This window comes from Protomyctophum bolini (genome assembly GCF_963924005.1).
Source record: "Protomyctophum bolini genome assembly, chromosome: 12".
Classification (NCBI taxonomy): Eukaryota; Metazoa; Chordata; class Actinopteri; order Myctophiformes; family Myctophidae; genus Protomyctophum; species Protomyctophum bolini.
Window position 1 is genome coordinate 43,412,397 of NC_137873.1, and position 72,089 is coordinate 43,484,485.

The 72,089-nt window shown below is 41.8% G+C and overlaps 3 protein-coding genes across 3 annotated transcripts; 2 read left to right on the forward strand and 1 right to left on the reverse strand.

Moving 5' to 3' along the window:
- Nucleotides 1-2,381: 2,381 nt before the first annotated feature.
- On the reverse strand, nt 2,382-20,375 carry LOC308325372 (leucine-rich repeat-containing protein 24-like; the record flags this gene model as incomplete). Its single annotated transcript, XM_080777856.1, has 7 exons — nt 2,382-2,789; nt 4,290-4,961; nt 6,542-6,786; nt 8,802-8,970; nt 11,302-11,580; nt 14,846-15,142; nt 20,370-20,375. 7 exons carry the CDS (start codon nt 20,373-20,375, stop codon nt 2,382-2,384), a joined length of 2,076 nt encoding a protein of 691 aa, XP_080633982.1.
- Nucleotides 20,376-38,971: 18,596 nt separating this feature from the next.
- On the forward strand, nt 38,972-42,237 carry LOC308324951 (protein THEM6-like). Its single transcript, XM_080777302.1, has 3 exons — nt 38,972-39,078; nt 40,580-41,095; nt 41,827-42,237. The coding sequence occupies exons 1-3, from the start codon at nt 38,989-38,991 to the stop codon at nt 41,932-41,934; spliced, it is 714 nt and encodes a 237-aa protein (XP_080633428.1). The 5' UTR covers nt 38,972-38,988; the 3' UTR covers nt 41,935-42,237.
- Nucleotides 42,238-43,289: 1,052 nt separating this feature from the next.
- LOC308325496 (protein THEM6-like) lies at nt 43,290-48,899 on the forward strand. Its single transcript, XM_080778008.1, has 3 exons — nt 43,290-43,396; nt 44,786-45,290; nt 46,710-48,899. The coding sequence occupies exons 2-3, from the start codon at nt 44,790-44,792 to the stop codon at nt 46,815-46,817; spliced, it is 609 nt and encodes a 202-aa protein (XP_080634134.1). The 5' UTR covers nt 43,290-43,396; nt 44,786-44,789; the 3' UTR covers nt 46,818-48,899.
- The last annotated feature ends 23,190 nt before the right edge of the window (nt 48,900-72,089 follow it).

A 72,089-nucleotide genomic window follows, 5' to 3' on the forward strand; every position in this document is an offset into this window, starting at 1 on the left:
GCCTAAATACACAAACGACAGACGAAATCTAAAAAAAACGTTAATGGTACAAAAGACGAATCACATACAATCACGAGTCATAATATTCACTGGTTTCCCCTTATTTCCTCATGGAACACACTGAAACTTTGGCTTTTACGTTAAAAAAATAAAATAAAATGTTTCGTTGGTTGATCCAGTTCAACTGTAAAACCAAGACTATAATCTTTTTATATGACAAACATTGGGTTTTTTTGGAAGACCTGACCCGGAAAGATATCGGAGCCCACAGAAAATGTATTCGATGCAGTCAGACCATGCTGTATATATGTTTCACCATCAAAGTGACGTCATGTTGTAGTTCGGTGGTCACCTCAGTGATGTCATGTTGTAGTTCGGTGGGTCACCTCAGTGACGTCATGTTGTAGTTCGGTGGTCACCTCAGTGACGTCATGTTGTAGTTCGGTGGTCACCTCAGTGACGTCATGTTGTAGTTCGGTGGTCACCTCAGTGACGTCATGTTGTAGTTCGGTGGTCACCTCAGTGACGTCATGTTGTAGTTCGGTGGTCACCTCAGTGACGTCATGTTGTAGTTCGGTGGTCACCTCAGTGACGTCATGTTGTAGTTCGGTGGTCAACTCAGTGACGTCATGTTGTAGTTCGGTGGTCACCTCAGTGACGTCATGTTGTAGTTCGGTGGTCACCTCAGTGACGTCATGTTGTAGTTCGGTGGTCACCTCAGTGACGTCATGTTGTAGTTCGGTGGTCACCTCAGTGACGTCATGTTGTAGTTCGGTGGTCACCTCAGTGACGTCATGTTGTAGTTCGGTGGTCACCTCAGTGACGTCATGTTGTAGTTCGGTGGTCAACTCAGTGACGTCATGTTGTAGTTCGGTGGTCACCTCAGTGACGTCATGTTGTAGTTCGGTGGTCACCTCAGTGACGTCATGTTGTAGTTCGGTGGTCACCTCAGTGACGTCATGTTGTAGTTCGGTGGTCACCTCAGTGACGTCATGTTGTAAAACCATTGCCATGGAAAAACATGTATTCTAATGAGATTTCGCATCGCTGGCAGCGTGGATGAGGTGTTAGAACCGCACAGTGCTGCCTCCTCAACTAGTTTCGCGGGCCCCGTGTGGTCGGCGACTAACTTCTTAGAGGGACAAGTGGCGTTCAGCCACACGAGAAGGAGCAACAACAGCTCTGTGATGCCCTTAGATGTCCGGGGGCTGCACGCGCGCCACACTGAGCGGATCAGCGTGCGTCTACCCTTCGCCGAGACGAGAGGCGCGGCGGGTAACCCGCTGAGCCCCGCTCGTGATGGGGATTGAAATCATTCCCCATGAACGAGGAATTCCCAGGAGGCGCGAGTCACCAAGATTAATAAGCTGAGGACATGATGTATGTATGTATTTCTTTGTCTCTGTCTGACTCGGGGTCAAACGTGACATGTCATTGTTTCCGTGTGACTCTGATGTGTATAGCGGCGACACTTTAGTCTGACTGCATGCATCTAATCCATTTCCTGTGTGCTCCAGTGTTTCCTGGCTCATGTCTTCCTACTGCGATGACGCAGGTAAACCTTTCTGAAGGCTGTGTGATGTTTTTATGTTTCGTTGTTTTAATCACGTGTGAACCCTATAGCGTCCATATTTTGGGCATGTCTTATAATAACAGATGGACATTGTGTGAAAATAGCTGAACAATCTAGCTGAAAAATATAGCATCTTGTAAGATCTGCTATATGCCATTGACGTACAACAAAGTATGAAGGGTTTAAGCGGCTCAAAGGACAGGGTGGAGATAGAACAGGGTATGATTCATTGGACTCTCTCCACCTTTTCTTATCACAGTTCAATCCTTTTATCCCATCTGGACCAATCAATCAGATGCATGTCGCTGCGATGCTGGCGCCGGTCCAAGAAGTTTCCCCCTGGCGCCTCGATAACATTTAACCCATTCTGAACGGGAACCCATTTTGGTGTTATAGCATCATGTCATGCTTTAGCTATTGAAAAACAGCAGATCTACAAGCTCGTAGCGCGCCACTCGGTGTAGGTCTGCTATTTTAAAAAAATCTCAGAACGACTGTGACATTTTTAGAATCTGATCTCAGGTCAGAAAGGGTTGATCAGACCAGTGTGCGTCCAGTGGAAACCTCGTATGAATCTGATCTCAGGTCAGAATGGGTTAATCTGCACTCTCGAGTCCCAAAAGCAGCAACCCTCTTTTCTGCATAGACCGTCTTTCTGCATCACTCACTCTCTGCTTTTTTCCCCCATCAGAGACTGCAGTGACAACACGGACACCTTTCCTCTGGCCCGTTCTGGGCTCACCGATGTCTTCGATCTGCGACCCGACAAAACTCAACGTTTTATAAAGAAACGGAACCAAACAGCTCCTCAGCAGTGGATCTCGTAGGCGACCTGCGTGTCGAACAGGAGGCCCTGGTTAATGTTGAACACGCCCTCGGGGTCCACGGCGGGGCCCTCCCCTCCCTCCGCGGGGGTCCTCCGGTGCCCCGCCATCATCGTCCCCCCGGAGGAGCGGGTCAGCGTCTGCACCATCTCGTGGTCCAGGAGAGAGTCCTTCAGTCCTCCTCCCCCGCCAACGCTGGCCGTACCCTGCTGCCCGTACCCACCAATCAGAGGGCAGGGCCCGCCCGGCGTGGGCCCCAGGACGACGGGGGGCACGGAGGAGGAGCGGTTGAGGACGTACATCTCGTGGCCGAGGTCGTCGCGGTATTCCTCCAGCTGGGCGAAGGTGGTGGGGCCGTCCGAGTAGTCGTTGACGTAGAGGATGCTCTCCTCCTGGGAGAGACAGAAAACCAACCAGAACATTAACATAACGTAGAGGATGCTCTCCTCCTTTTGGAGAGACAGAAAACCAACCAGAACATTAACATAACGTAGAGGATGCTCTCCTCCTTTTGGAGAGACAGAAAACCAACCAGAACATTAACATAACGTAGAGGATGCTCTCCTCCTTTTGGAGAGACACAAAACCAACCAGAACATTAACATAACGTAGAGGATGCTCTCCTCCTTTTGGAGAGACAGAAAACCAACCAGAACATTAACATAACGTAGAGGATGCTCTCCTCCTTTTGGAGAGACACAAAACCAACCAGAACATTAACATAACGTAGAGGATGCTCTCCTCCTTTTGGAGAGACAGAAAACCAACCAGAACATTAACATAACGTAGAGGATGCTCTCCTCCTTTTGGAGAGACAGAAAACCAACCAGAACATTAACATAACGTAGAGGATGCTCTCCTCCTTTTGGAGAGACACAAAACCAACCAGAACATTAACATAACGTAGAGGATGCTCTCCTCCTGGGAGAGACACAAAACCAACCAGAACATTAACATAACGTAGAGGATGCTCTCCTCCTTTTGGAGAGACACAAAACCAACCAGAACATTAACATAACGTAGAGGATGCTCTCCTCCTGGGAGAGACGCAAAACCAACCAGAACATTAACATAACGTAGAGGATGCTCTCCTCCTTTTGGAGAGACACAAAACCAACCAGAACATTTAGAGGATGCTCTCCTCCTTTTGGAGAGACACAAAACCAACCAGAACATTTAGAGGATGCTCTCCTCCTTTTGGAGAGACACAAAACCAACCAGAACATTTAGAGGATGCTCTCCTCCTATTGGAGAGACACAAAACCAACCAGAACATTTAGAGGATGCTCTCCTCCTATTGGAGAGACACAAAACCAACCAGAACATTTAGAGGATGCTCTCCTCCTATTGGAGAGACACAAAACCAACCAGAACATTTAGAGGATGCTCTCCTCCTATTGGAGAGACACAAAACCAACCAGAACATTTTTGGGGGTCAGAAAGATGAGTTTTTTCAGGAAAAAAAATACATTTTAAAAAAGACATTTTTAAATTTTCGACGTCAGGCCTAAATGGGGGTTTAGAGCGTTAAGTTGTTAACTGTGACTATAATAACCCACCTTGCTGGTGCAGTAGGAGTTAACTGTGACTATAATAACCAACCTTGCTGGTGCAGTAGGAGTTAACTGTGACTATAATAACCCACCTTGCTGGTGCAGTAGGAGTTAACTGTGACTATAATAACCCACCTTGCTGGTGCAGTAGGACTATAATAACCCACCTTGCTGGTGCAGTAGGAGTTAACTGTGACTATAATAACCCACCTTGCTGGTGCAGTAGGAGTTAACTGTGACTATAATAACCCACCTTGCTGGTGCAGTAGGAGTTAACTGTGACTATAATAACCCACCTTGCTGGTGCAGTAGGAGTTAACTGTGACTATAATAACCCACCTTGCTGGTGCAGTAGGAGCCGCCGTCTTCCTTCGTCCACTGGCGGTGCCGCGTGTAGATCATGGCGAGGAGCAGCAGCGCCGTGAGCGCCAGCAGGGAGATGCCCGTGGCGATGGCGGTCTGCGTGGCGGGGCCCAGCGCGCCGAAGTCCATGCTCTGGTCCGGCTCGTACAGCGGCTCGCGGCTCACGTCCCGCACGGCGGGGGGCCGGCGGGAGGAGGAGGAGGAGGACCTCAGCGAGGGCGAGGTCAGGCGAGGCCAGAACAGCGAGGAGGAGGAGGACATGTTGACGGCGAGGTGGAAGGTCACCCTGGCCACGCCTCCGGGGTTCCAGGCTTCGCATTCGTAGCGGCCGGCGTGCGCCACCGTCACGTTGCCGAGGAAGAGCATGCCGCTGCCCGTGTCCGGGTCAAAGCTGTCGCCACCGCCAACGCCACCGCCGCCGTCCTCTGTCCCCTGCGTCAGGCCGCCGCGGACCGCTCCCACCGTCCCTCCTCCGCCTCCTCTGCCGCCGGGCCGGGCCGTCACCAGCCCGCCGGTTCCTCCGGGCGGCGCGGCGAAGGAGAGCTCCCCGTCCGGGCCCAGCTCCTGCACCAGGCCTCGGGGCGACAGCGTGGCCTTGCCACGAGCCGCCTTCCTCCAGGTCACCTGGGGCTGCGGGTAGCCGGAGGCCTGGAGGCGCCACGGAGACACGGAGGTTAGTTTCCTTTAACCCATTCTGACCTGAGATCAGATTCATACGAGGTTTCCACTGGACACACACTGGTCTGATGAACCCATTCTGACCTGAGATCAGATTCATACGAGGTTTCCACTGGACACACACACTGGTCTGATGAACCCATTCTGACCTGAGAACAGATTCTAAAAATGTCAGTCGCTCTTCGATTTTTCAAAAATAGCAGACCTACAAGCTCGTAGCGCGCCACTCGGTGGCGCGCTATGAGCTTGTAGATCTGCTATTTTTCAATAGCTAAAGCATAACATGATGCTAACACCAAAATGGATTCCCGTTCAGATTGGGTTAACTAAAACTAAAACTAATATTTAAACAAAAAAACATTTTCATTTTCGTTTAAACTGAACTAAATAAGAACTAGAAAATGAAAAGAAAAACGACAGCTAACTGAAACTGTATTGATCGTTTTACAAGACTAACTATATAGAACTGACTGAAATGCCCTTATTTATAAGCTGTAACTGAATAATCTTTTTTTTAATGCTATCTTTTCTTGAGCTTTTATTACACAATAATTACAATCCTGTACGCATGACTTATTCGTCAGGTGTAGGATTGAAAAGGGCTGGAAAAAAACACAAACTAAACACAAACTAAACAAAAACGAACCAAAACTAACTCTATAGAGCGCCGCAGTCCCGCCCCCTCTCAGAACAACGAGTGGCCCAGGAAATGAAACCCCAATGCATTCTCCCATCGGCACTTCTAATATAATTTATTTAAAGACGGTTACGCCGCGGACAAAGCCAATTCGGATCGTGACAAATCATGACAATGAACACAATGTTTTGAGCCGATCAAATAATTTATAAGACGAAAAACAAAACAAATAGTGTTGTCTCCTGCCTTTATTTTCTTCTTTCTAATGATTTGATCGGCCCCAAAATATTGTGTTCATTGTCATGATTTGTCATGATCCGAATTGGCTTTGTCCGCGGCGTAACCGTCTTTAAATAAATTATATTAGAAGTGCCGATGGAAGAATGCATTGGGGTTTCATTTCCTGGGCCACTCGTTTTTCTGAAAGGGGGAGGGACTGCGGCGCTCTATAGAGGGTATATGCGTGTGTGACATCATCATCAAACCAGGAAGTTATGCAGGGGAACGCCTATACTGAGTGGCAAAAAACTACTTTCCTGGCCTTGACAGCCCAGACATCCACACAGAAAAGTCCTATCTGATTGCATTAAACAACGTTAAACAATGTTAAACTCACTTTGGCATGTTGCTTTGCCACTCAATTTGACACTCGATGTGCCATTCACTTTAAATAGCAGATCTACAAGCTCATAGCGCGCCACCGAGTGGCGCGCTACGAGCTTGTAGGTCTGCTATTTTTGAAAATGTCGAAAGAACGACTGACATAGAAACAGCTTTTTCAGAAAACTGTCATTTTTAAACATTTCAAACATTTTTTTAGAATCTGATCTCAGGTCAGAATGGATTAAGCATGCGCATACGACGGGGAAAAAGTCAAAACTAACTAAAACCAAACTATAACTCTTATTCCAACCTGGCAGGACACGCGGAGGCTCTCTCCCAGCCTCACGGTGAGGTGGCTGGGCTCCAGCGTCACCACGGGGGGGATGCACACCAGGCTGTTGGCCGCCACCTCCACCAGGCCGAGGTGGGAGAGGCGCGGCGGCTCGGAGCACATCAGCCGCCGCTGCTCCGCGGAGCTGAGCAGACGCTGGCCCTCGTCCTCCCTGATCCACGTCCTCAGCCAGCTCAGAGCGCAGTCGCAACGCCACGGGTTCTCTGGACGGACGACCACGCAGGGGGAGAGACGGTTATAGCGGAAAGGAGAGATGTCAGGCAGGGTTATCGGGCACAGATAACAGTAAGTCAACTTCATTCAGGATGATTCTACAAAATGTCTTCTAAATCATGACAGTTTTATGAAAAACCCATGTTTCTATGTCAGTGGTTCTTAACCTTTTTCATGACCCCCAGAATTATCTGTATTTGGCCACCGGCCCCCATCTGAAAATATGTTGTTCCATGGATCCCCCCCCCCCCCCCAGAAGCAAAGATTTGAGTTGGCTCTGAAAGAATATACATTCAAAGATTTGTGCCACATTTAAAATGCATACCTACAAGCTCATAGAGTTTGTAGATCTGCTATTTTATTAAATTAAATGGGTTAAAAAAGGGGCATAGACCCTAATACCAATGCTACTCTAGCGTTAAAGATGTGGTGCTGTGATTACCCCCCCCCCCCCGCCTACTTTAGCTGAAAGCATATATTACCATTACAAAATAAACAAAGCCAAGGCACTCTTCAGTAAGCTTCAATATAGAAGCTATACTTCATATAGTGGTAGAATTAAATGGAAGAAAATGAATTCAGTCATGTCTGTTTGATGTTATGTAGACAGCACTATAATTGCATTGTATGCAGTCATGGCACGTCATAGTACAGTATATGTATAGTTTATATGTATAGTTTCATTATAGATATTCCACTGTTAATTTCTTAGCTTACGCATGTTTCATGATAAATGTTTTTATGTGATGTATTCCCATGCTTTTTGTTCTTGCTTAATGTAAGTCGCTCTGGATTAAGAGCGTCTGATAAATGCCTAAATTGTAAATTGTAAGCTTTTTTATTTCGTGCCATGGATTTGTTTCATTTGTATTTGTCTTCTTCAATGTCTGCCTTATTATTACCATATTGTAACTAAATAGTTTATTCCAAGTCTCTTGTTATACAATACCTTGGTTTATTGATTGGCGGGTGGGCGGACTGCCTGAGAGACTCAGAGGTCTCATCTTTCTACATCTCTCCGTTGCTAAGATATTAAATAGATGCAACTGTGATTGCAATTACAATAGTTAATTAAGACACAAGAGCATTCTTGCATCTTAATTAACTATTGTATAATTGGAGTATTGTGAATTATTGTCAACTGTTAACTAAATAGCAATGCTTGCAGACCAGTTAAAGACATACTCGTAGGCTATTACGAACCCTGCCCTCACTAACATGTCTTATTTCGACATCTCCACATTAGGCAGTCTACTGAACATCCCTACCAGGTTTCATGACAATGTGCACCCATCCGTTATTTGTTAACTCCAACGTTAATCATCTTTTCGGGTTGAGTTTCATGAAAATCCGCCCATCTGCCCTCAAGTTATTTGGTTCACACGCGTTATTTGGTTGCCCCCCATTCTCAATAGAAGTCTATGTAGGAGAGACGCCATTATTGGACTGAAGCCCCGTGAAGTGAACGCAGTTTGCATAACTCAGTCTATGGGTGCGATTGGAAATGCGCCCTGAACGCACGGGTGTGTGCTCTCTTGTCGTTCGTTTATTCAGTGCACTCGGTGCGTTGTCGTTCCAAAATCCTAGTAGCTAATCGTCCACTGAGCGACCCTGGGGTTGTCCGGTGTCGTCGGTGTGAATGCGTCACACACAGCTGTGGTCGTTCGTAAATAAGGCACACTGTGACGTCACCGTCCACCACACAAAAAGAAACTGACCACATTCCCGGTGCGCATTTCCGAACGCACCCTATTTTCTAAGGCTCTGGTTCCTTCCTGTAACACGCAGCACCGGCAGGCTAACGAGGGGCTTGAGGGAGGAGGCCCCCAGGGTATGGAGGTGGTTCCTACCTGTAACACGCAGCACCTGCAGGCTGACGAGGGGCTTGAGGGAGGAGGCCCCCAGGGTATGGAGGTGGTTCCTACCTGTAACACGCAGCACCTGCAGGCTGACGAGGGGCTTGAGGGAGGAGGCGCCCCTGCAGCATAACGGAGGTGGTTCCTACCTGTAACACGCAGCACCTGCAGGCTAACGAGGGGCTTGAGGGAGGAGGCGCCCAGGGTCCGGAGGTGGTTCCGGCTCAGGTCCAGCAGAGCCAGAGACGAGAGGCCCAGGAGGGCCTGTTCGGCCAGCTGCTCAATGCTGTTCTCCTGCAGGTGGAGCTCCTGCAGACGCTGCAGCCGTGTGGAGGAGGAGGAGGAGGAGTGTGAGTTTTACGTCATTAAGTAAAAGTATCAACGCCGTAATTTAGAAATAACAGATTATTTCAAAAGTTTTTTTGGAATTCAAAATGTATAATAATTAAAAGTGCCAAAGGTATTGATGTCAACATTTTGACCTGAGATCAGATTCTAAAAAATGTTTTTCTACATCCTGACAGTTTTCTGAAAAAGCGATGTTTCTCTATGTCAGTCGTTTCAATAGCTAAATCATAACATAATGCTATAACACCAAAAGGGGTTCCCGCCCTCAGTACCAAAAGTATACTCATTAGGCAGAATGGCTCATTTCAAGTTTTCTAATGTATAAAAATCTTTTGAAAATAGCAGATCTACAACCTTGAGCTCAAGATCGGCTATATATTTTCAAATGACCCAAATATCTATAACGGCTGACATTGGTTACGGTATATATATGTTTTGTGATAACAATCAAAATCTATAACATGTAACAACTAGTAACTAAACTTTGCAAATAAATGCAGTGGACTTAAAAGCACATTATGTGCCCCTGAGATGTAGTGGAGTAGAGGTAAAAATACTGGAAATTGAAAATACTTGAGTAAAGTACAAAAACCTCAAGATTGTATACTTAACCCATTCTGACCTGAGATCAGATTCATACGAGGTTTCCACGGGACACGCATTGGTCTGATTAATCCATTCTGACCTGAGATCAGATTCTAGAAAAATGTCAGTCGTTCTTCGATTTTTCAAAAATAGCAGACCTACAAGCTCGTATCGCGCCACTCGGTGGCGCGCTATGAGCTTGTAGATCTGCTATTTTTCAATAGCTAAAGCATAACATGGTGCTGACACCAAAATGGGTTGCCGTTCAGAATGGGTTAAAGGGACACTTCACCCTTTTTGCAAAAAAAATATATGTTAATGACGTTTAGAAGCTTTAGATCACTTTCCTGGGGGTATTTATGTGAGTAATATGTGGTTTTAGATATTTTAGATTGTAGCAGTGAGCCTGTTGTCTCTGATGTCATGGACACTGGTCTCACTACCTTCCTGGACTACAATTCCCATAATGATTTGGTGCACTGCTTGCTCCTCCTTGTGTATAGGGGGGAGAGCTGTCTTACTGAGACAACATGTAGTCCAGGAAGGAAGTGAGCCCAGTGTCCATGACATCAGAGACAACAGGCTCACTGCTACAATCTAACATATCTAAAACCACATATTACACACATAAAGACCCCAAAGGAAAGTGTTCTAAAGCTTCTAAACGGCATTAACATATATATTTTTTGCAAAAAGGGTGAAGTGTCCCTTTAAGTACATGCAGTACTTAGGTAAATGTACTTCCACCACCGACAGTGGAAACACATGCAGGTATAAAACAAATAGGCAGAGAGAGAGAGAGAGAGAGAGAGGGAAAAGAAGAAATGTTGGAGGTGGAAGGGAGGAAGGGGAGGGCAAAGGAAATGAGGAAATATGGTGGCGGGAGATAAGGAGATAGAGAAAGTGTCAGAGATAAGGTGTCAGTTCCACTTGAATTGCCTCGTGGCGTTCAGCCAGTATCTCCGTCTGTTTCTGAGGAATCACTGTCATGTCATGTCTAGCGAAACTTCCGCTAGGCGCTTTAAGCCATTCTGGGCAGGAACCCCTTTTGGTCTTATAGCATTATGTTATGCTTTAGAGCTAAAAATAGGCGCGCTACGAGCTTGTAAGGTCTGCTATTTTTGAAAAATCAAAGAACGACTGACATACTGTAGAAACATAGGCTTTTTCAGAAAACTGTCAGGATGTAGAAGACATTTTTAGAATCTGATCTCAGGTCAGAATGGAAAACTGTCAGGATGTAGAAGACATTTTTAGAATCTGATCTCAGGTCAGAATGGGAAAACTGTCAGGATGTAGAAGACATTTATAGAATCTGATCTCAGGTCAGAATGGAAAACTGTCAGGATGTAGAAGACATTTTTTAGAATCTGATCTCGGGTCAGAATGGGTTAAGCGAACGTGACTAATCCTTATGAGACCCACTTTAGCATATGAAAGGGGATGAAAGAAGGCACCAAGTGGGTATAAACAGAGGCATGAATAGAAGTAGAAACTGATGTTATTCTTTCTAGGGCAAATCCAGCCTCATCTCCTCCCCTATAACCACCACCAATAACCCCTTCATTACCGTTTGCTCTTATGTTGATCTGATTGTATTTCCCACGGTGTAAAGGAATGATTGTAAATGAAGGTCTCCGTCTTAATCAGACCAGTGTGTGTCCAGTGGAAACCTCGTATGAATCTGATCTCAGGTCAGAATGGCCCCGCACCCACCTGGAGGCCCCTGAAGGTGTAGTCGTGCAGGCGGGTGATCTGGTTCCCCGCCAGGTAGAGGATGCGTAGGTGCTCCAGGCCGCGGAACATGTCGGGCGTGACCAGGTGGATGAGGTTCCCGTTGAGGGCCAGCTCCAGCAGCTCCCCCTGGTGGAGGAAGGCCCCGGGCTCCAGGGCCGAGATGCTGTTGTTCTGCAGGTACAGGTAGTGGAGACCGCCCAGCAGGGTCAGGTCCTGGAGCCGGATCTGGACCACGGCGTTGTCCTGCAGGAAGATGGTCTGCATGAGGAGGGAGAGGGAGAGAGAGAGAGAGGGGGAGGGGGAGGGAGAGAGAGAGAGAGGGGGAGGGGGAGGGAGAGAGAGAGGGAGAGGGAGAGAGAGGGAGGGAGGGAGGGGGGGGAGAGAGAGAGAGAGGGGGAGAGGGAGAGAGGGGGAGAGGGAGAGAGGGAGGGGGAGAGGGGGAGGGAGCATTCGGGAAGGATCGAGGATGATGTTAGAAACATGGAAAAGATGAGGTCTTTATTGTTTGCAGTGCAGGTGAAAAGATGAGGTCTTTATTGTGTGCAGTGCAGGTGAAAAGATGAGGTCTTTATTGTGTGCAGTGCAGGTGAAAAGATGAGGTCTTTATTGTTTGCAGTGCAGGTGAAAAGATGAGGTCTTTATTGTGTGCAGTGCAGGTGAAAAGATGAGGTCTTTATTGTGTGCAGTGCAGGTGAAAAGATGAGGTCTTTATTGTGTGCAGTGCAGGTGAAAAGATGAGGTCTTTATTGTGTGCAGTGCAGGTGAAAAGATGAGGTCTTTATTGTTTGCAGTGCAGGTGAAAAGATGAGGTCTTTATTGTGTGCAGTGCAGGTGAAAAGATGAGGTCTTTATTGTTTGCAGTGCAGGTGAAAAGATGAGGTCTTTATTGTTTGCAGTGCAGGTGAAAAGATGAGGTCTTTATTGTGTGCAGTGCAGGTGAAAAGATGAGGTCTTTATTGTGTGCAGTGCAGGTGCAAATGCTATCGATGCATTGAAGGGGACAAAAACAAAGGTTTAATCAGATCATTGAATGCTCTCAGCAGACAATCTATACTGACCTATACCAAGATCTCAGTAGTTCTGTGTGTTGATCATGGCTACTGTGTTGACAGTGACGACGCGCGTTGTCGCACATCGGTCTTAACCGGCCACGTAAACCCCTTAAGCGAACATCCGTTGCTGTCAAAACAGCATAGCCGTTGTGTGGAGTTTGCATGTTCTCCCCGTGTCCCCTAGGGTAGGTACCCTCACAAAAACATGCAGTAATCCTGGTCTCTAAACTGCCTCCCCCTGGCCGGCCGGGGCGCCTGATGGAGGGGAAAGGAACTGGTTGGAATAACGTGTTCCTTCCACTCGCTACGACGTCCAACCAGGGAAACTCCCCCCTGTCAGGTGTAAAGGAGCAACTTGGACACTCAAGCATGAAGGAAGCATGAGTTAAGTCCGTTCCTCTCCCCATGTTGGCGGAGGGTGTGTAGAGCCCAGGATCACATTAGATGATTGACACAGGGGTGAAAAATGGGTTACAAAATCGTGGGATAAAAAATATATTAAAAAAAAATAAACAGCATAGCCGTGATCAACGGCACGGAATGCAGAGACTGAGATCTTGGAAGGTCAGTAGACGGCTACTGAGGCCATGCGATGGTCTGATTAAACTCTGATTAAACATTCTTTATCCCTGTTCAGTGCAGTGATGGCATTCGAACCGGGAGTGCAGGTTTTTGTAGGAGAAATGGGTGGCCTTGTGTATAGTATTGTTCGTGGCTGTTTAGTGGTGCTGCTAAACAGGATAATAACTCGTTCAGGATTTCCATGGTTTTTGAGAAACTAAAGTGTTGTGAATGTTAGAAAAAGAAAAAGTGTGCAAGGTTACGCCGGATATGAGTGGGACGACGACGACGATGACATCACCACAATGCATGAATAATGAGAGTTATATGCGGGCCGTCATCGTTCAGTTTCTGTTGTTGAACGCTTCATAAATCACAGCCCTTTTCAGCACAAACTCCTTTGGAGAGGAAAACAATATTGCTGATGGGTGGGCAAACGTTTGACTGATTGAAGCTGAGCTGAGTAGATCTTTGTGTTAAATCCATAATGCATGACAGAGAGAGAGAGCCTTTTCCCCCCAAAGTGTGGAGAACACAGACCATGAGGCGCACCGCGTTGATAAGGAGGAGGTGATGGAGGTTAACCCATTCTGACCTGAGATCAGATTCATACGAGGTTTCCACTGGACACACACTGGTCTGATTAACCCATTCTGACCTGAGATCAGATTCTAAAAAATGTCAGTCGTTCTTCGATTTTTCAAAAATAGCAGACCTACAAGCTCGTAGCACGCCACTCGGTGGCGCGCTATGAGCTTGTAGATCTGCTATTTTTCAATAGCTAAAGCATGACATGATGCTGACACCAAAAGGGGTTCCCGTTCAGAATGGGTTAATGGGACAATTTATGCAGGACACGAACCTCATGAATATTCACGAGTCACGGGGCGATGTTGGCTTGCGTCTGACCCGGGCACAAAGGGATGGTATAACGTTTAACCCGTTTTGGGCGTGAACCCCTTTTGGTGTTATAGCCTTTATGTTACGCTTTAGCTATTGAAAAATAGCAGATCTACAAGCTCATATACGAGCTTGTGTAGGTCTGCTATTTTTGAAAATTCGTGAAAATGTGGCACAAATGTTTGAATATATATTTCAGAGCGAACATTTTTAACTAAAATATTGGCTTCTGGGGGGGGGGTGGAACTACATATTATTTTCAGATGCGGCCAAATACAGATAATTCTGGGGGTCCTTGATATGAAAAAGGTTGAGCACCAACTGACATGGAAACATGGGTTTTTAAGTTTTTTTAAGCCTTTTTTTTTTTATCGACTTCAGTCCAAAATGGGTTAATGCCTGATCAGCGGGTGAGCGAGAGTCACTTTCTAAGAAGGGATGAATGATTACTCACCGCCGATACCGTACCCACCCCCCCCCCCCCCGTCGTGCCCCCCCCCCCCCCGTCGCCTCAAAGGGGGACACGGCGAGTTGATTAACCCATTCTGACCGGGAACCCATTTTGGGTGTTAGCATCATGTTATGCTTTAGCTATTGAAAAAATAGCAGATCTACAAGCTCATAGCGCGCCACCGAGTGGCGCGCTATGAGCTTGTAGGTCTGCTATGTTTTTGAAAAATCGAAGAACGACTGACATTTTTTTTAGAATCTGATCTCAGGTCAGAATGAGTTAATCAGACCCAGTGTGTGTCCAGTGGAAACCTCGTATGAATCTGATCTCAGGTCAGAATGGGTTAACTACGATGGTTGTGGGGGTAATGAGAATGGATCTGCCTGATGAGGGGTGAGTCAAATGAATGCAGAGTGACTGACATGGGAGGGCAGGGGCCGTGGGGGGGGTGTGGTGTGGTGCGGGCCACGCTGCTGGCAGTGCCCCCCAGTGCCCCCCATTGCCCCCAACGCGTCGCCCCCGTGTGAACGCGGTCGATTGGGCCCACTGACTGACTGACCTGAGTGGCGGAGGGCGCGCCCTGCGGGATCTCTCGGAGTCCGACCGAGCCGCACTCCACCGTGAGGCTGTAGCAGCGGCAGCCGCCGGGGCACGCCACCAGAGAGGGGGGGGCGAGGAGGAGGAGGAGGAGGAGGAGGGGGAGGAGGGGGAGGGGGAGGGGGGCGACGGAGGAGGAGGAGGAGAAGCGGCGAGGAGGAACCATGGCGGTGGTGATGAGACGGAAAGGCCTCGGGGGGGAACCCGCCGATGACCTGCCAGGAAGGTGGAAGAGCAGCAGGGGGTGGTGGAGTGGAGACTAGAGGAGAGAAGAGAGGAGAGAAAAGTACTCAAAATGTTTTACTTAAGTACAATTTTCAGGTAGTTGTTGTACTTTACAACAGTACATTTACTTCCACTCCACTACATCTCAGAGGCGAATATTGTACTTTTACTCTTTTACTAGATTTAGATTATTATTATGACAAAACAGACAGTAACTACTGTACATCAGCCCGATATACATTTTTCGGCCATTTGAAAATCGCAGATCTACAAGCTCACAATGCGTCGCATCTGCTATTACTTTTACTTTTGGTGCTTTACACTTTAAACCGAGTAAATTTCTCAATTGCATTATTGATACTTTGACTTAAGTACAGCACTTAAGTACTTATGTACTTAGTTACTTTCCACCGCTGACGACCTGCGAGGAGGCGAAAGCGCAGCGGGGGGGGGGTATGCGGCGAGAGAGGAGAGGAATTTAATAACACAGTGATCAAAGTGAGCAGCGGACTGTGTTGAAGAAGCTCTGGGTGTAGTGACAGCATTCCATTCCCTCTACGCACCGGTGATGATCTTCATATCATCGCCGCCGTTGGGCATAGAAGAAACCTTGTATCTCCAATGAATCATATCATCTCTTTAGAATATGCCCTGTTTTATGCTTTGCTCTGTGACAGGGTCGTGTAAAAAGTAGAAGAATAGAAGCTTGCAACATGTCGCGATGCGTGTATTGTATAGGTAGCTATTTCTGAGCGGTGCCTATAACCACTCCAATGACTGGTGGCCGTGTCCGTCTGTCTGTTTGTCTGTGTCTGTCTGGACTAGTACAAACAGCTGCTGTTGAGCAGCCTAAAAGGGCCAATAATGTAGAAAAAACATATAGGGACGGCAGGTTTAAAGGGTTTCATAAATATTTGAAAGTACGTAAAACAAGAGATTGAGACGGAATAATTGTATCCATTGGAACACATGCAGGTTCCTTTTATTTTTTTAATTTCCTGAACAGGAAATGAAAGGCAAAGCAGTGATTGTCATTAGCTGGAGAACTCAGACATAATGGCTCTTGAGTTGAACACAGGAGGACTTTAACCTCAACCCTGAGCTGTTTTCCGCTCAGATGCATCTATTTAGCAGCATCGCAGCAGCTTCTATTGTGCGCTTCCATTAATTAAAAATATGATGATGACAGATGTGCAGGTCGCTTCGAGGAGGACCTCTTTTGATATATTATTTTATGCCCGAACAAACCCTCTCCATCTCTCTCATCTCATTCTCGCACAGACGCACGACCGCACGCACGCAGTAACAATGCTCACATGCTCGTTTACACATGTGCATAATAATGTTTACACAGCTTGGGTCTCGTAATTTTCGACCTCTCCCTTCTGGCAAACTCTCGCTCTCGCTTCCAGTTCCTCACAGCAAATAATGATGATGTCGAAACGGAACAGCTCTCGTTTCAACAGAGATTGTTGGCCCGCTTCGCATTGCTTCCAAAACAGCAATTTCTTCCTTTGATAACCCCCATCATGGAGGCTACTCGACCGTGCAAGTTGTTATTCCTAGGCTATACAGCCGTGGAAGTGTTTACTCTCTTGCCCCATCCTGGGTGTCAAAATAAGTTCAGCTCTCTCCCGATATTAAATTGGTCCACTCCAATGGTGCTCGCAGTAGCCCTGGGAGACAGTTTCCTGTTTCATCTAAACTAGAGCGCTCAGTGGTTGTCCAACTTGTCCCTGAGAGGTTTTGTGAGGATAATGTATTACAGAACATATTCTGGTTCAACATCAAACGATGGACTATTAAATCACTTTTTTTTATCAAAAGTCAGCATCCCATAATTTACACTCAGAGAATTACCACAGAGAAAAAGGGGAAAAAAATATCTTTGCTGTAAAACATTAGAAAGAAAGCGCTCCAGCCCAGAAGTTCTAGCAGCTGATCGACTTTTGTGATGTCTTTCTGAAAGTTAACAGTCCAGACAGATCATTACATGTTCAGTTTGATTCATTCTTACAGTCAAAGGGAATGTGAAAAGTGTGTCTGGGTGATAACGCGCAACAATTTTTATCCCTGAGATTAAGTATTGTGACTGAGCCCTTTTTAACCCATTCTGAACGGGAACCCATTTTGGTGTTCAGCTAAGTGTTTAGCTATTGAAAAATAGCAGATCTATAAGCTCATAGCGCGCCACCGAGTGGCGCGCTACGAGCTTGTAGGTCTGCTATTTTTGAAAAATCGAAGAACGACTGACATTTTTATATTCTGATCTCGGGTCAGAATGGGTTGATCAGACCAGTGTGTGTCCAGTGGAAACCTCGTATGAATCTGATCTCAGGTCAGAATGGGTTAAAATAATGTTTGTTTACTCAGTCTGGAATCTACAACCAAGATGAATACATTTTCTGTCAGAATGTCTCATTTTCAGCATGTCAGAATCCAGCCCAGTCCAGCCCAGCCCCCAGCATTCTAATTCATATCACCAGAACATAGATTTAGTTTTGTTTCTTGGTGCCCGAAGAAATTAAATTAAATAATACAAAATTAACAGCATCCAAAAATATCAAGCCATAATTTATCTACTAACCAGAAATGTATGTGCATCAAAGAATGACATTTGTATTGTATTCACAGTTTCACATCACACACTGTTCTTGACATTACAGTAATCCCTGTGTTGATATATTAGACTGAGTGAGCATATACTGTATATGTATCTGTATATGTATACAGTATGTATATGTATATGTAATTATGTATATGTACAGTATATGTATACGTATATATATATATATATATATATTCTCACACACACACACACACACACACACACACACACGTATCTGCCTCTGGTCTCCTGTCCAGAGACCCACAACAATAGCCAGTCAGAAAGAATACAATGTGACCTACATTATGCCATCCTCCTGTCGGCTTCACTGAGAAAACAGTGAAAGAATGACATTTTCCCCCAAACTGCTCTTCAGCTCCCCAGACAATCGTGGAGAGAGATTATGCCTTTCTGTTGTTGTTGTTGTTGTTGTTGTTGAGTTTTTGTCATTTCAAACAGTGGTTTGACTTTTAACCCATTCTGACCTGAGATCAGATTCATACGAGGTTTCCACTGGACACACACTGGGTCTGATTAACCCATTCTGACCTGAGATCAGATTCTAAAAAATGTCAGTCGTTCTTCGATTCTTCAAAAATAGCAGACCTACAAGCTCGTAGCGCGCCACTCGGTGGCGCGCTACGAGCTTGTAGATCTGCTATTTTTCAATAGCTAAAGCATAACATGATGCTATAACACCAAAATGGGTTCCCGTTCAGAATGGGTTAAAGTGGCATTGACAGGAATGACAGGTGTCAAGCGAATGAGTAACAGAGGTTTCCTCAACACTGCATTATGATGTGAGCTAGGTTGCAAAGCCATGAAATGTGTTGTTAGAGCTGTTAGAGACCAGACATCAATCTAAGTGACACCCAGCCCCGCATGGAGAAAATTGGCTATGCATTTCTTCGTCTCATTTGAATGTTACACCTTTAACCCATTCTGAACGGGAACCCATTTTGGTGTTGGCATCATGTTATGCTTTATCTATTGAAAATTAGCAGATCTACAAGCTCATAGCGCGCCACCGAGTGGCGCGCTATGAGCTTGTAGGTCTGCTATTTTTTGAAAAATCGAAGAACGACTGACATTTTTAGAATCTGATCTCGTGTCCGAATGGGTTCATCAGACCAGTGTGTCTCCAGTGGAAAACATCGTATGAATCTGATCTCAGGTCAGAATGGGTTAAAAGACCTTACAGACGATAAATGTCCCGCATTAAATCGAGGAGCAAGGTTGTTCAGACTTACGGTGGTGTCGTATATCCATGAGGTTATCGGGGACGCAGGTTTGCATGATAAACTGACTGAGTTGAGCGGGTGATTGTTTCCCCATGATGGGTCTTCAAATGAGCAGTCAAATTGCAAATTGTTCTACAGTATTTGTTTTCCCATCTCACCTTTGGGCCATGCGTCTTGGTTACAAATGAATGTGTTCTTTTGTTATAGAGGTGTGTGTGTGTGTGTGTGTGTGTGTGTGTGTGTGTGTGTGTGTGTGTGTGTGTGTGTGTGTGTGTGTGTGTGTGTGTGTGTGTGTGTGTTGGATTTGTGTGGTGGTGGTGAGGCCAAATTGCTCAATTTAGTTCCTAGTAATCCTCTGAAGATAATGCATAATCTGTACAATCAGATGCTTGCATTAGCTTAAGCCACTGTTGGCAGTACAGTAGGCCACAGATGTTTACATAGACAGGGGATGTATTTTTCCCTATTAGAAATGAGGCCAGCAGCATAGCATATATAACATTGGAAGAGTACAATTACTTATAGAACCATTAGCTAATGGTAATAATGATGCCTAATGATGTACACATATACTACTATACCTGACCAAGACCCACAGGGGCTGAAACATTGTACCTTTTATTTATGAATAATCCCATTCTGACCGGGAACCCATATTGGTGTTAGCATCATGTTATGCTTTAGCTATTGAAAAATAGCAGATCTACAAGCTCATAGCGCGCCACCGAGTGGCGCGCTACGAGCTTGTAGGTCTGCTATTTTTTTTTAAATCGAAGAGCGACAGACATTTTTAGAATCTGATCTCAGGTCAGAATGGGTTAATCAGACCAATGTGTTGTCCAGTGGAAACCTCGTATGAATCTGATCTCGGGTCAGAATGGGTTAACACATTTAGTACCGGAACTGCATCAAAATAAAGGCGCTGCTTGCGCCAGAGTAATCGCCAGAGTAGTGATCGCTTCTATTTTGAAAGCCATGAACCGGAAATACTTTCTTAAAAAAGTTGACTGACAAAGTGCCATCACAATCTCCGATCATCTTAATATATTTATATACGCTCCAAAAAGAGTTCATATTTTGCGGGAGAGACGGATGAGGAGCAGAAACGCAGCGCCAGCATATCGATCCATTCATCACCACGGAGAGCGCCCTGGATGAGGAGATACGAGTCATTCTTTCCGCCGCGCTAACATGGGAGTCAATGACAAGCTAATAAGTTTCACAGAGCGTTAGCATACGGCAAGCGAAAAGCGAAATGCCAAAAAAAAAAAGTAATTATTCTGAATATTATTATCTCGCCCCGCGTCGTTTGGACGTCGCTAGGACGTCCACAGACGTCTAAGGCACCTCTCGGTTCCAATCCTTATGACGTTTCAGGACGTATTATGTACAAAATGTGTTAACACTTATACCGCCATTGCCGAAGTCCTTTGTCAACTGAAGCCTAATTTTGATACTGACGCTTAACACCATTGCCGAAGTCCTTTGTCAATTGCGCTTTTATAGTGCATTCGATCGAGCGACCCATAATGCTATACTCACGTTAGCCGGTTAGCTATAGCTGTGTTGTTATAGCACAACACTGGATCGTCCATCTTAGATCGTCGTCGCCATAATAATCCATTCTATCCATTTCTTTCAATCTCCTATTCCTTGTTCCCAGATGGCATTTTTGGTCAAAACAACGCTTTTTTTGACGGCACAGAGCTCCCCCAGAGCTCCACATCGGTCTGGATTCACATTGTCAACAAGGCCGGCCCAGCTCCGTGTAGATTCCCAGGTTAGGTCTACTGCTATCTGACCGTATAAATGGTGGCTTTTCAAAATATAGGAGCTCAAATTTAAAAAAATGCTGGTGTGAATTAGATCCTAATTTTTCAATAAGTGTGCTTCCCTTTTGGGTCATTACTACTATACCTCCCACTCCCGGTAAGCAACGTAAAGTGGAAGGACAGATCGAGGTCAGTGCAAATTCTCAACCTGAATAGACCTTATTATACCGAATGTCAGTGAGACCAACCCAAGCGTTACCTCAGAATGCACACTCACACTTTTTTCCTTCTTTTTTTGTAAATATGGCTGGAATTTGCGCTGTAGAGAAACTTGGAACGAAATGCCAGCAGAGTTTGTTTATTTGAGTGCCGGCACTTTAACCCATTCTGACCTGAGATCAGATTCATACGAGGTTTCCACTGGACACACACACTGGTCTGACTAACCCATTCTGACCTGAGATCAGATTCTAAAAATGTCAGTCGTTCTTCGATTTTTCAGAAAATAGCAGACCTACAAGCTCGTAGCGCGCCACTCGGTGGCGCGCTATGAGCTTGTAGGTCTGCTATTTTTCAATAGCTAAAGCATTAACATGATGCTGAACACCAAAATGGATTCCCGTTCAGAATGGGTTATTGTTGACATTGCAGTTTGTTTTTCCACATCCCACACAAATTATCCCCTGCCGTGCAACCTGTCATTCGGCTCAGCTCAGGGTAATTCATTGCAACACCGCAGTGTTTTCCGGTTTCTCATTTTACTTTAACTATTTGTATTTATTTTTTTTGGAAACAGGGTGAGCGAGCGCCAATGTGTCAAGAGCACCCGAGTGTTCTGCTGAAGGCAGCGAGGCAAACTTCAAATCCCTGCGCTATAAGAATGGTGTGAGCTCAGAGCTGTGGCCTTTTCGGTTGTTATGGCAACTCTCTTATAGGCTGAGGGAACGAACGTCTAAGATAAGATAAGCCATTATTAAACCCAGGAGGGAAATTCAGGCGTCATAGTTAACCCATTCTGAACGGGAACCCATTTCAGTGTTCATATCATATTATGCTTTAGCTATTGAAAAATAGCAGATCTACAAGCTCGTAGCGCGCCAGCTTGTATTTTATTTTTGAAAAATCGAAGAACGACTGACATTTTTAGAATCTGATCTCAGGTCAGAATGGGTTAATCAGACCAGTGTGTGTCCAGTGGAAAGCTTGTATGAATCTGATCTCAGGTCAGAATGGGTTAATGGAAGATGGGAATGAACCACATGCAGGAGAGATACAGGTAAAGAGCCAAGAACGAAACCAAGAGAGATATAGAAAAAATACAAATAAAGAACATTAATTACTGATCTGCTGGCCCTAGATAATCCTCATCATAAACTCCCTCACGGAACCTATACGGTGCTCTAGCTCACTGTTGACCAAACACTGGGTCGGAACCCCTTTGTGGGTCGCGGACCCATTTCTTTGTTTGTTTCCTATACATTTTATTTTTAAATTTTTATTTATGAATTCAAAAACAAATTAAATTATTCTTATTCAGAAATTCCATGAAGTGGAAAACAAATATTTAAGAAAATAGCCGATCTATGAGCTCACAAGACGTCACCAACACGACACGCTGTGAGCTTGTAGATCTTCTATTTTCACTAGTTTGGGTCAGAAGCTAAAAGACGTTTGGTTTGGTTTGGTTCTCGAGATATATGCTAGTGATTTGGTCACTTAGCTTTTTGTAATTTTGATTTGATTTGATTTATTTGATAAATTCATGAAAATAAATCACAGTGGTGCATTATAGTACAGTATGGACTTATATCCGGATAGACAGAAAAAAGCAGATAATTAATTCCATTGTGATCCCCGAATAAATAATGTAGGTATGGCATCTAACTGATAACGCAATGTGTTATTCTATTATTAATTCATAGATATAAGATTACTATCTGCACTGGATCTCTGAATGAGTAATCTCTCAAAACAGAATCTATCAACACCACTGCCCTAAACAAGTAACGTTGTTGTTAGTATGAATAAACATAGAAGCACCCGGGAGGAATTATAAACGTAACTGAATGGGTTCCCAGATTGCTGAATGAGTCGACAACGACTGAACAATATCAATAAATATGAATCCTTTATGTCACAGTTCATTGTTTCATCCACATCCTAGTATTCCATGTGGAAGTGTGCCAGAGCGAGTCCGTGCTGCGGTCAGAAGTCCCTAAAGGACAGCATGCTGGTCTTAAAGTTCTCATAATGGAGGTCGAGGCATTGTTGTGGATCAGGGATTACTTCTCTCCCTTTGATCTTTCTCCTTTGCAACCGCCTCACTCTTTCACTCTCACATTCAGTCTTCCTCTCTCTTCCTCTTTGTCATTCTCCACTTACTGTCATAGTGTCATCTCATCATTTCTCTCTCTCTCTGTGTTTTTCTCTCTGCTACTCGATGGCTCTCTCTCCCCTGACTCCATCATTTTCCCCTCCGTGACCTCTTTCCTTTCTCATCCCATCTCACGTCCTTCTGCCCTGAATGACAGGTGCTAAATCATCTGTCTCTGTGCGTCCCCCTTGTCCACAAATAGAGCAAGGCCATGACAGTGAGAACACTGTTAATCTAATCCCAGCCCTATACACAATGTTTTTGAGTGGCAGTGTTTAGGCGCCACACGCTCACACTCACTCACTCACGCACGCGCACACACATTTATTCACATCTACAAAATTGCACATGAGCACTTACTATACAAAAAGAGGAGTCGGTCCTATAAGCACGCATGCACGGCACACACGCACACACACACACACACACACACGCACACACACACACACACACACACACACACAGACTTTCTTTGTTTTGTTTCTGCGGTTCTGGTAAGGTAAGGCCCTGTCTAGTTAATAAGCCTGAATTGATTTCCTTATATTCCCTCTTCTGCCTGGCTGAGCCTCATGGTCATTGATTTTCACCATGAAAGGACACGGAGGGGGTCGTTGCCTCGTCTCTGGATGTGTGTGTGCGTGTGTGTGTGTGTGTGTGTGTGTGTGTGTGTGTGTGTGTGTGTGTGTGTGTGTGTGTGTGTGTGAGAGTGTGAGTGAGTTAATGACTGGGTGGGTGTAGGTGTATCGCACGGGAAGTTAAGTGTCACGCGAGTGCTTGTTCCCTGATCCCTGTCTGAACGTCTCAGCCTCAGCAGCGGTCTATGTGCCATCTGTCTATAAATGCACCGCAAAACACATGCATGCATTTCCAACTTGCATTGTTCCAAGTAGGCCAGTGCCCAACGTGTAAAGATGGAGAAGGTCTTGGTCACAAGAGCAGGAAAGTGCTGACCTTAGGTCTTGGATGTTCTTCAGTTTTTGGGAGCAAATTAAGAATGCTTAAATTGCAAGGTTAGTTTTAGAATGTCAATACAGACTAGGTTGACAATTAATAATCGGACAGAGATTGGTGCTGGCGTAGATGCCTTATCCCATTCTGAACGGGAACCCGTTTTGGTGTTAGCATCATGTTATGCTTTAGCTATTGAAAAACAGCAGATCTACAAGCTCATAGCGCGCCACCGAGTGGCGCGCTACGAGCTTGTAGGTCTGCTATTTTTGAAAAATCGAAGAACGACTGACATTTTTTGAATCTGATCTCAGGTCAGAATGGGTTAATCAGACCAGTGTGTGTCCAGTGGAAACCTCGTATGAATCTGATCTCAGGTCAGAATGGGTTATATAAGGAGGGGATGACGTCACAACTAGGTAAGAGTGACGACATCCCTGACACAACGGGCACCGCTCTTATAGTTTAGTCTAAAACTAAAATAACTCCCACTATGTGTTCAAAGAGTTCAGAGTCAGACGGATCCCCTGCTATCATATTATGTCTAGTGCTTTAGATGTCGGTACTGAGCGGTGCAGTGTGTGTATTAGGGCAGTGGTGCACAAGGGAAACATTCTGTGATGTTGTATATATATATATATATATATATATATATATATATACGAGTGTGACACTTATATGAGAGTCCTTTGTAGAGATGCAAGCCAAATTATAGACTTTCAGTATAGGCTATAGCACGTTTTACTGCGTGTACTTTGGCTGGCCCTCAGATGTCGACACTTATCCCATTCTGACCTGAGATCAGATTCATACGAGGTTTCCACTGGACACACACTGGTCTGATTAACCCATTCTGACCTGAGATCAGATTCTAAAAATGTCAGTCGTTCTTCGATTTTTCAAAAATAGCAGACCTACAAGCTCGTAGCGCGCCACTCGGTGGCGCGCTATGAGCTTGTAGATCTGCTATTTTTAAATAGCTAAAGCATAACGTGACGCCAACACCAAAATTGGTTCCCGTTCAGAATGGGTTAAATACTGTCGTATACTATAGCTGTCGGTGAATGTGCAGCACGGTGCAGGCCCATATGAAAGCTCACTCAAATGCTCGTTTGATGTTCAATGCTGTGTCAAGGCTGCAAGGGAAGTATAGCGATGAAAATATTCAAAGCGTTTACGATAGTTCTTACATGTTTACTATTTGTGTATGATGTGGCAAAGCCCTGTGTGTCCAAAGCTATAATCTGGCAAACCACCGGACCTGCATGTCAATATACCATATTTCTCGTGCATGCTGCCTGGCTGCCAGTAGAGCCAAATAAGTAAATCCCTGTATATTTGAATCACATTATGGCGAATTGATCATCTCAGAGTCAGAGCCTTCCTGCCCTGCTGCCCATGGGGCGAGTCTGACATTATTATCAATATCAACATGATGTCACAGATCCACAGGGAAGCTACGTTGTTATTGTCTCCACCAGGCCGAAGGCATGGGGAGAGAGTATGTTTGTCTCCATCAGGCCGAAGGCATGGGGTGAGAGTATGTTTGTCTCCACCAGGCCGAAGGCATGGGGAGAGAGTATGTTTGTCTGCACCAGGCCGAAGGCATGGGGAGAGAGTATGTTTGTCTCCACCAGGCCGAAGGCATGGGGAGAGAGTATGTTTGTCTCCACCAGGCCGAAGGCATGGGGAGAGAGTATGTTTGTCTGCACCAGGCCGAAGGCATGGGGAGAGAGTATGTTTGTCTCCACCAGGCCGAAGGCATGGGGAGAGAGTATGTTTGTCTGCACCAGGCCGAAGGCATGGGGAGAGAGTATGTTTGTCTCCAGCAGGCCGAAGGCACGGGGAGAGAGTATGTTTGTCTCCACCAGGCCGAAGGCATGGGGAGAGAGTATGTTTGTCTCCACCAGGCCGAAGGCATGGGGAGAGAGTATGTTTGTCTCCACCAGGCCGAAGGCATGGGGAGAGAGTATGTTTGTCTCCACCAGGCCGAAGGCATGGGGAGAGAGTATGTTTGTCTCCACCAGGCCGAAGGCACGGGGAGAGAGTATGTTTGTCTCCACCAGGCCGAAGGCACGGGGAGAGAGTATGTTTTGCACTCCGTCCGTGTGTCCGTCTGTGAACAGCTAATCTCCGGCACCGAACGATGAACCTCTGCCCCAAAATATTTAACGCAGATTTGCGCAGAGCGCAGATTTGCGCAAAGCGCAGAACGCAGCGTGCAATTTACGTGAAATCTTTCACAGACTTTCCTACTATAGGCTGAGGAATATATCCCACCCTTTTCACATTGGCCTGTTATAGCGCCACCAACAGGTGGATTTTTGCAAAACACATTTTTGGAACAAAATGCCTCAAAGCATCCAATGGCCATCAATGGTGTATACACCCTTTTCACATTGGCCTATTATAGCGCCACCAGGAGGCCACAACCTGACCTGGCCTGGTGGAGACCTGTGCCCCGAGGGGCACTTTTTCTAGTTAGACCCTGTTCTTGTTTTAACCCATTCTGAACGGGAACCCATTTTGGTGTTAGCATCATGTTATGCTTTAGCTATTGAAAAATAGCAGATCTACAAGCTCGTAGCGCGCCACCGAGTGGCGCGCTACGAGCTTGTAGGTCTGCTATTTTTGAAAAATCGAAGAACGACTGACATTTTTAGAATCTGATCTCAGGTCAGAATGGGTTAATCAGACCAGTGTGTGTCCAGTGGAAACCTTGTATGAATCTGATCTCAGGTCAGAATGGGGTTAATCAGACCAGTGTGTGTCCCAGTGGAAACCTCGTATGAATCTGATCTCAGGTCAGAATGGGTTAAGTGTGCTATAATCGTGACTCCACCTCCATGTAGCGTTATTGGGAAATATGAAAAAAGAGGTCCTGCATGATCAGGTCCAGATCGAGGTCCAGGGAAAGTGCTGACGGCGGTGGGTGCGAGTGTGACACAGCAGCAGTGCCAACTCAAGTCTACTTCATATGCAGGGGACACTGCAGTATATTTAACCACTTGAACCCTAGTATGGCGTTGCTATTACGAGGCAAAGCGAAAATAACAGAGCTACATAATACAAGCTTATAGAATAGATCAGCTAAAAAAATCTACAAAAACTGTAGATTTAGTCGACTAAAATCGTATGATATTTAGTCAACTAAACATTCAAAACTAAGTGAAAACTAGTCAAGAGACTACATATATGACTTCAAACTAAAATAGAAATATCCTGCCAAAAGCAACACTGGTATACACACACACACACACACACACACACACACACACACACACACCGTATACTGTAACATTACATCAACAATGCAACAAATTACATCAATCCTACACTTCGGTTCTCTCTTTCTTTTCCTCTGTCTCTTGTGATGAAAGATTGGTTAACATTCACAGTACAAACACACACACACACACACACACACACACACACACACACACACACTGTGACACACACACACACACACACACACACACACACACACACACACACAGTCACACACACACACAGTATAGACTCTCTTTCCCCAAAGCACCATTGTCACAGGGTTGGTCGATGAGGATCGATCACAGCAATTTCACTCACAGCACACGGGCACAGTGCGCCGCGGCTTCATCTGGAAGGCTTGCAGAACCAAACGCGTTCTGTGAGCCTGTGGATATAATCATGTCACCGACTTCCACCCCCCGATACAAATCCCATCTGTTTTTTACTCTAATGCCAAAGGTAGGCCCACTGAACTCTCACTGAACTCTTATTTAACCAGGGAAATTGGACCAAGAGCATGCTCAAATTGAATTGAACTGTATCTACTGTGACTGGGTAGGGGGGTAAAAACCGGTCATCACTGGCTGCACACAAGAGGGAAAACAACAACACAAAAGTCGACCATCGCACCCTGGATGGGAGATGCTGTTGTTAGATAACACAACATCACACTCTCTTTAATTGGTCTGAGAATTGTGCAAAGCTCAGGACAAAGTGGGATTGTATAGGATGAGTTTTTTCCGTCCTATCTTTGTCTGTACACAAACAATAGACAACATTTAGTTGCATTGTTACACTTCTGAGTGTTCATTTAAAACCCATTTTGGGGCAGGAACCCCTTTTGGTGTTAAGCATTATGTTATGCTTTAGCTATTGAAAAATAGCAGATCTACAAGCTCATAGCGCGCCACCGAGTGGCGCGCTATGAGCTTGTAGATCTGCTATTTTTGAAAAATCGAAACATAGCTTTTTCCAGAAAACTGTCAGGATGTAGAAGACATTTTTTTAATCTGATCTCAGGTCAGAATGGGTTAACCCTGTGAGAACTGTATAGGCTATACAAATGGAAGCGAATGGATCCATTCGGTGGTTCCATTTGTGTGTATACACTCTCAGAGTTGAACTGTTTCAGAAACTGTTTATAGGACATGGATGCTTTTGTCGTTTTCTTCCTGAAGTTTAACCATGACAAATAGCAGTAGTGTGTTACTGTATAGTAGTAATATTGTTGGCAGAATGGGAGTAGTGTCTCTGCTGAGTGAAAGTGGCAGTCAGAATCTGTCTGCATGGGAGGTGACTACTGTTGCTCTGCTCTGTGTGCCTCGAGGCATTTTGACTATAAAATGGAGGTGTTCTTGTTTTGGTGAAGAAGACAGAAGACCCACCGCAATGGATGAAATATAATTGCACCAACCTATAGTCCTTAGTTGCACTTCCAACACTGCACTGCCATTATGCATTATCTAAAATGTTTCCAATATAGTGTTAATTTAAGTGGCGCAAATTAATGCACTATAATGGAATCATCACTGTATAGGGCAGTGGTTCCCAAACTTTTTCATGGCAAGGACCCCCAAATTGACACTAATTAGCCCCGTGGACCCCCATTTGAAAAGATATGCCATGCAGGGACCCCCATAAGAGAAGATTTGTACTGTCTCTAGCAGTGATTCTCAACCCGTTTAACCCATTCTGATCGGGAACCCATCTTGGTGTTAGCATCATGTTATGCTTTAGCTATTGAAAAATAGCAGACCTACAAGCTCATAGCGCGCCACCGAGTGGCGCGCTACGAGCTTGTAGGTCTGCTATTTTTGAAAAATCGAAGAACGACTGACATTTTTAGAATCTGATCTCAGGTCAGAATGGGTTAATCAGACCAGTGTGTGTCCAGTGGAAACCTCGTATGAATCTGATCTCAGGTCAGAATGGGTTAAGGACCCGTTCAAGGACCCCCAGTTTGACATGAATTAGGCGCTACGGACCCCCATTGAGTGGCATTTCTATCTATGAGACCCCCAATATTTATATAGTAAAATCACTGTTATAGTTTAACTCTGAGAGTGTACAAATGGAACCCTCTGAGTTACAGATTCATGGGTCTAGTTGGTTCCTATAACCATCCATCATAGCTGCATATGGGGACCCCCTGGAACTCCCTCGCGGACCCCTGGGGGGTCCTCGGACCCCACTTTGGGAACCACTGCTGCAGGGCACAGTGTTTTTGGTTTGTTTGTTGAAGATCTCGCCTCCTTCATTGTCTTAGACTCAGCCTGTACATACAGTATAGGCTATATCTCATTTTCTGGACAGACTTCTATCTCTGACTTAAACCATTCCAGCTAGAATATTAAGGGCATTATTATAATTATGACATCTCAAGCAGCTATAGGCTTAATCGTGCCCAATGAAATATTTAAGGTCTGCATTATATAGTGACTAGTGAGTGAACTTATAGGTCAAATACATCAGCGATATCTATGCCCCTGGCTGTGAGTAAAACAAATGAGACCCGGCTATCTCTCCGTGGCCCGGCGTTTATAGGGACCACACTGCTCCGCATGCAGAATACCAATTGACTGGACCTGCGCATAAATTAAAGAGATCAGTGGAAACTCTCATTAGCGAAGTATTACAGAGACACGGCCGTTGTTCACACAACTCCTAATGACCTATAAGTCTAACATAACATCAAACATTCCAGCTGTAGCCTATATATGCTTTGTGTCAATTATGTAGTGAAATTCACGGGTATTATTCGCGAATGACCGTGCATGGTGCTGCTGCACGGTCAGTGATGAGTGAGTCGTGTAACAAAATACAAAATTAGCCCAACATTTACACAAGTATTAATCTCTGGTCCACATAGCTTTCAGATGTATATACACGTGGACATCATGCCAAATAGAGCATTTACTTGAAATCAGACAGTCAGGAAAGCCACTATAACATGTGAGACGCGCAGGTTCGGAACTGCAACTATACGTACCGTTTCGCTGCGTATTATTGACAGACAGTTGACACTTGATCTGGATACTCGCAGCAGCAGCAGAAGTCCAAACTGAAAAATAATACAATCCCACTTCTTCAAATCACGAAACAAAGAAAGCGCTGTTGTTTAATGTTCTCTCAGTCTGATCTCTGTTCTAGAAGGGAGCGTCTCTCTCTCTCTCTCTCTCTCTCTCTCTCTCTCTCTCTCTCAGTGTCCGTGTATGTGACTCGTCCATTTGGCTGTGCAACAGCACAGCACGCTGACTGAGAGGAAACTGCTTCTTCTTCCAGATGACAACCTTGGACGTCAGCCGTAGCGTCGCGACGACCACACTGATGACTTTTGAATTACTACGCTCAGTCTTCCTGACTTCCTCCTCCTCCTCGTTACGCTCTGAGTCTGTCTGACTGCATGGATGTTATTCTATTGGTCCTCCTCCCTCCTCGCACTCGGCTCCCTCGTTCTCTCTCTCTCTCTCTCTCTCTCTCTCTCTCTCTCTCTCTCTCTCTCTCCCCCTCCCTCCCTCCCTCCCTCCTTCTGGCTGTCTCTCCCCCTCTTTCTCGCACTCTCTCCTGAGTCGCTCACATTATACACGCACGCACACACACACACATGCACACACACACACACACACGCACGCACGCACGCACACACACACACACACACACACACACACACACACACACACACACACACACACACACACACACACACACACACACACACACATCTCCCTCTTATCGTTGTTCACTGCACAGAGGTGAAAATGGGATGTCGGGGGACTGATTGCTGATAGGCTGCAGTCAGTGTGAGTTGTTGGAGAACTTTCACATTTTATCTGTTCATTTCATGGCTGTCGCACCTCATATTAATTAACAACTTAAGCTTAATTTAGGCCTATGAGCATGTCGCTTGAACAAACAAATCACACAAAAACACACACCCCTGCTCCTGTGACGCAACATGCAGCTTTAACAGATTGAATTATTTGCAAGCAGCAGTCGTAATAACCTACGACTGAAAGCAGAACTGATGGGACGAATTAATTCAGCACCATGTTGGCCAGCGGCCTTCAGCATTCAAGGATGGAATTTACTCTCTGAGAAGAAATACGGTAGACTCACTAGACTGTGCAGCTTCATTCATTTAACCCATTCTGACCTGAGATCAGATTCATACGAGGTTTCCACTGGACACACACTGGTCTGATTAACCTCATTCTGACCTGAGATCAGATTCTAAAAATGTCAGTCGTTCTTCGATTTTTCAAAAATGGCAGACCTACAAGCTCGTAGCGCGCCACTCGGTGGCGCGCTATGAGCTTGTAGGTCTGCTATTTTTCAATAGCTAAAGCATAACATGATGCTAACACCAAAATGGATTCCCCTTCAGAATGGGTTAATTGTTTGGGGGGTTGGAGGTGCTAGGACTAGGTTGAGCACTCATCACTATAATAAATCATGTGAATTGAAAAATTGAATATAGGGCTTTACCCTAATATTGACTTAAACATGCAATCTATGTTCAGTCCAAGAAGTCCGGGCACCATGAAATATGGAACAGAACTAAGGACTTTCAATTAAATTCAAAGGGCTTTATTGGCGCATGAGAAAACATACGTTTACATTGTCAAAGACTTTCCCCTCCGTGACTCCAACGTCTGTTCAACCAAGGCCAGCTGCACTGGACCCTGGCAGGGTCGTCTGTTCAACCAAGGCCAGCAGCACTGGACCCCGGCAGGGTCGTTCAATATCCTGCCACATGTTCACACACCAAGGAGAAGTGTTTGCACGGTGGAGAACAATGAATCTGAACCAAGCTATACGTTTACGTTCCACTTTACAACTCCTGATTCGGTTCGTTGCTGCTGCTCCCTGTCTGGACAGAGTGTTCGAGGGCTCTCTCTCTCTCTCTCTCTCTCTCTCTCTCTCTCTCTCTCTGTCTCTGTGTGTGTGTGTGTGGGTGTCTCACGTAAGCTGCGTGGACAGAGTGTCCGAGGGCTCTCTAGCGTCTCTGTCTCTGTGTGTGTGTGTGTGTGTGTGTGTGTGTGCGCGTGCGTGCCAGCGTGTCACAGTGTGTGTGGGTGTCACTGTGTCGTGTGTGTGTTTGTGTGTCACTGTGTCATGTGTGTGCGTGTGCAGCACGTGCAGTGTGTCACTGTGTGTGTGATTCACAGTGTGTGTGTGTGTGTGTGTGTGTGTGTGTGTGTGGTGCATGATAAATGCTTTAATCTTACAATTGTTAAAACCAAGCTGTCCCACATTTATCATGTAAACAGCATTAACTTAAATTATTCAAACCCGCTATAGTGTCACACCCTCATTATTCCCAATCCCATGTGTTATTATTTGTGTAGGCTGACGCACGCACGTCGCACGCACGTGCGCGCGCACAAAGCTTGCTTCTGATTAATTCTCTGCGTGTTTTCCGACCGTTTGATGGTTTTTAAACTAAAGCCTTGCCTGTTTTTGTGTTGTTTTTTTAATGATCTCCTCTACCTCCTGGCGGGCCATTAATGCCAGCACAGCACGGGCCCATCATGTCGACCCACATCTGTGTAATAATTAACGTTGGGTCGGAGTCGACCTTCAGGATGCAGAGTGTACAGTCAGACAGTATAAAGCCTGGCTACTGTATATCCTAGATGTCTTGATTCTGCATGTCCGGCAAACCCCAACTATATTCCGGTGGAGATAGTTGGACTTGGACAGAAATAGACGGCACCTGACATCATCATCATATACCCGGCGGTTTTTACAGGAACGCCTATACTGACTCAGTGGCAAAAAAACGACTTTCTCATGGCCTTGACAGCCCAGACATCCAAACAGAAAGGTTCTCTCTGATTGCATTAACCCATTCGTTTTGGTGTCAGCATCATGTTATGCTTTAGCTATTGAAAAATAGCAGATCTACAAGCTCATAGCGCGCCACAGAGTGGCGCGCTACGAGCTTGTAGGTCTGCTATTTTTTTGAAAAATCAAAGAACGACTGACATTTTTAGAATCTGATCACCCAAAAAAAGCACTATGGCAATTGTTTCCATTGGGGTCCTTTGTTTGTACTCAATTCATCAACATATTTAATGACAAAAAAATATATATATAAGGAGTCTTCTTTATGACTGTTGGTAGGGTGTGGAACATTATTGTGGCATAGCAGGAGACCTAATTTAACTCCTTGTTTGAGCCAAATCTAGGTTGATCGGGATTTGTGGAGCTCCCTCTGGTGACCTGATTGTGGACTTCATTGACGTTTTTGAAGTATAGTTTGACAGATAGCCAACAGATACGTGGATGTCTTTGTGGTGTAGAGTCTGTATACAGTGTGAGACTATAGGACAGGCCCATGCATTTGCTGTACTCTGTCTACCCTGAGCCATCCCAACCTGGCAAAATGAGCAGGGGTTAACCCATTTAGACCTGAGGACGATTCTACAAATGTCTTCTAAATCCTGACAGTTTTCTGAAAAACCCCCATGTTTCTACGTATGTCAGTGGTTCTCAATCATTTTAGTTAAAAACGTTCGCTCTGAAATAATATATTCAAAGATTTGCACCACATTTTCACGATTAAAAATAAATAAATAGCAGACCTACAAGCTCGTATAGCACGGCACTCAGTGCCGCGCTATGAGCTTGTAGATCTGCTATATTTAAGCAATAGCTAAAGCATAACATAATGCTTAAAACACCAAAAGGGGCTCCCGCCCAGAATGGGTTGAGTTGTTGAGATATGTATATAAGGTCAAGCAGGAGCCTGACCAGTTTGTTTAGGGATGTCTGGAGTCTTGTTTTAACCCATTCTGAACGGGAACCCGTTTTGGTGTTAGCATCATGTTATGCTTTAGCTATTGAAAAATAGCAGATCTACAAGCTCATAGCGCGCCACCGAGTGGCGCGCTACGAGCTTGTAGGTCTGCTATTTTTGAAAAATCGAAGAGCGACTGACATTTTTAGAATCTGATCTCAGGTCAGAATGGGTTCATCAGACCAGTGTGTGTCCAGTGGAAACCTCGTATGAATCTGATCTCAGGTCAGAATGGGTTAAGGGCCTTTGTAGCATGCGGTGCGTGCGTATAGTCAAAAGAGACATTGGATGAGTGCTCCTGCTAGAGTCCTCAATGTATTCTTGCTGACCAGTGAGGACAAAGATGACTTTATTCTTTGGATCATCTGTTGATCATCTTCAAATCGGTTCGCACAAACATGCAGATTTTGTTTATTGGGTCAAATTATTGTGAAATCCCACTTTTATTTAGGTTCTTCAGCCTAGAGTTATTTGTAAAAAATATGGCATGCATGCAAGCATGTGTCCGTATATGATATATCCTACAGCAACAGGATAACAGGAGTGAATAGTTTATTTGTTCACCACCCTAGGGTATATAGGAATGCTTTGACAAGCAAGCAATGAGAATAATTGAAAAGACATTCACGAACAGAGAATGTGTACAATTCAAACACTACAGTATACCAACTTGTCTGGGGAATATATATAGCCTATTTCCATATAAATTCGAAAAAATGTCTGATTGTTGATAATATTCAACACGTCGAGGCTAGGATGCCTTCAAAACTGCATATGAGGGATGAGTAGCCTATTTATGTTTTTAAAGAGAGACAGATAAACACATATTGAGACTAATTAAACGTGTGCTTGAAATCTGTAAAAAATAGAGCCATAATGTGACAGACAGCTGTTTGTTCCACTAATCGCTGCCTGGAGGGGATTGTGACATGCAGCCGAATATAGAGGTCAAGAGAGAATTATTTTATTAATCTCTTATAGACTACCTCCATTCTCACACACACACAAACACACACACACACACACACACGCACGCAAGCGCACGCAGGCGCACCCATAAACCTCGTATCTTCCCCTGGAGTTGTCTAGTAGTCTGACTGTCTAAATGTTCTAATACGAAATGAGGTCAAATAAACATGAAATAAACATGGGGCGAGATATCCATGCTGTGGGGCGAGATATCCACGCTTTGGGGGCGAGATATCCACGCTTTGGGGGCGAGCTATCCACTGCTTGGGGCGAGATATCCACGCTGTGGGGCGAGATATCCACGCTTTGGGGGCGAGATATCCACTGCTTGGGGCGAGATATCCACGCTGTGGGGCGAGATATCCACGCTTTGGGGCGAGCCGGCGAGTTGGCAAAGGGGCGAGATGACCTGTTCAGGGCCGTGCAGAGAGCACTGGGGGGGAAGGGGCTGAAACTCCAGAAAAGGGCACATGTGTGATTTTTGGGGTGGTCTTTTTGTGGAGTCGGTCCCTTGTCCCATTTCATGTCATTGGACAGTAAAATAAGCAATATGTTCTCATTAGTCTGAAACTAAAACTGACTGATGGCAGCCAGCACATTAAAAGTATAATTATGATAGTGGAAGAATTATCAAAATTGTTAAATGTTTGTCTTGAAGGACCAATGGCACTTATTGGCCCCCCACACAAGCCCTTATTTCCCCCCATATAAACCCTTATTGGCCCCCCACACAAGCCCTTATTGGCCCCCACACAAGCCCTTATTGGCCCCCACACAAGCCCTTATTGGCCCCCCATATAAGCCCTTATTTGCCCCCCCACACACAAGCCCTTATTTGCCCCCCACACAAGCCCTTATTGGCCCCCCACACAAGCCCTTATTGGCCCCCCATATATATTTGCCCCCCAAATAAGCCCTTATTGGGGGGGGGGTGCCCTTTCCCCCCTGGACCTGTTTACCCCCCCCCCCCCCCCCCGAATTATGTCTTGTATGAGTGTGTTGTGTGTGTGTGTGTGTGTGTGTGTGTGTGTGTGAGAGTGAGTGAGTGAGTGAGTGAGTGAGTGAGTGAGAGTGCGTGCGAGCGTGCGTGCGTGCGCACTTCCTTCTGCTGTCAAGCATGTCAGTAAATTAATAGCTATACAGAGCTGTCTGTTATTATTACGCGTGGTATAACTTCTATAGATCATCATAATCAATGTCTTCTGTGATCTCAATCTGCCAGAATAATAGACAGCTGTCAGACAAGGCCAGAGTTGGGGCGAGCTGTCTGGTATTCGTTCGGGGTCTCCAGGGGAAGCAATGCATGGAGGCAGACGTGGGGGTGGTCCCAGCCGTCCCTAGCTGTTCCCGGGTGAAGTCCATTACTATTACAGACGGCCGGGCCGGACATCCACGAACCCCACGATCAATATTCTTCCATTAAAGTGATGAACGGGCCCGTCTTTTCCAACGCGCGCTCTCTCTCTCCGGTGAAGACAGATTTTCAGGGAATACCGCTGATCCAATTCCAAATCAGTCAACGCGGTGTGTGTGTGTGTGTGTGTGTGTGTGTGTGTGTGCACGGGCTCGGCACGGCAGCCTGCATGCGGCCCTGCGCTGCCAAAGGGGAACAGAGCGGCATACCGACGCATCGCCATTCCGACCATTGACTTCTATTGATCGGAATGGCGGAGTTTCTCCACTTTGGTTAAAGACCCCCGCCACTCCGACGATTAAACACACCGCTATTCCGAACCGCTATTTCGACAGCTATGTGTGCATGACGTGCATTATGCTGTGATTCACTGTCAGACACAAGTGTCTTGAATGCAGCTCAGTTAGGGCATATGTCGACCCCGCCCGCTCACCTCCGCCCCCACCCCCTCCTGGTGCTGCGGCCATCTTGGAAACTAAACACAATATAAACAGTTTAATTTCGAAAGGTCTGTTTTAGGTGATCTGTATATGTACGTCATTACGTCACCATCGAAAACCAATTACACTCAGCATTGGGTCCTTTAATCCACATATTTCTTATGTCATCATTGAGAGCTAGTTATACATATACTATGTATATGTATATGTAATTTGTAAGTTGATTATAGCGGTATACTGTGGTTACTTTGCGTCACTTTCCGTCCCAGCCAACCCGCCACTTTTAATGCGTATGCACCGTCCCAGCAAATTGTGCCTGATTTGCTGGGACCAGATTACATGTGTATAATGTATAACTAGCTCTCAATGATGACGTAAGAAATATGTGGATTAAAGGACCCAATGCCAGAGTGTAATTGGTCTTCGATGGTGACGTAATGACGATATGTTTTAGTGTTGGGAGGATTAAAGGTATAATGCTCCTGTGTATACATGTATGTAATCTGGCACCACTGCCGTATCAGGCACAATTTGCTGGGACGGCGCATACGCATCAAAAGTGTCGGGTTGGCTGGGACGGTGCATACGAGCCGGGCGAAACTATTACTTGCGCGCTCTTGCTTGCGCAAGTAATTCATTGAAGAGATCTCATGGGGCACCCTGACTCATTGAGGCCCCATGTTGGATTGTTTTAGCGGCACGCGGGCACCGAATGATTTAACCCCAGCTCATTTTATTAGGGTAGGATGGCTCAGGGTAGAAGACAGCAACAATGGGCCTGGTTGATATGTAGGCCTACCTGTCTAACTACTTTACACTTCAGCCCCCTGACTATAAGTACTTCACACTTGAGCCCCTTGGCCACATGTTGGACTGTTTTTAGGGGCCCCGAATGGATTAGAAAGCTAAATATTTATTAATTAAAAGCCCCCTGACTATTTGGTGCCCCTTAAGCGGCCGCCTAGTTTGCCTATTGAGAAGCACGGCCCTGCTGCTGAATAACAGGCTACTGCCATAACTGCAGCATGATTATTTGAATGAATGAATATTTATAATAGGCCTATACTATATCGGCCTATAGGTGAATATTTTAATTACCCCTTTTCATCTTAAAGAAAGGCAGCAGTATAGGCCTTCTTGTGTTTAGTGTTTATATAAGAACAGACGTCTTTCAAATAAATAACTATATGAGATTTGAGCTGCGCAAGAAAATGCCATGACCAAACAACACCGTTTAAGGGTCTCTCTCTCTCTCTCTCTCTCTCTCTTTCTCTCTCTCTCTCTCTCTCTCTCTCTCTCTCTCTCTCTCTCTCTCTCTCTCTCTCTCTCTCTCTCTCTCTCTCTCTCTCTCTCTCTCTCATGTCATCCAATATGTTCCAGGTTCTATATGTTCCCCTTCCCCACTTGTTAGGGTTAGGTTTAGCTTTGGGTTTGTTTTAGGCTTAGGTTTAGTTTAGGTTTATTCTAAGTGGGGAACAAACTTAGAGTATAGGGAACAAAGAACCATTTTTAAAAAATCATGTAAGACTCTATAAATTAGATCACCGTCACCACCAGGCTTTCCACCTCGGAGGAAAAGAATAGATAGCACTAGAATACCCTCTGGTGGACAGCGGCGGTATTGTATTATGTAGACATACATCTTTCACTATAAGAACACAAATTGATCTGCCTTTTGCATAACATAGAATGATGATAATCACAGCCAGTGAGCCAGTATCATCAAAGATCATCAAGATTTTGGGTGGGTTTGCGTTAAAAACTCACAATAGCTTATTCAAAGTACATTTGGAAGTTGGAACTATAGTTTTATTTATTTTATTTTGTAATGACTTAATGACTAAAACTATAGCGGTTATTTTTGTTTTATAACCCCCCCGCCCTACCCATAGAGTAGTCCCTACCCCGGGAACTTTTGACAAAATAAATTATAAATCCGGAGACATACTTATTATAACCACAAGCCGGCGGGCCAATCATAACCCTTCATTCAGCTGCGTCACTTTCCAAGAGCAGAGTTGACAAGTCTCAAAATGTCATGAATGCTCTTCAGTCAGTCTGTGCAGCGATCGTGTTGTTATTGTGACTCTAAAGACGCTCAACGGACAACCGTCTCTCATACTCATACAACAGTGAGTATAGGCTACAGGCTACAGCTATGGAATTATATATTATGTTGTTTATTTACGGAAACAATGTTGCGTCAAAGTTTGCAAGAGGGAAGGAGATAGCTGGGACACCGGTTAGATATTATGTTCTTTCTTTGCACGAATAATGTTCAGCCTATAGCTGCTACGAACAATTAATATTCCAAACATGTTTTATTTATCCCATATTATAGCCTGGTACTATACTGCGCGAGTCTCGCAGCAATATAAAGCACTGTCTGGACCAGGTCCAATGATTTACCGCCTATACGACGTTGCATGTCAAGTTGCCTATTAACATGAACGGTTTTCATAAACAGATTTGCTGCAAACCATTATATATATCCAGATTCAAAAGCTGAAAGAATGAAACACGTGGGGAGAGTTACTACTGGTAAGATTAAGTTAAGAGTCAAGAAATAATTCTATAGCCTACCCAAAACTTGGGGGTTCCCATGTACAGTAGGCTACAGTAAAAGTTAAATGTTCTGATTCCATGACCATTAAAAGCTATAGGCTACATCGCTGCTTATAATAAGCATTGCATTTGTCTTTTGCATGTCCAGTAAACAAGACAAGAATAATTCAGTCTGAAAGGGAACCAAGCTTCTCTGGCTATCTCAGAATATTATTTATAGTTAGAATACTCTTCTTAACGCATTTAGACATGACGTCCACATTTAAAAAAATGACAGTTTTCTGAAATAGGCTACCTATATTTCTATATCGGTGGTGCTCAATATTTCACGTCAAGGACCCCCAGAATTATATGTAATTGACCACCGACCACCTATCTGAAAATATGTTGTTCCAGTGACACCCCCCCCGAAGCAAAGATTTTTTAGTTAAAAACGTTCGCTGTGAAATAATATATTTTCAAAGATTTGCGACACATTTTCACCATTTTTCAAAAATAGCAGACCTGCTGTTTTTCATTAGCTTAAAGTATAACACGATGCTTCAAACACCAAAAGGGGTTCCCAGCACGCAGAGCCGTCTGCCCAAGGTACAGTAAAAGTACTGTGTGTTTTTTTGTAAACTTGGCCTTTCCAGAAGAACCAGTTTCTCTGCCCCAGCAGGGTTCCAGCTGGCAGGTCTGACGGGTGTGCAACAGAACAGACTGCTATAAGCTGGAGACTGGAACACGTTCAAAACGTCTTCAACAATTAATCCCTCGATGTACGATCCATTATGGTCCATAGTGCATTCATCTCAAGATTCAGAATCTTAATGAATGTATTGTATTCTATTCAGCGTTTACATTTGCATTTACAGGACATGATAAGAATGCCATTGTGCACGCACGCACGCACGCACACACACACACACACACACACATACACACTGCCTGAGCCTGCCTGACTCACTCACTCACTCACGTGCACGCACACACAAATCATCTACCTACCCATGCATGGCCCCTATAGGCAGAAATTCCAAATTCTACAGTGCACGATGACATGATGTCTCATTCTCTTTACCCTAGATGTGGGATCCCATGTCCCTTCTCCTGGGGGCGGCGGTTGTCCTGCTGCTTCTCTTCTGCACTCTGGACGTGTGGTACTTCCTGCGGGTGGCAGGGGTCCTCCTCAGGGCCCGGTTCCAGCCCGTGGTACGAGACGTCACGGGGGAGCAGGTCATAGCGGGACGCGTCCTCCCGCACGACATCGACCTGGGTCACATGAACAACGCCCGCTACCTCAGGGAGTGCGACTTCGCCCGCTTCTCCCTCTTCATGCGCAACGGCGTCTTCGCGGCCGTGCGAGCCCTGGGCGCCACCGTGGTGGTGGGGGCCACCACCATCCGCTACCGACGGGCCCTCTGCATCGGCGAAGGGTTCGAGCTGCGGAGCCGCATCGTGACCTGGGACGACAAGTCCTTCTACCTGGAGCAGAGGTTCGTGTCGACGCGGGACGGGCTGGTGTGCGCCGTGATGTACTGCAAGCAGAGTGTGGTCCGCTGCAGTCCGGACAGGATCATGCAGCACCTGTGCAAGAGGAAGGTGAGAGAGAAAAAGACAGAGAATAGGCAGGTGGGCTCCGTGGAGGGGTCTGGTCCACATCTGGTCCAGGTCGATCTAATAAAAACAAAGAACTGATGTCCAAACGTTGACTTCATTTTGAATTAACTGGTATTTATTTACCGTCACTCAGCACTGAACAACGACAAATTCAACAGCCTTTGTTCTCATGTTACGATACAGTCAACAAACTGTTGCCTATTTCACTTCAGTAGCACCTGTGCCTTGTTACTTCCTCATATAGACAGGGCGTTGGCCTTGATCGTGACGTCAATTATAGAAACAAAATGCATAGAAACAAAATGGCTCTTACAGGACCTTTTTCTTTATTATGTGTACCTTATTTTATAAATACTGTATACTTTGCAATATTTTCTAAAGTAGCTCAAATTGCTGGTTCACCAGCTCACAATGTGTAGCGTGACGTCGTGACGCGTTGTGGTAGATCTGATATTTTAATTATTTTCCAAAAATGTCACAATCTTTGCCTATAAAGACCAGAATAGGGACACTGTTTGGTATGCATTGTGTACAGTACTACACACAGTCGACGTAGGTCTGTAATGGTTTGGGATGTGTGTTGTGTTTTGTTTTAAGGCAGACTGAGTGAGCCAGCCAGAGCATTCAATTCCATTGTAGTATAGACAGTACTGTATACATGAAAATACAGTGGGACCGTCACCAAAGTAAACTTGTGGTTTGTTCCTGTGCAGGTCGAGTGTCCCGAGTTTCCAGAAGACCTGCAGCACTGGGTCAGTTTCATCTCTGCCAGCAGCCAGGCTCTCAGAGCGGAGAGTGGCCTAGAGGAGAAGAACAAATGAATGGACCACTCGGGGAGTTATTATTAACATCAGCTTTTGGAAGCCAACTCAATTTGCGAAGCGAAGGATTAATACTCCGCTGAGAAATGGATTAATATCCCCTGTACTTAAAGACCAGAACTTGTGCCAAGTGCTGATAATGAGCTTTATTTCAACAAAACCAAAACCAACAAAGGTTGTACCATTGAGTTGAAACCAAGGTTACAAATGTAAACTCACGCCGACAAGAACATTAACAATGCAATATTTTCTATAATGTTTACAAAAAAAATAAAGGTTTTTGCAGTGTTGATGTAGTTTAAACATGGGCTTTCTTATTTAATCTAGTCCTTGCATATTGCAGCTGTGCTGCATACGTTCATAATGAAATGAATGAACTCCTTTTACCAAGGTGGATGCAGTACTACGTGCAGTACATACTATAAGTAATATTTTACGTTTGCAGTTGATACTTTGATGAATTTGACGTACACCTCTCATCACAAATCGTGAGATTAACAGAAATGTCATGTTTAGATTAGACATACTGCTTGCTTGTGCACATGCGCAGTATGCCAGGATGCCGGAGAACTCTCCGGTTTACCAACTCGCCACAGCGAAGATTAATTCTTCATCAATGTCTTCATCGTTATGCTAACATGCTGTCTTCATCCGTGTAGTGTCGCGTGTACCGGAGAACTACTTGCCATGCCAAGTAGATGCAAAGTACAGAAAACCAACGTTTTGGCAATAGTGTTCATGTGCAAAGTGCAAAGTAAAATGTCTAGGCTTAGGGTTCATGATTGTCAACTCAGATCTTGATTGAACATTACATTTGTATTAACAATTTGTAGACTGGCAGGCTGTTCAACAAAGTTACAGGTCAATGCCAAATCTGCTAAGAGGGTGAAACCAGAAAAAGCACCAAGACTTGGTTTGTTTTCCATAAGGGTTCTCCATTTTCAATTCATCAGAACATTTAAAGACATAGCCTACAGATACACTTCTATGGGAAAAAAGGATATATTATATTACACGGTTAGAAAATATGGGGAAAAATGAAGGGGGGGGGGGGCTTTGTAAGTGGATCTGCTAAATGCCTACATGATAGGCATTTAGCAGAATTGTCCCACACAAGCGATACTTATGTCCCTCAAATTAACAGTTTGGATCTGGTCACCCTACATCATAAATCGCAAATTTTATTCACAAATACCGGTAGGCCTATATACACAACATGTTTATCTTTGTTCACTAATACAATGTATAGTTAATTGTAATGGTAGAATATAATGCACTATAATAAACATTGGCCACGCCCGACATAAATTATGATGACGTCAGTTCCGGAAGCAGGAAGCGCATCGTACTGTACGCATCATTCTATTCTAGCCGGCTTCTTTCCTTCAAGGTGCATCCACCCGCAGCCCATGGTAGCGCCAACCAAACACCATCTTTGGTAGCACTCTCTTCCGAAAGCACAGTGAGTAGTCCTTGTATTAGTCCTTGTCGTTAGTTGTGAATTTACAGTAATCGCGTAACTTCAGGAGTCAGGCTAGGCTAGGACAATTATATAAAGTGCCCATGATATCATGTCAGTCACCGCTTCTAGGATAGGCCACCATCACCACCAGCCCCAGAGGATGCTATAGCTAACATGCTATATAGCAGCAGATTCTGCTGTCATAGAGGTTATGTGATGATGATCATGTTTATTTCACGTTTCCGCCTCCCCTCAAGGATGAAATAGTTGCTGACTCAAATATAATGCATCGTGTGTGTGTGTGTGTGTGTGTGTGTGTGTGTGTGTAACACCGTGATGTTCACTGACTCCTATAATATTTCCACGATTCTGCATTAATTTATACAGACCATACAGCCATGCTGGTTAAATGTACCTCATAGCAGGTATTATTTATTATTAAACATGCAGTAATGGTGCTACAGTACAGTAGTACAATACTTGAAATCATAGAGCTTAAACCTGCAATTCCTTTCATGGATAAAACATTATTTTAATCTGTCTGCTACTCTGCTTGGTTCGTATGATAATCTTTTAGCATACAGCACATCTGCTAGCATCTAACTGTAGCACATCTGCAGTGGATGGAAGTGCACATTAATGGTCTCCCTATTCTTTCTTTGTGGAAATGTAGACCCTGGTGTGTATAGGTCACTTCATAGCACAAGATCTTCCCAGACCGCGTGTGTGTGTGTGTGTGTGTGTGTGATTGATTGAAATATGTATTAACAGTTTGTAGAATTACAGTACATTTCAAGCACAAACTCAATACAGAGACTGTTAACTGTGAGTGGACGACCCAATTAAGCATTACACTTGTTTACAACAGGGTCCACGTTGTTCAATTCATCAAAACATTTAGAGACGTACAAATAGACACTTCTATGTAGTTAAAGAACAGAACAGGAATTCATCATGTAGGAAGCAAAAAGGGAAAAGATACATATACAGTGAGGAGAAAGGGGGGGGGGCGGTGGGGGGGATTCAGATTTTACAGAGGCCAGTTTCGAATTGCAGCCATCCGTAGGTGCCCTTTGAGAGCGGTTTTGAAGGAGTCAAGGGATTCACATGTCTTAATGACTGTTGGTAGGGCGTTCCACATGTTGGTGGCATAGGAGCGAAAATAATTTAGTCCCTTGTTTGAGCCGAATCTGGGTTGTACATGGTTTGTTGCACTCCCTCAGGTGTTGTGGGTGTGGACTTCGTGTGTCTGTGTGTGTGTGCAGATCAAGTTGCTAAAATTGAACCGTCGGTTCAGGCTCATGTTCATAGTTTCATACCATGCTGTATGTGTACTGTATCTCCATTCCTGGCTGGATATTGACGATCCATATTGATTTTGTGTTGCAGAGAGATGTTGCTGCTGGTGCTGGGTGCTGCGCTGCTGCTTTTCTGCAGCCTGGACGTGTGGTACTTTGTACGGGGGGCCCAGGTGTTTTTCAAGGCATACTTCCAGCCCAGGATATGGGACATTCTGGCCGAGCAAAGTGTGGACGGAATGGTCCTCCCCCATGACCTGGACTACCTGGGTCACATGAATAACTCCCGGTACCTGAGGGAGTGTGACTTTGCCCGCTTTCACCATTACATGCGCAACGGGCTCTTCATGGCGTCGCGCAAGCTGGGCGCGAGAATGGTGGTCGGGGCCTCCACCATTCGCTACCGGCGCTCTCTGGCCTTCCGGGAGGCGTTTGAGATTCGGACCAAAGTCGTCAGCTGGGACGAGAAGGCCTTCTACTTGGAGCAGCGCTTCGTGTCCAAGAAGGACGGTTTCATCTCGGCGATCATGCTCTGCAGGCAGAACGTGGTGCACTGCAGCCCCGAGAAGATCATAGAGTTTGTGTGCAAAAGGAAGGTAACGAATGCAACAGTAGAAAGTGCATATACATATTTTATTATTTATTATCAGTGGTTCTCAAGCAGTGGGCCTAGTGGGGACCCAGCTAAATTATGGAGAGTTGGTAACCAAATGGACCCTTTTATAGAGCTTTTAATTCTTGAGAGCGTAAAATGAAACCAAATGAACTCTTTTGCCGGTCCAGATTTGGTTTAATTTTATGCTCGAGAGTAAAATTATTGTTAACCCATTCTGACCTGAGATCAGATTCATACGAGGTTTCCACTGGGGACACACACTGGTCTGATTAACCCATTCTGACCTGAGATCAGATTCATACGAGGTTTCCACTGGGGACACACACTGGTCTGATTAACCCATTCTGACCTGAGATCAGATTCTAAAAATGTCAGTCGTTCTTCGATTTTTCAAAAATAGCAGACCTACAAGCTCGTAGCGCGCCACTCGGTGGCGCGCTATGAGCTTGTAGATCTGCTATTTTTCAATAGCTAAAGCATAACATGATGCTAACACCGAAATGGGTTCCCGTTCAGAATGGGTTAAACACCTGAATTACTTTATTCACAAGAAGTCTACACAATAGAGGGTATGCGCATGGCAAATCGAGTGGCAAAGTAACATGCAACGTGAGTTTAACATTGTTTAATGTTGTTTAAGAAAGTAGTTTTTTTGACACTCAGTAGGCGTTCCCGCATAATTTCTGGGTTTGATGATGATGTCATACCCTCTATTTAGAGTACTTAGAATAATTGTTATTTTGATCGTTTTGTTGCCTGTTGTCTTTCCTAATTGGTACCACGTCAATCAATACAACATGGAATTGTGGGCAAAATCGTATCCAACGATAACAACAACATATTCTTAAGTTTTGTTTCTGAGACGCCAGTGGTGGTCCATTAATTAGCTTGACACTCAGTCTGAATTTTCATTTCGTTTCACTTCATTATTCTGCCTGATTAACCCATTCTGAACGGGAACCCATTCTGGTGTTAGCATCATGTTATGCTTTAGCTATTGAAAAATAGCAGATCTACAAGCTCATAGCGCGCCACCGAGTGGCGCGCTATGAGCTTGTAGGTCTGCTATTTTTGAAAAATCGAAGAGCAACTGACATTTTTAGAATCTGATCTCAGGTCAGAATGGGTTAATCAGACCAGTGTGTGTCCAGTGGAAACCTCGTATGAATCTGATCTCAGGTCAGAATGGGTTATTCACCAGCGATTCAGGGCTGGAGCCAGGCTAGTGGCTCCAATGCAGAATAAAGAATGGGCCTTGATATGAAAAAAGGTTGAAAACCACTGATTTATATTAACAGCAGTACAGGTTTGTGCAACTTTCTCAACTGTGTGTGTGTGTGTGTGTGTGTGTGTGTGTGTGTGTGTGTGTGTGTGCGTGTGCGTGTGCGTGCGCACACAGATCCAGTGTCCTGAAATTCCAGAGGACCTCAAACACTGGATGAGTTTCATCTCGGCCAGCAGCCAGGCCCTGAGAGCAGAAAGTGGACTGGTGGAGAAGGACAAATGAGGCCTCAGCAGGACCGACCCAGAGTAATATAGTAAGAGAGTGGCGACACTTAACGTTGACTCCCATTGTAACAAATGAGTGCTCATTCTATCTCAATGGGATAGTTCCAGCCATAGGAGCAATGCTTGGAACTATAGCCCATAATGTAGGCACCGGTTTTGCGGCGAGATCACAGTGTGTCGCTACTCTCCTACTCTACATTCTGGACCGACTGACAGACATACATCAGCATCACCATCACTGGTCACAACATGTCATTGCACGCAACTTATACGGCGCACACACACACACACACACACACACACACAATACGTCATCCACACAGTGTAGGATTCTACGGTCTTTTTAGTTGATTTGCAAATTGTCTTGTAGCACTTAGTCAGCCCTACCTGGATATGAATAGTCTTTAATATGGCATGAGCAGAAACACCTTTTGGATTGGCAAATATATAAATAATTAAAAACTTGAATTATTTGAGTTGTGTATTTTATCGAAAGAATTGGGCCACAGGTAGACGTCTAGCTGACATCAATAATATCAAGCAATCCAACTGAGCTGTTGTCTCGAAGTGATACATGAATGTATTGGCTTTTATCCATGAAGCTTAGAATAGGTCACACGTTATTGTCTTTAGAGACTGTGATCGTTGTTAGGCAAAATTCAATCGTCAGATAAGCATGTGTAACATGAGAAACCCTTTCACTGACATCAGTGCATGCTTTAAGTCAAAGAGACGGGGTGTTTTTGTGCCTGTTTCTCATGATTAGAGGTAGTTTACAGTTTCAATTTACATCAAAAGTTGTAAGAGTTACTCTTTTTTTACAACCTTTGGGTGGGGATCAACTACTTGAATGGGCTTAAATAGTATGATTATTCCATTCCGTTTCCCTCAACAATGCGCACATGTCAAAATTGAATTGATTGAATTTGTTATCCGTTACCAGGAGCATTATGTTTGAGCGGTCGCATTCCTTAATATAGGCCTTTGCGTCTAATTTGGGTTACGCCAACTTAAAGGGCGGGTTTAACAAAAAAACATAATTTGGTTTTAAGAGAGATTGCTTGATTCCTAGCCCTGGTCCAGTGCACGCCCTGCTGGAGTCCCATCCACTGATCACTAGCAGCTTTTGCCACTGCGTGCGAGGTTTACAATTCCCCGAAAATAAACCAAACGACGTAACTACTCACCGACACAAAGCCTGCTTGACCTTGGTAAAAGTCTATTCTCGAAGCTGGGAAGTGTCTCAGGTCCAGCTTCTCTCTAAAATGCACTTTGTGCCATTTTAATAAAGCAATGTACCGGACAGAGTCATTTCTTCTACTACGGCATTTCCGGGTTTTGCCTGCGCCGATCTGGTTGGAATCATTTTATTTAATGACTAAAATAGTGTATTTCAGAGAAGCTGGGGACCTGAGACGCTTCCCAGCTTCGAGAATAGACTTTTACTAAGGTCTAGCAGGCTTTGTGTTGGTGAGTAGTTACGTTGTTTTGTTTATTTTCTGTGAATTGTAAACCCTCGCACGCAGTGGGAAAAGCTGCTAGTGAGCAGTGGATGGGACTCCAGCAGGGCGTCCGTGAGAGAGACTCGCTGTAAGCACTGGACCAGGGCTACTTGATTCCCAATTGGCTAGCACCAGCAAATGCTAGTATTAGGCTGCTGACAAACGATTTCTCTTAACTGCACAATAGTAGCCTATGCACTTAGAATGTAGACTGAACAATGACATGGTTAGTTAAGATACACTTCTTAAAACGTTGAACCCGCCCTTTAATGCACCAAAGCTTTTTGTGTTTGACCAAAGTATTGTATTGTATTCTTTATGACAGAATTCCAAACTTTATTTTAAATGAAATGTATGCCTACGTATGTTATGCCATGTATATTATAATTGCACTGAGAGTGAATAGCTTGTTCAATTGACTGATGGTGAAAATGCAAATTTGAACTTGTATTTATTTTTGAACTGTTGTTTTATTATTTATACATAGATTATTTAATGGGACTCATGGTCAGAATTTTATTTATGTTATCCGTTAATTCAAATGCATTTTGAATTAAACAATGCATTTAAACCCTGTATATGAGCTTGCCTTGGTGTTTTTATTACACTACTGTACACATCACACAGTGAGTAATATGTATTTAATGTAGCCATGTAATAGAGCAGTCTGTATCTGCCTTTTCAATGCCTGCACTTTGATTGAAATATGTATTAACAGTTATCAGATTACAGTACATTTCAAGCACAACTCAATACAAAGACTTAACTTGAGAGTGGAGTATGAAGAAGGAGGGACGACCCTGAATAAAGCATTAAGTGTGTCCACTAGATGGCGGTGTCGCCATGTAGTGGATATGGTGTGTAAGCTGCCTAATGTCGTCCTAATACGTGAGGGGGCCGTGGTTTTACATTTACTGCTTTCATTTATTTTTAATTATTATTTTAGATTTTGTGCTGTAGCTGTAGAAGCTGGGCAGCAGGAAGTTATTTTCCAAAATAATTATTAAAAAGAAATGAAAACAAAGCATGGCCCCCTCACTCATTAGAAGGACAATAGTTTTAAGTTCTAATGGGTTTGTATAGGGAGGGGACAGGGCAGTTAAAATTAATATCAAATATCTAAATACTGAATACTGTCTCGTGCTGCTGGTATGAAATGCTTGCCCTGCTTGCAGCTTTCATTACACAGTAGCTGGAGTTGGTTGGGCTTGACGTGCCGGGACAGCTTGTACACAACCCAAAACCTGTCTGGTCTCACGTGGTATGAGATTGTAATCCATTGCCTGGAAGACAATAGGTTAGGGGAAGGGGACTAACAAACCAACTCCAAACACACCGGAAGCCAGAAATGGTGGAAGGTTGGGCTTGGGGCTAGCAACCCCAACTCGTAAAAACCTCGTATGCTACAGAAACCGCAGGAACACTACCCCAGGAAGAGCCTAGTCGGAGAGATGTAGAGTCCGATGGCGGGGTGTGATTGCGGCCCTATGCTCCACCTAGGAGCCTACAGGAATAAGTAAGTAAGTAAGTGTCCACTAGATGGCGGTGTCGCCATGTAGTGGATATGGTGTGTAAGCTGCCTAATGTCGTCCTAATACGTGAGGGGGCCGTGGTTTTACATTTACTGCTTTCATTTATTTTTAATAATTATTTTAGATTTTGTGCTGTAGCTGTAGAAGCTGGGCAGCAGGAAGTTCTTTTCCAAAATAATTATTAAAAATAAATGAAAACAGTAAATGACAAAGCATGGCCCCCTCACGCATTAGAAGGACAATAGTTTTAAGTTCTAATGGGTTTGTATAGGGAGGGGACAGGGCAGTTAAAATTAATATCAAATATCTAAATACTGAATCAAGCAACTTAGGAACTGCCTGGGGGGTGTTCACATAAGACTGAGTAGATGATGAAATGACAGTTTTTAAAAAAGTGAAATAGCAGCCTTTAACATGTTAACGTGGGCTATATTTTGCCATAATCACACTACGTGCCACTAAAATGTGGAATGCACTAATTACACTTTAACTTTACGATTAAAGGATGAGTAACACTGGTTTCTTTCAAAACTGTCCCGAAAAAACATCAGGAGATCACGAGGGAAATGTCTCACCTCTTTTGTATACTATGGTATAGACTAGATTCACTAGCTATAGCCCATATCGTACGGCATACTATAGCACGCCGTTTTCATCATTTTTGAGGATTTGAAAAAAATGAAAAATGAAAAAAACGGTGGGTTATAGCCCATGTTTTTTGAAATTTTGAAAAAAAAAGTTAGCCTCGTTTCTCATCATTTTGGACCGTGGGCTATAGCCCATATCGTACGGCATACTATAGCGCGCCGTTTTTCATCATTTTTGAGGATTTGAAAAAAATGAAAAATGAAAAAAACGGTGGGTTATAGCCCATGTTTTTTGAAATTTTGAAAAAAAAAGTTAGCCTCGTTTCTCATCATTTTGGACCGTGGGCTATAGCCCATATCGTACGGCATACTATAGCGCGCCGTTTTTCATCATTTTTGAGGATTTGAAAAAAATGAAAAATGAAAAAAACGGTGGGTTATAGCCCATGTTTTTTGAAATTTTGAAAAAAAAAGTTAGCCTCGTTTCTCATCATTTTGGACCGTGGGCTATAGCCCATATCGTACGGCATACTATAGCGTGCCGTTTTTCATCATTTTTGAGGATTTGAAAAAAATGAAAAATGAAAAAAACGGTGGGTTAAAGCCCATGTTTTTTGAAATTTTGAAAAAAAAAGTTAGCCTCGTTTCTCATCATTTTGGACCGTGGGCTATAGCCCATATCGTACGGCATACTATAGCGCGCCGTTTTTCATCATTTTTGAGGATTTGAAAAAAATGAAAAATGAAAAAAACGGTGGGTTATAGCCCATGTTTTTTGAAATTTTGAAAAAAAAAGTTAGCCTCGTTTCTCATCATTTTGGACCGTGGGCTATAGCCCATATCGTACGGCATACTATAGCGCGCCGTTTTTCATCATTTTTGAGGATTTGAAAAAAATGAAAAATGAAAAAAACGGTGGGTTATAGCCCATGTTTTTTGAAATTTTGAAAAAAAAAGTTAGCCTCGTTTCTCATCATTTTGGACCGTGGGCTATAGCCCATATCGTACGGCATACTATAGCGCGCCGTTTTTCATCATTTTTGAGGATTTGAAAAAAATGAAAAATGAAAAAAACGGTGGGTTATAGCCCATGTTTTTTGAAATTTTGAAAAAAAAAGTTAGCCTCGTTTCTCATCATTTTCGACCGTGGGCTATAGCCCATATCGTACGGCATACTATAGCGCGCCGTTTTTCATCATTTTTGAGGATTTGAAAAAAATGAAAAATGAAAAAAACGGTGAGTTATAGCCCATGTTTTTTGAAATTTTGAAAAAAAAAGTTAGCCTCGTTTCTCATCATTTTGGACCGTGGGCTATAGCCCATATCGTACGGCATACTATAGCGCGCCGTTTTTCATCATTTTTGAGGATTTGAAAAAAATGAAAAAAACGGTGGGTTATAGCCCATGTTTTTTGAAATTTTGAAAAAAAAAGTTAGCCTCGTTTCTCATCATTTTGGACCGTGGGCTATAGCCCATATCGTACGGCATACTATAGCGCGCCGTTTTTCATCATTTTTGAGGATTTGAAAAAAATGAAAAATGAAAAAAAACGGTGGGTTATAGCCCATGTTTTTTGAAATTTTGAAAAAAAAAGTTAGCCTCGTTTCTCATTTCAAAAAACATGGGCTATAACCTTTCGTTTTTGTCATTTCGTAATTTTTTTCAAATCTTTAAAAATGATGAAAAACGGCGCGCTATAGAATGCCGTACGATATGGGCTATAGCCCATGGTCCAAAATGATGAGAAACGAGGCTAACTTTTTTTTTCAAAATTTCAAAAAACATGGGCTATAACCTTTCGTTTTTGTAATTTTGTCATTTTTTTCAAATCTTCAAAAATGATGAAAAACGGCGCGCTATAGTATGCCGTACGATATGGGCTATAGCCCATGGTCCAAAATGATGAGAAACGAGGCTAACTTTTTTTTTCAAAATTTCAAAAAACATGGGCTATAACCTTTCGTTTTTGTCATTTCGTCATTTTTTTCAAATCTTCAAAAATGATGAAAAACGGCGCGCTATAGTATGCCGTACGATATGGGCTATAGCCCATGGTCCAAAATGATGAGAAACGAGGCTAACTTTTTTTTTCAAAATTTCAAAAAACATGGGATATAACCTTTCGTTTTTGTCATTTCGTCATTTTTTTCAAATCTTCAAAAATGATGAAAAACGGCGCGCTATAGTATGCCGTACGATATGGGCTATAGCACATGGTCCAAAATGATGAGAAACGAGGCTAACTTTTTTTTTCAAAATTTCAAAAAACATGGGCTATAACCTTTCGTTTTTGTCATTTTGTCATTTTTTTCAAATCTTCAAAAATGATGAAAAACGGCGCGCTATAGTATGCCGTACGATATGGGCTATAGCCCATGGTCCAAAATGATGAGAAACGAGGCTAACTTTTTTTTTCAAAATTTCAAAAAACATGGGCTATAACCTTTCGTTTTTGTCATTTTGTCATTTTTTTCAAATCTTCAAAAATGATGAAAAACGGCGCGCTATAGTATGCCGTACGATATGGGCTATAGCCCATGGTCCAAAATGATGAGAAACGAGGCTAACTTTTTTTTTCAAAATTTCAAAAAACATGGGCTATAACCTTTCGTTTTTGTCATTTCTTCATTTTTTTCAAATCTTCAAAAATGATGAAAAACGGCGCGCTATAGTATGCCGTACGATATGGGCTATAGCCCATGGTCCAAAATGATGAGAAACGAGGCTAACTTTTTTTTTCAAAATTTCAAAAAACATGGGCTATAACCTTTCGTTTTTGTCATTTTGTCATTTTTTTCAAATCTTCAAAAATGATGAAAAACAGCGCGCTATAGTATGCCGTACGATATGGTCTATAGCCCATGGTCCAAAATGATGAGAAACGAGGCTAACTTTTTTTTTCAAAATTTCAAAAAACATGGGCTATAACCTTTCGTTTTTGTCATTTCGTCATTTTTTTCAAATCTTCAAAAATGATGAAAAACGGCGCGCTATAGTATGCCGTACGATATGGGCTATAGCCCATGGTCCAAAATGATGAGAAACGAGGCTAACTTTTTTTTTCAAAATTTCAAAAAACATGGGCTATAACCTTTCGTTATTGTCATTTTGTCATTTTTTTCAAATCTTCAAAAATGATGAAAAACGGCGCGCTATAGTATGCCGTACGATATGGGCTATAGCCCATGGTCCAAAATGATGAGAAACGAGGCTAACTTTTTTTTTCAAAATTTCAAAAAACATGGGCTATAACCTTTCGTTTTTGTCATTTCGTCATTTTTTCAAATCTTCAAAAATGATGAAAAACGGCGCGCTATAGTATGCCGTACGATATGGGCTATAGCCCATGGTCCAAAATGATGAGAAACGAGGCTAACTTTTTTTTTCAAAATTTCAAAAAACATGGGCTATAACCTTTCGTTTTTGTCATTTCGTCATTTTTTTCAAATCTTCAAAAATGATGAAAAACGGCGCGCTATAGTATGCCGTACGATATGGGCTATAGCCCATGGTCCAAAATGATGAGAAACGAGGCTAACTTTTTTTTTCAAAATTTCAAAAAACATGGGCTATAATCTTTCGTTTTTGTCATTTCGTCATTTTTTTCAAATCTTCAAAAATGATGAAAACGGCGCGCTATAGTATGCCGTACGATATGGGCTATAGCCCATGGTCCAAAATGATGAGAAACGAGGCTAACTTTTTTTTTCAAAATTTCAAAAAACATGGGCTATAACCTTTCGTTTTTGTCATTTCGTAATTTTTTCAAATCTTTAAAAATGATGAAAAACGGCGCGCTATAGAATGCCGTACGATATGGGCTATAGCCGATGGTCCAAAATGATGAGAAACGAGGCTAACTTTTTTTTTCAAAATTTCAAAAAACATGGGCTATAACCTTTCGTTTTTGTCATTTCGTCATTTTTTTCAAATCTTCAAAAATGATGAAAAACGGCGCGCTATGGTATGCCGTACGATATGGGCTATAGCCCATGGTCCAAAATGATGAGAAACGAGGCTAACTTTTTTTTTCAAAATTTCAAAAAACATGGGCTATAACCTTTCGTTTTTGTCATTTTGTCATTTTTTTCAAATCTTCAAAAATGATGAAAAACGGCGCGCTATAGTATGCCGTACGATATGGGCTATAGCCCATGGTCCAAAATGATGAGAAACGAGGCTAACTTTTTTTTCCAAAATTTCAAAAAACATGGGCTATAACCTTTCGTTTTTGTCATTTCGTCATTTTTTCAAATCTTCAAAAATGATGAAAAACGGCGCGCTATAGTATGCCGTACGATATGGGCTATAGCCCATGGTCCAAAATGATGAGAAACGAGGCTAACTTTTTTTTTCAAAATTTCAAAAAACATGGGCTATAACCTTTCGTTTTTGTCATTTCGTAATTTTTTTCAAATCTTTAAAAATGATGAAAAAAGGGCGCTATAGTATGCCGTACGATATGGGCTATAGCCCATGGTCCAAAATGATGAGAAACGAGGCTAACTTTTTTTTTCAAAATTTCAAAAAACATGGGCTATAACCTTTCGTTTTTGTCATTTCGTCATTTTTTTCAAATCTTCAAAAATGATGAAAAACGGCGCGCTATAGTATGCCGTACGATATGGGCTATAGCCCATGGTCCAAAATGATGAGAAACGAGGCTAACTTTTTTTTTCAAAATTTCAAAAAACATGGGCTATAACCTTTCGTTTTTGTCATTTCGTCATTTTTTTCCAAATCTTCAAAAATGATGAAAAACGGCGCGCTATAGTATGCCGTACGATATGGGCTATAGCCCATGGTCCAAAATGATGAGAAACGAGGTTAACTTTTTTTTTCAAAATTTCAAAAAACATGGGCTATAACCTTTCGTTTTTGTCATTTCGTCATTTTTTCAAATCTTCAAAAATGATGAAAAACGGCGCGCTATAGAATGCCGTACGATATGGGCTATAGCCCATGGTCCAAAATGATGAGAAACGAGGCTAACTTTTTTTTTCAAAATTTCAAAAAACATGGGATATAACCTTTCGTTTTTGTCATTTTGTCATTTTTTTCAAATCTTCAAAAATGATGAAAACGGCGCGCTATAGTATGCCGTACGATATGGGCTATAGCCCATGGTCCAAAATGATGAGAAACGAGGCTAACTTTTTTTTTCAAAATTTCAAAAAACATGGGCTATAACCTTTCGTTTTTGTCATTTCGTAATTTTTTCAAATCTTTAAAAATGATGAAAAACGGCGCGCTATAGAATGCCGTACGATATGGGCTATAGCCCATGGTCCAAAATGATGAGAAACGAGGCTAACTTTTTTTTTCAAAATTTCAAAAAACATGGGCTATAACCTTTCGTTTTTGTCATTTCGTAATTTTTTTCAAATCTTTAAAAATGATGAAAAACGGCACGCTATAGAATGCCGTACGATATGGGCTATAGCCCATGGTCCAAAATGATGAGAAACGAGGCTAACTTTTTTTTTCAAAATTTCAAAAAACATGGGCTATAACCTTTCGTTTTTGTCATTTTGTCATTTTTTTCAAATCTTCAAAAATGATGAAAAACGGCGCGCTATAGTATGCCGTACGATATGGGCTATAGCCCATGGTCCAAAATGATGAGAAACGAGGCTAACTTTTTTTTTCAAAATTTCAAAAAACATGGGCTATAACCTTTCGTTTTTGTCATTTCGTCATTTTTTTCAAATCTTCAAAAATGATGAAAAACGGCGCGCTATAGTATGCCGTACGATATGGGCTATAGCCCATGGTCCAAAATGATGAGAAACGAGGCTAACTTATTTTTTCAAAATTTCAAAAAACATGGGCTATAACCTTTCGTTTTTGTCATTTCGTCATTTTTTTCAAATCTTCAAAAATGATGAAAAACGGCGCGCTATAGTATGCCGTACGATATGGGCTATAGCCCATGGTCCAAAATGATGAGAAACGAGGCTAACTTTTTTTTTCAAAATTTCAAAAAACATGGGCTATAACCTTTCGTTTTTGTCGTTTCGTCATTTTTTTCAAATCTTCAAAAATGTTGAAAACGGCGCGCTATAGTATGCCGTACGATATGGGCTATAGCCCATGGTCCAAAATGATGAGAAACGAGGCTAACTTTTTTTTTCAAAATTTCAAAAAACATGGGCTATAACCTTTCGTTTTTGTCATTTCGTCATTTTTTTCAAATCTTCAAAAATGATGAAAAACGGCGCGCTATAGTATGCCGTACGATATGGGCTATAGCCCATGGTCCAAAATAATGAGAAACGAGGCTAACTTTTTTTTTCAAAATTTCAAAAAACATGGGCTATAACCTTTCGTTTTTGTCATTTCGTCATTTTTTTCAAATCTTCAAAAATGATGAAAACGGCGCGCTATAGTATGCCGTACGATATGGGCTATAGCCCATGGTCCAAAATGATGAGAAACGAGGCTAACTTTTTTTTTCAAAATTTCAAAAAACATGGTCTATAACCTTTCGTTTTTGTCATTTCGTCATTTTTTCAAATCTTCAAAAATGATGAAAAACGGCGCGCTATAGTATGCCGTACGATATGGGCTATAGCCCATGGTCCAAAATGATGAGAAACGAGGCTAACTTTTTTTTTTAAATTTCAAAAAACATGGGCTATAACCTTTCGTTTTTGTCTTTCGTAATTTTTTTCAAATCTTTAAAAATGATGAAAAACGGCGCGCTATAGAATGCCGTACGATATGGGCTATAGCCCATGGTCCAAAATGATGAGAAACGAGGCTAACTTTTTTTTTCAAAATTTCAAAAAACATGGGCTATAACCTTTCGTTTTTGTCATTTCGTCATTTTTTCAAATCTTCAAAAATGATGAAAAACGGCGCGCTATAGTATGCCGTACGATATGGGCTATAGCCCATGGTCCAAAATGATGAGAAACGAGGCTAACTTTTTTTTTCAAAATTTCAAAAAACATGGGCTATAACCTTTCGTTTTTGTCATTTCGTCATTTTTTTCAAATCTTCAAAAATGATGAAAAACGGCGCGCTATAGTATGCCGTACGATATGGGCTATAGCCCATGGTCCAAAATGATGAGAAACGAGGCTAACTTTTTTTTTCAAAATTTCAAAAAACATGGGATATAACCTTTCGTTTTTGTCATTTTGTCATTTTTTTCAAATCTTCAAAAATGATGAAAACGGCGCGCTATAGTATGCCGTACGATATGGGCTATAGCCCATGGTCCAAAATGATGAGAAACGAGGCTAACTTTTTTTTTCAAAATTTCAAAAAACATGGGCTATAACCTTTCGTTTTTGTCATTTCGTAATTTTTTCAAATCTTTAAAAATGATGAAAAACGGCGCGCTATAGAATGCCGTACGATATGGGCTATAGCCCATGGTCCAAAATGATGAGAAACGAGGCTAACTTTTTTTTTCAAAATTTCAAAAAACATGGGCTATAACCTTTCGTTTTTGTCATTTCGTAATTTTTTTCAAATCTTTAAAAATGATGAAAAACGGCGCGCTATAGAATGCCGTACGATATGGGCTATAGCCCATGGTCCAAAATGATGAGAAACGAGGCTAACTTTTTTTTTCAAAATTTCAAAAAACATGGGCTATAACCTTTCGTTTTTGTCATTTCGTCATTTTTTTCAAATCTTCAAAAATGATGAAAAACGGCGCGCTATAGTATGCCGTACGATATGGGCTATAGCCCATGGTCCAAAATGATGAGAAACGAGGCTAACTTTTTTTTTCAAAATTTCAAAAAACATGGGCTATAACCTTTCGTTTTTGTCATTTCGTAATTTTTTTCAAATCTTTAAAAATGATGAAAACGGCGCGCTATAGAATGCCGTACGATATGGGCTATAGCCCATGGTCCAAAATGATGAGAAACGAGGCTAACTTTTTTTTTCAAAATTTCAAAAAACATGGGCTATAACCTTTCGTTTTTGTCATTTCGTCATTTTTTTCAAATCTTCAAAAATGATGAAAAACGGCGCGCTATAGTATGCCGTACGATATGGGCTATAGCCCATGGTCCAAAATGATGAGAAACGAGGCTAACTTATTTTTTCAAAATTTCAAAAAACATGGGCTATAACCTTTCGTTTTTGTCATTTCGTCATTTTTTTCAAATCTTCAAAAATGATGAAAAACGGCGCGCTATAGTATGCCGTACGATATGGGCTATAGCCCATGGTCCAAAATGATGAGAAACGAGGCTAACTTTTTTTTTCAAAATTTCAAAAAACATGGGCTATAACCTTTCGTTTTTGTCATTTCGTCATTTTTTTCAAATCTTCAAAAATGTTGAAAACGGCGCGCTATAGTATGCCGTACGATATGGGCTATAGCCCATGGTCCAAAATGATGAGAAACGAGGCTAACTTTTTTTTTCAAAATTTCAAAAAACATGGGCTATAACCTTTCGTTTTTGTCATTTCGTAATTTTTTTCAAATCTTTAAAAATGATGAAAAACGGCGCGCTATAGTATGCCGTACGATATGGGCTATAGCCCATGGTCCAAAATGATGAGAAACGAGGCTAACTTTTTTTTTCAAAATTTCAAAAAACATGGGCTATAACCTTTCGTTTTTGTCATTTCGTCATTTTTTTCAAATCTTCAAAAATGATGAAAAACGGCGCGCTATAGTATGCCGTACGATATGGGCTATAGCCCATGGTCCAAAATGATGAGAAACGAGGCTAACTTTTTTTTTCAAAATTTCAAAAAACATGGGCTATAACCTTTCGTTTTTGTCATTTCGTCATTTTTTTCAAATCTTCAAAAATGATGAAAAACGGCGCGCTATAGTATGCCGTACGATATGGGCTATAGCCCATGGTCCAAAATGATGAGAAACGAGGCTAACTTATTTTTTCAAAATTTCAAAAAACATGGGCTATAACCTTTCGTTTTTGTCATTTCGTCATTTTTTTCAAATCTTCAAAAATGATGAAAAACGGCGCGCTATAGTATGCCGTACGATATGGGCTATAGCCCATGGTCCAAAATGATGAGAAACGAGGCTAACTTTTTTTTTCAAAATTTCAAAAAACATGGGCTATAACCTTTCGTTTTTGTCATTTCGTCATTTTTTTCAAATCTTCAAAAATGATGAAAAACGGCGCGCTATAGTATGCCGTACGATATGGGCTATAGCCCATGGTCCAAAATGATGAGAAACGAGGCTAACTTATTTTTTCAAAATTTCAAAAAACATGGGCTATAACCTTTCGTTTTTGTCATTTCGTCATTTTTTTCAAATCTTCAAAAATGATGAAAAACGGCGCGCTATAGTATGCCGTACGATATGGGCTATAGCCCATGGTCCAAAATGATGAGAAACGAGGCTAACTTTTTTTTTCAAAATTTCAAAAAACATGGGCTATAACCTTTCGTTTTTGTCATTTCGTCATTTTTTTCAAATCTTCAAAAATGTTGAAAACGGCGCGCTATAGTATGCCGTACGATATGGGCTATAGCCCATGGTCCAAAATGATGAGAAACGAGGCTAACTTTTTTTTTCAAAATTTCAAAAAACATGGGCTATAACCTTTCGTTTTTGTCATTTCGTAATTTTTTTCAAATCTTTAAAAATGATGAAAAACGGCGCGCTATAGTATGCCGTACGATATGGGCTATAGCCCATGGTCCAAAATGATGAGAAACGAGGCTAACTTTTTTTTTCAAAATTTCAAAAAACATGGGCTATAACCTTTCGTTTTTGTCATTTCGTCATTTTTTTCAAATCTTCAAAAATGATGAAAAACGGCGCGCTATAGTATGCCGTACGATATGGGCTATAGCCCATGGTCCAAAATGATGAGAAACGAGGCTAACTTTTTTTTTCAAAATTTCAAAAAACATGGGCTATAACCTTTCGTTTTTGTCATTTCGTCATTTTTTTCAAATCTTCAAAAATGATGAAAAACGGCGCGCTATAGTATGCCGTACGATATGGGCTATAGCCCATGGTCCAAAATGATGAGAAACGAGGCTAACTTTTTTTTTCAAAATTTCAAAAAACATGGGCTATAACCTTTCGTTTTTGTCATTTCGTCATTTTTTTCAAATCTTCAAAAATGATGAAAACGGCGCGCTATAGTATGCCGTACGATATGGGCTATAGCCCATGGTCCAAAATGATGAGAAACGAGGCTAACTTTTTTTTTTTAATTTCAAAAAACATGGGCTATAACCTTTCGTTTTTGTCTTTCGTAATTTTTTTCAAATCTTTAAAAATGATGAAAAACGGCGCGCTATAGAATGCCGTACGATATGGGCTATAGCCCATGGTCCAAAATGATGAGAAACGAGGCTAACTTTTTTTTTCAAAATTTCAAAAAACATGGGCTATAACCTTTCGTTTTTGTCATTTCGTCATTTTTTCAAATCTTCAAAAATGATGAAAAACGGCGCGCTATAGTATGCCGTACGATATGGGCTATAGCCCATGGTCCAAAATGATGAGAAACGAGGCTAACTTTTTTTTTCAAAATTTCAAAAAACATGGGCTATAACCTTTCGTTTTTGTCATTTCGTCATTTTTTTCAAATCTTCAAAAATGATGAAAAACGGCGCGCTATAGTATGCCGTACGATATGGGCTATAGCCCATGGTCCAAAATGATGAGAAACGAGGCTAACTTCTTTTTTCAAAATTTCAAAAAACATGGGCTATAACCTTTCGTTTTTGTCATTTCGTCATTTTTTTCAAATCTTCAAAAATGATGAAAAACGGCGCGCTATAGTATGCCGTACGATATGGGCTATAGCCCATGGTCCAAAATGATGAGAAACGAGGCTAACTTTTTTTTTCAAAATTTCAAAAAACATGGGCTATAACCTTTCGTTTTTGTCATTTCGTCATTTTTTTCAAATCTTCAAAAATGTTGAAAACGGCGCGCTATAGTATGCCGTACGATATGGGCTATAGCCCATGGTCCAAAATGATGAGAAACGAGGCTAACTTTTTTTTTCAAAATTTCAAAAAACATGGGCTATAACCTTTCGTTTTTGTCATTTCGTAATTTTTTCAAATCTTTAAAAATGATGAAAAACGGCGCGCTATAGTATGCCGTACGATATGGGCTATAGCCCATGGTCCAAAATGATGAGAAACGAGGCTAACTTTTTTTTTCAAAATTTCAAAAAACATGGGCTATAACCTTTCGTTTTTGTCATTTCGTCATTTTTTTCAAATCTTCAAAAATGATGAAAAACGGCGCGCTATAGTATGCCGTACGATATGGGCTATAGCCCATGGTCCAAAATGATGAGAAACGAGGCTAACTTTTTTTTTCAAAATTTCAAAAAACATGGGCTATAACCTTTCGTTTTTGTCATTTCGTCATTTTTTTCAAATCTTCAAAAATGATGAAAAACGGCGCGCTATAGTATGCCGTACGATATGGGCTATAGCCCATGGTCCAAAATGATGAGAAACGAGGCTAACTTTTTTTTTCAAAATTTCAAAAAACATGGGCTATAACCTTTCGTTTTTGTCATTTCGTCATTTTTTTCAAATCTTCAAAAATGATGAAAACGGCGCGCTATAGTATGCCGTACGATATGGGCTATAGCCCATGGTCCAAAATGATGAGAAACGAGGCTAACTTTTTTTTTTAAATTTCAAAAAACATGGGCTATAACCTTTCGTTTTTGTCTTTCGTAATTTTTTTCAAATCTTTAAAAATGATGAAAAACGGCGCGCTATAGAATGCCGTACGATATGGGCTATAGCCCATGGTCCAAAATGATGAGAAACGAGGCTAACTTTTTTTTTCAAAATTTCAAAAAACATGGGCTATAACCTTTCGTTTTTGTCATTTCGTCATTTTTTCAAATCTTCAAAAATGATGAAAAACGGCGCGCTATAGTATGCCGTACGATATGGGCTATAGCCCATGGTCCAAAATGATGAGAAACGAGGCTAACTTTTTTTTTCAAAATTTCAAAAAACATGGGCTATAACCTTTCGTTTTTGTCATTTCGTCATTTTTTTCAAATCTTCAAAAATGATGAAAAACGGCGCGCTATAGTATGCCGTACGATATGGGCTATAGCCCATGGTCCAAAATGATGAGAAACGAGGCTAACTTCTTTTTTCAAAATTTCAAAAAACATGGGCTATAACCTTTCGTTTTTGTCATTTCGTCATTTTTTTCAAATCTTCAAAAATGATGAAAAACGGCGCGCTATAGTATGCCGTACGATATGGGCTATAGCCCATGGTCCAAAATGATGAGAAACGAGGCTAACTTTTTTTTTCAAAATTTCAAAAAACATGGGATATAACCTTTCGTTTTTGTCATTTCGTCATTTTTTTCAAATCTTCAAAAATGATGAAAACGGCGCGCTATAGTATGCCGTACGATATGGGCTATAGCCCATGGTCCAAAATGATGAGAAACGAGGCTAACTTTTTTTTTCAAAATTTCAAAAAACATGGGCTATAACCTTTCGTTTTTGTCATTTCGTAATTTTTTCAAATCTTTAAAAATGATGAAAAACGGCGCGCTATAGAATGCCGTACGATATGGGCTATAGCCCATGGTCCAAAATGATGAGAAACGAGGCTAACTTTTTTTTTCAAAATTTCAAAAAACATGGGCTATAACCTTTCGTTTTTGTCATTTCGTAATTTTTTTCAAATCTTTAAAAATGATGAAAAACGGCGCGCTATAGAATGCCGTACGATATGGGCTATAGCCCATGGTCCAAAATGATGAGAAACGAGGCTAACTTTTTTTTTCAAAATTTCAAAAAACATGGGCTATAACCTTTCGTTTTTGTCATTTCGTCATTTTTTTCAAATCTTCAAAAATGATGAAAAACGGCGCGCTATAGTATGCCGTACGATATGGGCTATAGCCCATGGTCCAAAATGATGAGAAACGAGGCTAACTTTTTTTTTCAAAATTTCAAAAAACATGGGCTATAACCTTTCGTTTTTGTCATTTCGTAATTTTTTTCAAATCTTTAAAAATGATGAAAACGGCGCGCTATAGAATGCCGTACGATATGGGCTATAGCCCATGGTCCAAAATGATGAGAAACGAGGCTAACTTTTTTTTTCAAAATTTCAAAAAACATGGGCTATAACCTTTCGTTTTTGTCATTTTGTCATTTTTTTCAAATCTTCAAAAATTATGAAAAACGGCGCGCTATAGTATGCCGTACGATATGGGCTATAGCCCATGGTCCAAAATGAAGAGAAACGAGGCTAACTTTTTTTTTCAAAATTTCAAAAAACATGGGCTATAACCTTTAGTTTTTGTCATTTCGTCATTTTTTTCAAATCTTCAAAGATGATGAAAAACGGCGCGCTATAGTATGCCGTACGATATGGGCTATAGCCCATGGTCCAAAATGATGAGAAACGAGGCTAACTTTTTTTTTCAAAATTTCAAAAAACATGGGCTATAACCTTTCGTTTTTGTCATTTTGTCATTTTTTTCAAATCTTCAAAAATGATGAAAAACGGCGCGCTATAGTATGCCGTACGATATGGGCTATAGCCCATGGTCCAAAATGATGAGAAACGAGGCTAACTTTTTTTTTCAAAATTTCAAAAAACATGGGCTATAACCTTTCGTTTTTGTCATTTCGTAATTTTTTTCAAATCTTTAAAAATGATGAAAAACGGCGCGCTATAGAATGCCGTACGATATGGGCTATAGCCCATGGTCCAAAATGATGAGAAACGAGGCTAACTTTTTTTTTCAAAATTTCAAAAAACATGGGCTATAACCTTTCGTTTTTGTCATTTCGTCATTTTTTTCAAATCTTCAAAAATGATGAAAAACGGCGCGCTATAGTATGCCGTACGATATGGGCTATAGCCCATGGTCCAAAATGATGAGAAACGAGGCTAACTTTTTTTTTCAAAATTTCAAAAAACATGGGCTATAACCTTTCGTTTTTGTCATTTCGTCATTTTTTTCAAATCTTCAAAAATGATGAAAACGGCGCGCTATAGTATGCCGTACGATATGGGCTATAGCCCATGGTCCAAAATGATGAGAAACGAGGCTAACTTATTTTTTCAAAATTTCAAAAAACATGGGCTATAACCTTTCGTTTTTGTCATTTCGTCATTTTTTTCAAATCTTCAAAAATGATGAAAAACGGCGCGCTATAGTATGCCGTACGATATGGGCTATAGCCCATGGTCCAAAATGATGAGAAACGAGGCTAACTTTTTTTTTCAAAATTTCAAAAAACATGGGCTATAACCTTTCGTTTTTGTCATTTCGTCATTTTTTTCAAATCTTCAAAAATGATGAAAACGGCGCGCTATAGTATGCCGTACGATATGGGCTATAGCCCATGGTCCAAAATGATGAGAAACGAGGCTAACTTTTTTTTTCAAAATTTCAAAAAACATGGGCTATAACCTTTCGTTTTTGTCATTTTGTCATTTTTTTTCAAATCTTCAAAAATGATGAAAAACGGCGCGCTATAGTATGCCGTACGATATGGGCATACTCCATGGTCCAAAATGATGAGAAACGAGGCTAACTTTTTTTTTCAAAATTTCAAAAAACATGGGCTATAACCTTTCGTTTTTGTCATTTCGTCATTTTTTTCAAATCTTCAAAAATGATGAAAAACGGCGCGCTATAGTATGCCGTACGATATGGGCTATAGCCCATGGTCCAAAATGATGAGAAACGAGGCTAACTTTTTTTTTCAAAATTAAAAAAAACATGGGCTATAACCTTTCGTTTTTGTCATTTCGTCATTTTTTTCAAATCTTCAAAAATGATGAAAAACGGCGCGCTATAGTATGCCGTACGATATGGGCTATAGCCCATGGTCCAAAATGATGAGAAACGAGGCTAACCTTTTTTTTCAAAATTTCAAAAAACATGGGCTATAACCTTTCGTTTTTGTCATTTCGTAATTTTTTTCAAATCTTTAAAAATGATGAAAACGGCGCGCTATAGAATGCCGTACGATATGGGCTATAGCCCATGGTCCAAAATGATGAGAAACGAGGCTAACTTTTTTTTTCAAAATTTCAAAAAACATGGGCTATAACCTTTCGTTTTTGTCATTTCGTAATTTTTTCAAATCTTTAAAAATGATGAAAAACGGCGCGCTATAGAATGCCGTACGATATGGGCTATAGCCCATGGTCCAAAATGATGAGAAACGAGGCTAACTTTTTTTTTCAAAATTTCAAAAAACATGGGCTATAACCTTTCGTTTTTGAAATTTTGTCATTTTTTTCAAATCTTCAAAAATTATGAAAAACCGCGCGCTATAGTATGCCGTACGATATGGGCTATAGCCCATGGTCCAAAATGATGAGAAACGAGGCTAACTTTTTTTTTCAAAATTTCAAAAAACATGGGCTATAACCCATCGTTTTTGTCATTTCGTCATTTTTTTCAAATCTTTAAAAATGATGAAAAACGGCGCGCTATAGAATGCCGTACGATATGGGCTATAGCCCATGGTCCAAAATGATGAGAAACGAGGCTAACTTTTTTTTTCAAAATTTCAAAAAACATGGGCTATAACCTTTCGTTTTTGAAATTTTGTCATTTTTTTCAAATCTTCAAAAATGATGAAAAACCGCGCGCTATAGTATGCCGTACGATATGGGCTATAGCCCATGGTCCAAAATGATGAGAAACGAGGCTAACTTTTTTTTTCAAAATTTCAAAAAACATGGGCTATAACCCATCGTTTTTGTCATTTCGTCATTTTTTTCAAATCTTCAAAAATGATGAAAAACGGCGCGCTATAGTATGCCGTACGATATGGGCTATAGCCCATGGTCCAAAATGATGAGAAACGAGGCTACGTTTTTTTTTCAAAATTTCAAAAAACATGGGCTATAACCTTTTGTTTTTGTCATTTCGTCATTTTTTTCAAATCTTCAAAAATGATGAAAAACGGCGCGCTATAGTATGCCGTACGATATGGGCTATAGCCCATGGTCCAAAATGATGAGAAACGAGGCTAACTTTTTTTTTCAAAATTTCAAAAAACATGGGCTATAACCCATCGTTTTTGTCATTTCGTCATTTTTTTCGAATCTTCAAAAATGATGAAAAACGGCGCGCTATAGTATGCCGTACGATATGGGCTATAGCCCATGGTCCAAAATGATGAGAAACGAGGCTACGTTTTTTTTTCAAAATTTCAAAAAACATGGGCTATAACCTTTCGTTTTTGTCATTTCGTCATTTTTTTCAAATCTTCAAAAATGATGAAAAACGGCGCGCTATGGTATGCCGTACGATATGGGCTATAGCCCATGGTCCAAAATGATGAGAAACGAGGCTAACTTTTTTTTTCAAAATTTCAAAAAACATGGGCTATAACCTTTCGTTTTTGTCATTTTGTCATTTTTTTCAAATCTTCAAAAATGATGAAAAACGGCGCGCTATAGTATGCCGTACGATATGGGCTATAGCCCATGGTCCAAAATGATGAGAAACGAGGCTAACCTTTTTTTTCAAAATTTCAAAAAACATGGGCTATAACCTTTAGTTTTTGTCATTTCGTCATTTTTTTCAAATCTTCAAAGATGATGAAAAACGGCGCGCTATAGTATGCCGTACGATATGGGCTATAGCCCATGGTCCAAAATGATGAGAAACGAGGCTAACTTTTTTTTTCAAAATTTCAAAAAACATGGGCTATAACCTTTCGTTTTTGTCATTTCGTAATTTTTTTCAAATCTTTAAAAATGATGAAAAACGGCGCGCTATAGAATGCCGTACGATATGGGCTATAGCCCATGGTCCAAAATGATGAGAAACGAGGCTAACTTTTTTTTTCAAAATTTCAAAAAACATGGGCTATAACCTTTCGTTTTTGTCATTTCGTCATTTTTTTCAAATCTTCAAAAATGATGAAAAACGGCGCGCTATAGTATGCCGTACGATATGGGCTATAGCCCATGGTCCAAAATGATGAGAAACGAGGCTAACTTTTTTTTTCAAAATTTCAAAAAACATGGGCTATAACCTTTCGTTTTTGTCATTTCGTCATTTTTTTCAAATCTTCAAAAATGATGAAAACGGCGCGCTATAGTATGCCGTACGATATGGGCTATAGCCCATGGTCCAAAATGATGAGAAACGAGGCTAACTTATTTTTTCAAAATTTCAAAAAACATGGGCTATAACCTTTCGTTTTTGTCATTTCGTCATTTTTTTCAAATCTTCAAAAATGATGAAAAACGGCGCGCTATAGTATGCCGTACGATATGGGCTATAGCCCATGGTCCAAAATGATGAGAAACGAGGCTAACTTTTTTTTTCAAAATTTCAAAAAACATGGGCTATAACCTTTCGTTTTTGTCATTTCGTCATTTTTTTCAAATCTTCAAAAATGATGAAAAACGGCGCGCTATAGTATGCCGTACGATATGGGCTATAGCCCATGGTCCAAAATGATGAGAAACGAGGCTAACTTTTTTTTTCAAAATTTCAAAAAACATGGGCTATAACCTTTCGTTTTTGTCATTTCGTCATTTTTTTCAAATCTTTAAAAATGATGAAAAACGGCGCGCTATAGAATGCCGTACGATATGGGCTATAGCCCATGGTCCAAAATGATGAGAAACGAGGCTAATTTTTTTTTTCAAAATTTCAAAAAACATGGGCTATAACCTTTCGTTTTTGAAATTTTGTCATTTTTTTCAAATCTTCAAAAATTATGAAAAACCGCGCGCTATAGTATGCCGTACGATATGGGCTATAGCCCATGGTCCAAAATGATGAGAAACGAGGCTAACTTTTTTTTTCAAAATTTCAAAAAACATGGGCTATAACCCATCGTTTTTGTCATTTCGTCATTTTTTTCAAATCTTTAAAAATGATGAAAAACGGCGCGCTATAGAATGCCGTACGATATGGGCTATAGCCCATGGTCCAAAATGATGAGAAACGAGGCTAACTTTTTTTTTCAAAATTTCAAAAAACATGGGCTATAACCTTTCGTTTTTGTCATTTCGTAATTTTTTTCAAATCTTTAAAAATGATGAAAAACGGCGCGCTATAGAATGCCGTACGATATGGGCTATAGCCCATGGTCCAAAATGATGAGAAACGAGGCTAACTTTTTTTTTCAAAATTTCAAAAAACATGGGCTATAACCTTTCGTTTTTGTCATTTCGTCATTTTTTTCAAATCTTCAAAAATGATGAAAAACGGCGCGCTATAGTATGCCGTACGATATGGGCTATAGCCCATGGTCCAAAATGATGAGAAACGAGGCTAACTTTTTTTTTCAAAATTTCAAAAAACATGGGCTATAACCTTTCGTTTTTGTCATTTCGTCATTTTTTTCAAATCTTCAAAAATGATGAAAACGGCGCGCTATAGTATGCCGTACGATATGGGCTATAGCCCATGGTCCAAAATGATGAGAAACGAGGCTAACTTATTTTTTCAAAATTTCAAAAAACATGGGCTATAACCTTTCGTTTTTGTCATTTCGTCATTTTTTTCAAATCTTCAAAAATGATGAAAAACGGCGCGCTATAGTATGCCGTACGATATGGGCTATAGCCCATGGTCCAAAATGATGAGAAACGAGGCTAACTTTTTTTTTCAAAATTTCAAAAAACATGGGCTATAACCTTTCGTTTTTGTCATTTCGTCATTTTTTTCAAATCTTCAAAAATGATGAAAAACGGCGCGCTATAGTATGCCGTACGATATGGGCTATAGCCCATGGTCCAAAATGATGAGAAACGAGGCTAACTTTTTTTTTCAAAATTTCAAAAAACATGGGCTATAACCTTTCGTTTTTGTCATTTCGTCATTTTTTTCAAATCTTTAAAAATGATGAAAAACGGCGCGCTATAGAATGCCGTACGATATGGGCTATAGCCCATGGTCCAAAATGATGAGAAACGAGGCTAATTTTTTTTTTCAAAATTTCAAAAAACATGGGCTATAACCTTTCGTTTTTGAAATTTTGTCATTTTTTTCAAATCTTCAAAAATTATGAAAAACCGCGCGCTATAGTATGCCGTACGATATGGGCTATAGCCCATGGTCCAAAATGATGAGAAACGAGGCTAACTTTTTTTTTCAAAATTTCAAAAAACATGGGCTATAACCCATCGTTTTTGTCATTTCGTCATTTTTTTCAAATCTTTAAAAATGATGAAAAACGGCGCGCTATAGAATGCCGTACGATATGGGCTATAGCCCATGGTCCAAAATGATGAGAAACGAGGCTAACTTTTTTTTTCAAAATTTCAAAAAACATGGGCTATAACCTTTCGTTTTTGAAATTTTGTCATTTTTTTCAAATCTTCAAAAATGATGAAAAACCGCGCGCTATAGTATGCCGTACGATATGGGCTATAGCCCATGGTCCAAAATGATGAGAAACGAGGCTAACTTTTTTTTTCAAAATTTCAAAAAACATGGGCTATAACCCATCGTTTTTGTCATTTCGTCATTTTTTTCAAATCTTCAAAAATGATGAAAAACGGCGCGCTATAGTATGCCGTACGATATGGGCTATAGCCCATGGTCCAAAATGATGAGAAACGAGGCTACGTTTTTTTTTCAAAATTTCAAAAAACATGGGCTATAACCTTTTGTTTTTGTCATTTCGTCATTTTTTTCAAATCTTCAAAAATGATGAAAAACGGCGCGCTATAGTATGCCGTACGATATGGGCTATAGCCCATGGTCCAAAATGATGAGAAACGAGGCTAACTTTTTTTTTCAAAATTTCAAAAAACATGGGCTATAACCCATCGTTTTTGTCATTTCGTCATTTTTTTCGAATCTTCAAAAATGATGAAAAACGGCGCGCTATAGTATGCCGTACGATATGGGCTATAGCCCATGGTCCAAAATGATGAGAAACGAGGCTACGTTTTTTTTTCAAAATTTCAAAAAACATGGGCTATAACCTTTCGTTTTTGTCATTTCGTCATTTTTTTCAAATCTTCAAAAATTATGAAAAACGGCGCGCTATGGTATGCCGTACGATATGGGCTATAGCCCATGGTCCAAAATGATGAGAAACGAGGCTAACTTTTTTTTTCAAAATTTCAAAAAACATGGGCTATAACCTTTCGTTTTTGTCATTTTGTCATTTTTTTCAAATCTTCAAAAATGATGAAAAACGGCGCGCTATAGTATGCCGTACGATATGGGCTATAGCCCATGGTCCAAAATGATGAGAAACGAGGCTAACTTTTTTTTTCAAAATTTCAAAAAACATGGGCTATAACCTTTAGTTTTTGTCATTTCGTCATTTTTTTCAAATCTTCAAAGATGATGAAAAACGGCGCGCTATAGTATGCCGTACGATATGGGCTATAGCCCATGGTCCAAAATGATGAGAAACGAGGCTAACTTTTTTTTTCAAAATTTCAAAAAACATGGGCTATAACCTTTCGTTTTTGTCATTTCGTAATTTTTTTCAAATCTTTAAAAATGATGAAAAACGGCGCGCTATAGAATGCCGTACGATATGGGCTATAGCCCATGGTCCAAAATGATGAGAAACGAGGCTAACTTTTTTTTTCAAAATTTCAAAAAACATGGGCTATAACCTTTCGTTTTTGTCATTTCGTCATTTTTTTCAAATCTTCAAAAATGATGAAAAACGGCGCGCTATAGTATGCCGTACGATATGGGCTATAGCCCATGGTCCAAAATGATGAGAAACGAGGCTAACTTTTTTTTTCAAAATTTCAAAAAACATGGGCTATAACCTTTCGTTTTTGTCATTTCGTCATTTTTTTCAAATCTTCAAAAATGATGAAAACGGCGCGCTATAGTATGCCGTACGATATGGGCTATAGCCCATGGTCCAAAATGATGAGAAACGAGGCTAACTTATTTTTTCAAAATTTCAAAAAACATGGGCTATAACCTTTCGTTTTTGTCATTTCGTCATTTTTTTCAAATCTTCAAAAATGATGAAAAACGGCGCGCTATAGTATGCCGTACGATATGGGCTATAGCCCATGGTCCAAAATGATGAGAAACGAGGCTAACTTTTTTTTTCAAAATTTCAAAAAACATGGGCTATAACCTTTCGTTTTTGTCATTTCGTCATTTTTTTCAAATCTTCAAAAATGATGAAAAACGGCGCGCTATAGTATGCCGTACGATATGGGCTATAGCCCATGGTCCAAAATGATGAGAAACGAGGCTAACTTTTTTTTTCAAAATTTCAAAAAACATGGGCTATAACCTTTCGTTTTTGTCATTTCGTCATTTTTTTCAAATCTTCAAAAATGATGAAAACGGCGCGCTATAGTATGCCGTACGATATGGGCTATAGCCCATGGTCCAAAATGATGAGAAACGAGGCTAACTTTTTTTTTCAAAATTTCAAAAAACATGGGCTATAACCTTTCGTTTTTGTCATTTTGTCATTTTTTTTCAAATCTTCAAAAATGATGAAAAACGGCGCGCTATAGTATGCCGTACGATATGGGCATACTCCATGGTCCAAAATGATGAGAAACGAGGCTAACTTTTTTTTTCAAAATTTCAAAAAACATGGGCTATAACCTTTCGTTTTTGTCATTTCGTCATTTTTTTCAAATCTTCAAAAATGATGAAAAACGGCGCGCTATAGTATGCCGTACGATATGGGCTATAGCCCATGGTCCAAAATGATGAGAAACGAGGCTAACTTT

Excerpts from the sequence above, each read along its gene's own strand:
- LOC308324951 (XM_080777302.1), top strand. The coding sequence starts at position 38,989 with ATGCTCTTCAGTCAGTCTGTGCAGCGATCGTGTTGTTATTGTGACTCT. Across the intron at positions 39,079-40,579 it reads TCTCTCATACTCATACAACA|ATGTGGGATCCCATGTCCCT; the intron begins GTGAGTATAGGC and ends TCTTTACCCTAG. Across the intron at positions 41,096-41,826 it reads AGCACCTGTGCAAGAGGAAG|GTCGAGTGTCCCGAGTTTCC; the intron begins GTGAGAGAGAAA and ends GTTCCTGTGCAG.
- LOC308325496 (XM_080778008.1), top strand. The coding sequence starts at position 44,790 with ATGTTGCTGCTGGTGCTGGGTGCTGCGCTGCTGCTTTTCTGCAGCCTG. Across the intron at positions 45,291-46,709 it reads AGTTTGTGTGCAAAAGGAAG|ATCCAGTGTCCTGAAATTCC; the intron begins GTAACGAATGCA and ends GTGCGCACACAG.